At 34.1% G+C, this 72,089-nt stretch overlaps 3 protein-coding genes and 1 pseudogene across 6 annotated transcripts; 3 read left to right on the top strand and 1 right to left on the bottom strand.

Moving 5' to 3' along the window:
• The first annotated feature begins 5,695 nt into the window (after positions 1–5,695).
• LOC126725112 (NDR1/HIN1-like protein 6) lies at positions 5,696–7,068 on the top strand. The gene has a single exon (XM_050429632.1). It carries the CDS (start codon positions 6,025–6,027, stop codon positions 6,802–6,804), a length of 780 nt encoding a protein of 259 aa, XP_050285589.1. The 5' UTR covers positions 5,696–6,024; the 3' UTR covers positions 6,805–7,068.
• A 10,786-nt stretch (positions 7,069–17,854) lies between these two features.
• On the top strand, positions 17,855–27,016 carry LOC126725111 (chaperonin CPN60-like 2, mitochondrial). Of its 3 annotated transcripts, none has more exons than XM_050429630.1 (17): positions 17,855–18,022; positions 18,362–18,493; positions 19,405–19,564; positions 20,116–20,291; positions 20,667–20,762; positions 20,851–20,955; positions 22,488–22,574; positions 22,685–22,774; positions 23,828–23,858; positions 24,029–24,096; positions 24,186–24,263; positions 25,387–25,482; positions 25,557–25,656; positions 25,739–25,842; positions 25,932–26,037; positions 26,539–26,617; positions 26,711–27,016. In XM_050429630.1, the coding sequence occupies exons 1-17, from the start codon at positions 17,963–17,965 to the stop codon at positions 26,814–26,816; spliced, it is 1,674 nt and encodes a 557-aa protein (XP_050285587.1). In that variant the 5' UTR covers positions 17,855–17,962; the 3' UTR covers positions 26,817–27,016. The 3 variants fall into 3 exon arrangements, with proteins under 3 accessions (XP_050285587.1, XP_050285586.1, XP_050285588.1); XM_050429629.1 differs by having other exon boundaries at positions 23,828–23,908; positions 24,028–24,096; XM_050429631.1 differs by lacking the exons at positions 25,387–25,482; positions 25,557–25,656; positions 25,739–25,842 and having other exon boundaries at positions 23,828–23,908; positions 24,028–24,096.
• Positions 27,017–30,784: 3,768 nt separating this feature from the next.
• Positions 30,785–35,811, top strand: LOC126725110 (putative pentatricopeptide repeat-containing protein At1g17630). 2 transcript variants are annotated; one of them, XM_050429628.1, is made up of 4 exons: positions 30,785–33,443; positions 33,556–33,640; positions 34,446–34,558; positions 35,322–35,811. In XM_050429628.1, exon 1 carries the CDS (start codon positions 31,184–31,186, stop codon positions 33,416–33,418), a length of 2,235 nt encoding a protein of 744 aa, XP_050285585.1. In that variant the 5' UTR covers positions 30,785–31,183; the 3' UTR covers positions 33,419–33,443; positions 33,556–33,640; positions 34,446–34,558; positions 35,322–35,811. The 2 variants fall into 2 exon arrangements, with proteins under 2 accessions (XP_050285585.1, XP_050285584.1); XM_050429627.1 differs by lacking the exon at positions 34,446–34,558.
• Positions 35,812–37,422: 1,611 nt separating this feature from the next.
• LOC126727779 (LOB domain-containing protein 22-like) lies at positions 37,423–38,989 on the bottom strand (annotated as a pseudogene).
• Positions 38,990–72,089: the final 33,100 nt, after the last annotated feature.

Here is a 72,089-nt window from a genome sequence, read left to right as displayed (position 1 = left end):
TTATGCATTAGACATTTACAATAAAAAATTTGATCTAAAAAATTACTCATTTTTTACAAAAATTGGACCACTTTTTTTTTTTTATTGTTTTTAGCCACTGTACTTTTGAATAGGTACATACACGTATAATTTAAAGTCGTTGCTTGTAGGAACTTGGAAGTAAAACCAAGATAAAACGTAAAGATTACTTCGCCAAATTGCTACCATACAGTGACCATTAATATTTAATTGGATCTGACATTCGGCATTTGACTAATTACCTAATCAGGAATCAGTGCTAGAACAATAAAAGGGTGTATTAGTTACATGACTATATTACCTAACCATTACTATGGCATTAAATTTTGTCCAAGAAAATCATGCCCAAAGTTTTGCACTTAAAGGACATAAAAACAGTTTAAAAGTAAATTATCTGAATCTAGTCATCCAATCTGATCCAGATTGGATTAAAATTTTATTTTCTTTTTTAGATAAGTGATTAAATTGAGTTTCACATGCCAAACATAAAGAAAGAAAGAAATAGCAAGAACAAGTTATTATTATTATTATTTATAAAGTTTCAACCAATGACGTCTATTTTTTATCATTAGACTAAGACACAAATCGGTTTTTTATGTATGTGGAGATTGAATCTCAAATCTATCATTCAACTATTGTATATTTTACCAATTAAGTTAACTGAATCCACAACCAGTACACAAGTTGTATGACTAGTAAAAGAATAAATTCACCCACTAATTTGTGAATTAAAAAAAGATCATTGCCAAGCCGGTAACATTAAATAAGATGACTTATTAAGCAATGGAATCGGAAGGTAAGGAATCAATTTGCTGGTTCTTTGATTTTTCATTCTGTCAATGATTAGTAAATTGTAAGCAAAAATTTAAAGAACATTGGCTAGAGGTTGCAACTAATTAAGCAGCTAGAATATTTTTAGAGTTATATAATGTTCTAATATATATAAATATATATATATATATATTTTTTTTTTTTTTTTTGAGAATGAATAATGTTCTAATATTGTAAGGCTATGATGTGATACAACCACAACTATATCATTCCATGACTAAAATTTGCATGTTCTTAAACTTCAACCACTGGTTTGTTTTCTCTCTAAAGTTTGTATATATTTTTTTATAACCCTTTTGATTTTCTGACTTTTTCTGTGAGCAAGACTTGCAAAATGGGTCATCAGAGATTGCACATGAAAACATGGGCCTCCACTTCATAATGAATGTCTCTTCCACACGTGTTAGAAACCCCGGTAGAGAGAGTGCCAGTCCAAAGCAGGTAAAATGGAGATATCTGTGTAGGTTGGTTGAGACATGATTAGAGATGGTAGGTTCAGATTCACCTATGCGCGTTTGGACCACATCATGTAAATCACCTAACAATGTGGAATTTTTTTTTAAAATAACAATAAATATTAAACAATTTAGTTAATTGTCATATTTCAAAACAATTTTGAAAAATAACATCTCGAGTATCTAAAACTCGAGTTCCAGATGGAACTCGAGTTTTCAAGTCTCGATTTGGAGAAAAAAAATTGCGCTGAAAATCGAGTTTTAGAGACTCGATTTTCATAAATTGCAAAAAACGCCGCTATAGGTCTATAAAACGTCACTATAGGGCTTAAAAACGCCACTATAGGACTCCTTAAACCTGTACTTATAAAAAAAAATTTTTGCAGGAAAACGTCGCTATAGGGTTTTAAAACGTCACTGTAAGTCTTAAAAACGCCACTATAGGTTAAATTTTTTTTGCATAAAACTCGAGTTTTAAAGACTCGAGATCTAAAGCGAGTCTTTAAGACTCGAGTTCTAATATGGATCTCGAGTTTCAAAAACTCGAGATGTTAGTTTTCTAAATTGTTTGAAAACGTGCCTAACTAACTAATTTGAATGGTTGAAGGAAGCTGATTTGCACAATACCTCTAACAATGTGTGGAAAACTAAAAAGGGTAACACCCCCATAAGAATTTTTTTTTAAAATAACAATAAATATTAAACTATTTAGTTAATTGTCATATTTCAAAACAATTTTGAAAAATAACATCTCGAGTATCTAAAACTCGAGTTCCAGATGGAACTCGAGTTTTTAAGTCTCGATTTGGAGAAAAAAAATTGCGCTGAAAATCGAGTTTTAGAGACTCGATTTTCATAAATTGCAAAAAACGCCGCTATAGGTATATAAAACGTCACTATAGGGCTTAAAAACGCCACTATAGGACTCCTTAAACCTGTACTTATAAAAAATTTTTTTTGCAGGAAAACGTCGCTATAGGGTTTTAAAACGTCACTGTAAGTCTTAAAAACGCCACTATAGGTTAAATTTTTTTTGCATGAAACTCGAGTTTTAAAGACTCGAGATCTAAAGCGAGTTTCTAAGACTCCAGTTCTAATATGGATCTCGAGTTTCAAAAACTCGAGATGTTAGTTTTCTAAATTGTTTGAAAACGTGCCTAACTAACTAATTTGAATGGTTGAAGGAAGCTGATTTGCACAATACCTCCCCCCATAACAAAAAACTAAAAAGGTAGATATTATTAGGAATTATTTTAAGTTCAGTGTGTCCTTAAATTATACATTAATTATTTATTTTAAGAAATGTTTTATAAAAAAATTAAAAAAAATTATCAAAAAAATAATCACTTTTTTATTTTTTTTCATAAATTTTTTTTAAAAATAGTTTATTAATTTTTATACAATTTTTTTTTAATTTCTTTTATAAAGATTAAATACTAGTTATATAGTCTTTTGTCAGAATAGAGGAGGCAGGTAGAATATATTGAAGTAGGGGTGTTAATGTTTGACCCAATCTACGAACACGACACGAACCCAACACGGGTTTTTTCGGGTTAGGGTTGAGCCTTAATGGGTTTGGGTCATAAATGGGTCGACCCAAAAGCGATACGATAAGAACCGTGTCATAAGCGGGTCAACCCGCGTAACCCGCAATAGACACATTTGACATAGGGATGGCAATGGGGCGGGGCGGGGTCGAAGGATGAGATCTTCGCCCCCGCCCCGCATGGATTTTTCTTGCCCCATCCCCGCCCCGCCCCGCATGACGGGGAAAATTTCTTGCCCCATCCCCGCCCCTTAAGGCCCCGCGAAGACCCACGAAGCCCCGCCCTACACCGTAAACCTTTATTTCTTGTTAATTTTCCCTACAACTATTGCTATTTTTTCAAATAAAATGACATGTTTCAATAATAAAAATATACTTGAAATTATAAATAAATTATAAACAAAAACCCAGCTTGTAAAATAGATATGGATTTTAACAAGCATAAAGAAGCAGTGTTGTTAAGCAGCCAAATGCCTACACAAAATTACAAAAACAATGACACATACACATATTTAGAGCCACAGACCCGTAACTCATTAAAAAAATTATATTATGTTCATGATGAAAAGTAAGTTGAGAAAGACCGTATGAATCATGAATGAAATAAGCAATTCAATAGTATATAAATTTGTTTATAATAAAGACAAAAAAAAGTTAAAATTGGTACCTTATTTCCAACTTTGCTAGAGAGAAAAAAGAGGTAGAGCCACGTTAGGTAGAATAAAATAAGCTAATGATATTCTTGTTTAAATAGTAGGGTTTTAGGGTACGATAAAATTACAATTTAACCCTTATTAATGCGGGGCGGGGCGGGGCGGGTCTAAAAAGTGTAAACCCATCCCCGCCCCGCCCCGTGGTGCGGGTCTAAAATCTCGCCCCATCCCCGCCCCACCACCTTTGCGGGGCGGGGAAAACCCGCACGGGGCGAAGCGGGGAGGGGCGGGTCAAGCGGGGCGGGGAAAAATTGTCATCCCTAAATTTTGACACGCCAATTTATTTGTGTTAACCTGAAATGACCCACTTAACACAACCTGTTTAACTCGTATAATAAATAAATATTTATTTTATTTTAGATTTGTCAAATACCTTTTATATCCAACATATATTTTAAATTTAGAAAGAAAAGTGAGTAATTATAAAAATTTACAAGGGATATAATTGGAAATTGAAACTTTCAAATCCTAGAACTACTAATACTTTTTTTTTTTTTTGGCATAAAACTTGCACAAATAAAATTGATGAACTTGTGGAAGATGTTATGAATTTGGACATTAACAAAGAATCTATGGATTATAATCGTGGTCATAGTCAGGATTAGTCTACTGTTTGCTCAAATTTTTCAATATTGATACTTAGCATTTGACGAGTTCCAAGGATATTATATTTTTGTTAAAGTATGTTATTTTATTTTTGTTAAACTTTGTTATTTTGAATTTGGGTTGAAGTGTATGCACTTCTTTTGGAGTGTAAGGAACTTATTTTTAGATGAATGTTATATTTTTGTTGAACTATATTATTTTGAATGTGGGTTGAAGACTTGAAGTGTATGCATTACTTTTTAGGATGTAAAAAAAATTATTTCTAGATAGATGTTATATTTAATATTATGCAGGTTGAAATGGGTTGTGTTACATTCGTGTTAACCCAATATGACTCGTTTATTAAGTGTGTCAAATGGGTTGGGTCAGATCAACCCGCCTTATTAACAGGTCGGGTTAGGGTTGAAGGATTATGACACGATTATTAAATGGATCGGGTTAGGGTTGAATCATTTAGTCGAATACTCCTACCTCGACACGATACGAACTCGACATGCTAACCCGAATTGACAGCCCAATATTGAAGAATCTATCTCAAGGTTGCGTGATCAATAGTATTGAGTATTGATTGGGAAGAGTGGGATTTGCAGGAGTAATGTACTGCATGGTTTAGTTACATCAATAAAACCCTCTCTTTTAATACTATTTTACCAACCTTTAATTATGTGTCTAAACTAAAGTAGCCTATATTATTTATCAATGTCAGCACCATTGATTTATAAATGTTTTAGTCTTCCAATAAAAGTTATAATTGAAACCTCAAAGCTCAAATTATTGCTAATATTTTATTAGTAAAAACTTATTGAGTATAATCAGAATATAGTCAAATGATATACTCTCTTTTTCTGTGAATGATAGAATGCACTATAAATTGCTTCTCAAAAAGGAAAAAAAAAAAAAAAAAAAACCCATTATAAATTTAAATAATAAAACTTATGCGAAAGAAAAAAAATATCACATCATTATATTCTTAAAATATTGTATAATTACTTTTTGATAATTATCCTTCCTTTTGCAAAATAGAAAATAGGTTTTTAATTTTACAATTCTCCATCCATTATGGCTGGTTTTACAACAATTGTTTTCTTTTAATTTTTTTTAAATTTATTTACTTATGAATAAGAGTTTTTAAAGCGTCATTGTTTCTAAGCATGATTATATTTTAGCCAATTTTCACTAAATAAAAAAAAATAATTAGTAATGAACAAAAAGCTACATCCAAATTCCAAACTAACAATATATCTTTTATGTCAATAAGAGAGTTTCAATTATATAGTTGTGTGAAAGTATTATGATAATAAATAGCTTTCTAGAAACAAAAGAATATTTCGGGAAAAAGAAAAGAAAAGAAACGCGCATGCTTAGTGAATGTTGCATGTCGACCATGTGTAAGCTGTAAGATTAAAATTATGCAAAGATTATTTTTTATGTTTATCTAGTACAGAGAGTGTTCCCACTCTCCCCCATAAGAAAGTGGAGATATTTCTTTAGTTGTGGTTATCATGTTGCTGTCTCTCTCTCTCTCTCTTTGCCAAGTTGCTATTTCACCATCCTTTCATCTCTTCACAACCCACAGATACCTTTCTTCCACTCTCTAGAGTCAAAAGCAAGCATTTCTCTCTCTCTCTCCTCGTCTCTGAGAACCAAATCAAACACCTGCAGCTTCCTTTTATTTCTCACTCACAAGTCACAACCATATCAAACACCTTATTCTTTATTTCTAGATTCCAAAACAATCACCTCTCTCTCTCTCTCTCTATACCAAAGCAAACAGCTTTATATCTTTCTCTTAAGTACACCTCACAACAAACAAACATCTATTCATTCCCTTTTCCTCTCCTTTCCTCTGAACAAAATGGCAGACAGGGTTTATCCCTCGTCTAAACCTGCCACCAATGGTACCGCTGCTCCTACCGCCACCGCCAGCAACGGCGCATTCCCCGCCACCAAGGCCCAACTCTACGGCGCCACACGCCCCGCCTACCGCCCACAACCCCACAACCGCCGCCGCCAACACAGCCGTAGCTGCTGCTGCTCCTGTTGCATCTGGCTAACCTTCTTTCTCCTCCTCCTCATCCTCCTCGTAGCCATTGCAGGTGCCATTGTCTACGTCCTCTACCGCCCCCACCGCCCTACTTTCTCTGTCAGCAACCTCAAAGTCTCGTACCTCAACGTAACTTCATCCTCAACCATAAAATCCAAGTTTGACCTAGACATCACAGCCAAGAACCCTAACAAAAAGCTTGGTTACATCTACGACACTATCACCGTCTCTTTACTCTCCAACGATATTGATATTGGTGATTCAACCATACCTGCCTTCGTGCAAGGCAAAAAGGAGACGACCGTTTTGAAGGCTGACATAACAAACACTGGCAAAACACTTGACAGTGGTTCTGTTAGTACTTTGAAGACGGGCTTGAAGAGCAAGAGTGGTATTCCATTGAAGATAGAGATTGACACAAAGGTGAAGGCCAAGATGGGAGGGTTGAAGACCCCAAAGGTTGGAATAAGGGTTACTTGTGATGGAATTACAGCTACTGTTCCTACTGGAAAAAAAGCAGCAACTGCATCCACTTCTGCTTCTAAGTGCAAGGTTGACATCAGAATCAAGATTTGGAAATGGACTTTCTAAGAGGTAATGAATGGAAAAGAAGAAGGTGCATGTGTGAAATTTTTTGTTGGGGGTTATCTTAATTTCTTTTTAAATAATTGTCTATTATTTTTATTTTTTAAGTTTTTTTCTTTTTTTTTTTTTTGGTGATTTTGTAAATGGGAAAAAGGTTGGTGAGTTGATTTGTACTAAAGTAGAGAAAATTTGTTATATATTTTTTCAAAAAGTTCGTGTTTTTTGTAATTTTTTTTTCTAATTAATAATACCTGCAGAACTTGTTTTACATATTTATCTTGTACTTGGGAGTTGGGACTTTTTTTTTTTTTGGCTACATCTAACATCTTCTTTAGCTTCTTAATAAAACCAAAAGGTAAAAGCCATGTTAGTTCAGAGTTCAATGTTGTAAATCAAATTCGTATATAAGTTGGATTTGATGTATTTAAGGTATCTTATTTGCATTGTTCACGAATTTGGCTCAGTGGTAAGTAATTGCAATAAAATATTATTGTGGGTTGAAATTTATTGTTAAAAAATATTGTCGGTTCTTAATTTAAATAGTCTCAACAAGGCATCGAATTTGATTTCAAATCTCCCTTTTGATTCTGTGTAAAATCAAGAACCATTCAATCAAGTTGATTGCGTTAATTATTAGATTTTTTCTTTTCTTTCACATGGCATGTGGTTGTGGCTTTGGTTACTTTTTAGTAAATAAAAAATTATAGAATACTAAAATATAAAAATGAGGGCAAGTTGTAGAAATGGTCAAATAGTTTGTGCATTTATTTATTTTCCAAAGGAGATATTTTGTCTGATTCTGAACAAGAAACTCTGCCCAATTTAATTGTAAAATGATTAATTAATCCAAATTATTTTAGAAATAAGTAATTAATTTACTGGCTCCAGCCTTTCCTTTGAAGCAAACAATACATGCTGAGGTGGGTTACTTCCCAACACATATAATAAAGTCTTGGTGTTGTCTTATATATAGTCGCTGTAAGTCACTTCCTAAGATGTAAAGTCTTAACTGCTCTTGATGTGTGATGAATTCACAATCTGGTGCATGCTGGTTTTCATGATTTATCAGTGTCGGTGAGGGTCTTCTATAGGCTTCTACATGCTTCAATAATTGTGGTTGTGTATATATGCAGTAGGGCCCAAAAGTTTTCTCGAATGAAAATATAAAATAAAATAAAATGTTTTCCAAGTGTTTTTGAAAACAATTAATGGAAAGCATTCCTTTGGGAGATTCAGAGGATTGCATGTGCATACCATGTGGCCAACATCTCACAATCACTAGTGATTGGGTAACTTGAGAAAAAACGTACATGCAATGATGGGAACACAATTAAATTCTTCCTTAGACTATATATATATATATATATATATATATATATGTATATATATATATATATATATATATGAAATCTTCCTTAAATGCCACATTTTGCAAAAGCGACCATTCATGACAAGGTATCATGAGTATCATGCAGTTAAATTTATTAGCTATTCATAAAATGTGTCCCAAAAAAATAAAGGAAAGAAAAATATTTTTTGTTGGTTGAAAAACTATTAATGTATATGAAAAAAGAAAAATCATAATCATGAATGATACATCTTAATATTTTTTTGGTCACCTTAAAAGAAAAAAAAAATGTATACTATTAATTAACTTGTTTTTAAATCAATAAAAAAAATTAACTTATTTTGAGATAATTCTTTCTATAAAGGTTCACTTGAAAATTTTACAGTAATTAGGTCATGTGAACTTTTTGGAGGTATTTAAGAAAATAGTATATTAATGTATTTTTCTTAATTTTGAACTTGGTTTACATTTCAATATCATGAAAGCTATTTCTTTTTCAAATAGCGTTAACTGATCAACCAAATACTAATGGCTAATTAAGTGATTTGTGATTTAATATATTATTCATCTTCCTCGTGGAAAGAACTTGAAATCAAATTCTCCTTCTTTTATGAGAAGTATATTGTTTTTATTATGGACTACGTCCCTTGTCAGCTATTCTACTAAAAGACTCATATTTGCTTAAAATTATTAAGTGAGCTTGTGATTAAAAGAGAAAAATTTGTAAAATTGACTCAACAATTTTAAATATGTGAAAGTTTTTTTATAAAAATAATAGATAAGTGACCTGATCCACCATAAAAACCATATAATTTCTCATTTTTAACATTTTGAAAGGGGAGGATGTTGGTATATAGCATTTAATAAAAGTTTTGTGGATAATCATTTTCTATTTGTAGATCTCAAAAGGTTACGTTAAAAAAATAAAAAAAAAATCATCTTGATTATTGAGTATAAAGTTGTAATTTTTCACGTATAAAAAGATGCAAATTCTATTCAGATCTATAACATTAACTAGCATTGTCTTAGTAAATAAACTAAGTTTTTTTTTTTTTTTTTGAGAAACTAAGTTAGTATTAATCATGCATGATATTAAATTCAATAATGATCTGATGTAAAAGTCTACATTTAGACCCTTCAATAAAGGTGGGTCACATAAGGTTTTTTTTTTTTTTTTTTTTTTTTTTTTTTTTTTTTCAAATAAAAGAATATAGACTAATAAACCAATTGAGAACCCCATAAAAATGAAAATAATCTAAATATTTAAAAAAAAAAAAAACAAATAAAACCACCCATCATTACGATTTGATCATCTGTTGTCACCAATGGCTTTGATGGCTTCAAAAATTGCAACTCTAGTAGCTTCTCCTAGTTGCATAAGGTGTCTCTAGCTTTGCCCAAAGGACTTCCTCGTTTTGACATGGTGATTTTAGATGATCGGACCACCATTTTGTTTTGTTTTTCTTTTTATAATATTAAGATATTATATTTGTTGAGGTCTTTTTAAGGGAAATGCAATTGGATGTATTATTTTCTGTTGTTTTCTTTGAAAAGAAAATTTGATTAGATATTGTTTTATTATTGGGTACACCGTACACGTAATGAAGACTTTTACACTTTATCATTGTTGATTTTTTTTTTTTTTTTTTTTTTTTTAAGGGGAAAATCATTGTTGAATTCCAAATCTCATTAAACATTTTTTTTTTTTTTTTGGTTCAAAAAACCTATATATATAAACTCATAATTTTCCTATATTAAATTGATCCTTTTACCCGCTTCCCAATAAACACAAGATTACACTTTTACAGAACTCTTTTTGGGAATTCTTTGTTTAGTACACGAATTTGATCCTAGAGTGACAGCTTGAAAGAAGTTTAAAAAGCAAAAAAATAGAAAAAGGAAAAAAGCCTCAAATTGTCGAATAACTGGCATCTGTTTATAAATTTGGCCAGAGGAGAAAAATAAATAAAGAAAGAAATAGGAAGGTGGGTATTGTCAAGAAAAGTTGAAAAATTAACGTCACAGATTTATAAAGCTCCATATGGACCTTTATTCCACATACTTTAGACTATCTGGCCGGCCAGTGGACCCAATTATAAACTGATCAGTGTATGACTCTCACGTTGTTGAGGAGGACTGGACCAGGCACCCGCCCGCAGTCTCACTTTTTCCTTACTGGCAGCGGTCCATATATAGGATGTGGCCACTTGTAAGCTACAACCTATCAAACCATGAAAAATTAGTTTCAATTTTGCAATATAATTTAATGGGTAGTGATTAGAGAATCAAGTAATATTAGAATTGTGGGTGAGCCAATCATCCAAACTCGTAATGTTAAAAGGCCTAAAGAGTGAAACACTAGTACATTGGTGTGGTCAACGACCTTTTGAAGGTTAAGTTAGAAAGTCATAACAATTTCCAATAATTCTAAAAAAATGAGAATTAGAAAATTGTGTATATACCTTGTAAGGGCGGGGCTTGATGCTTATATAATGGTCGAGAACTGACCAAGTTCTTAGGAATTTAGGCACTTTTCTTGTAGGGAGTGGAGTTAATGGCTATATCTTCGGGTTTACAAATTTGTAGGAGACTTTTTAGACATGGTATGCAAATTCTTTCCATGTGTAGATGGCGGAGTGGAGGACACGCCAAGGTTGGGGAACTAAGTGTCATTGGTAGTCTGTTGGCCTTGGTTGTTCGTCTATCTCAAGTGTACATGTTGACGTGAGGCGGGTATGTGCTATCTTGTAAAGCCAAGTGTTGTTGGTCGTTTGCCAGCCTTGATTTTTTGTCTATCTCAAGTGTATGTGCTAATGTGAGGCGAACATATGTGCTATCTTGTAGAGCCAAGTGTTGTTGGTTGTTCGTTAGCCTTGGTCATTCGTCAACCTCGTTTGTCTAATCCAACATAGATTAGACTATATTGAAAGACTAGATCTTGTCGAACGACTAGCCAATTATCTTATCTTGTAAAAATATTTCTCATAAACTTTTATTTTGAAAATTTCAATAATTGAGGTGATGGCATTGAATCTTAGACGTTTTTTTTGAAAATATCAAAAAGTACTTATTGTGTTACAACTCTTTTAGTCAAAACTTTTAGGTATTAATTATATATGTCCATATTAAAAGACAAATAACCTAAAGTTGAGTGATGGATATTTATGTTATTGATAACTTCCTCTATATATATATATATATATATATTTTTTTTGAACCAAGATAACTTCCTATATTGATTGTGAAATTGATGCACTATTGAAAGTTCTGTATGTCATATATATCTACAAATACTTTGTGGATTGACACATCTCATAGTATGCTCAATTTGCTGTCGGGAATTGTGGAGACGAAGTTGCTTTTGTGGTGTGCTACTATTGGTGGCGGTATTCATGCTTAGATTTGGGCAACTTGGTGGTGGTACCTCTCATACATAGGACTTACTATTGTTTATAAGCCTTGTTAATCATGGGACTTTTATTTAAAAATAAAAAAGAAAGAAAAGGAAAAGACATGTATCAATTGACTTGGAACATGACAATAACTCAAACCAACCTAATCATATTGGATACTTGTTTACAGTAATTTATTTAATTAACTCATTTGATTATGGTAGCTTAGCTTTGTAGACCTTTTAGTGGAGGTTATGAATTTCAAACCTTGAAATGAGCAAACCATGTGTGTGGCCAATATATATAGATGGTCATATGAATTTGAAGGTTCCACGACTTCTAAAATATATAAATATCAGAGTGGCTCTCCAAATTCTTGCAAATATAATTAGTTTTATAAACATAGTTTTCAACATCAATCACCAGTGCTCTAAGGAGACAATAGCTGAGGAGCTAGCTTGATTGCCATGTGACCAGAACATGCAGCCAGCCAGCAGCTATACACTAATTTAGGGAGTGTTTAGTATATATATTTAAAAACTGAAAATTTTTGTTTGAAAACATGTGTAGAAATATGTGTAGGTGAAAAAATGTATGGAAATGCGTATAATGTTATTTAAAAACTGAAAATTGTTGTTTGAAAACATGTATCAAACATCCCCTTAGTCTTTTTTTTTTTTTAAGATTATGCGGCCATTGTAATTATCTTTTTGTCAAATCATGAAACCACGACAATGGAAAATAGTTACGAATTTACTTTGATTTATGCTATTATAATTTATAACTTTTACGTGTACGTTTGGTTTAATTTCAAAACTTTATAGGTGAAGTTTCCAAACAAACTGACTAAAAGATGTGGAAAGCTCAAAAAGTTTTTAGAGAGAGAGAGAGAGAGAGTACCAGTTACTGAAAGTTGAAGAAACCTTAATTAAGGTGTGAAGAGTCAGAGTACTTGTTGCTCAAAGTTGAAGAAACCTTAATTAAGGTGTGAAATCTTACAAAATAACTATATCTAATCAATATATTTAAGCAAGTACATAAATAAATGATACAAAAATTAATTATCTTTATTTTAAATTACAAGGTATATCTAAGTCTAAGAATAAAACCCTTATTTGTTTTCCCATTAGTACTTAATTAAAGATAATTGTTAGGATAGCTGTTATAATTTTATAAATGTCCAATTAATTCAAGTAATTGGTATCCAACTATCTACAACTTATTACTAGTGAAATTATGATTCTATTTAAATAAATATAACCTTATACTTTCTTATATAAATTATATACTTTAAATTATAATTTTATTTATAGATATATGAAATATTCAACTGAAATTTAGGATGTTAATTATAAGTCTAGCTACTTTGCCAAATTGCCATTTCATACAAATAAGATTTTTTTAACATATAAAAATATATATATTTAAAGATTTTGTTATTATTTTTTTTTTCTTGGGATAATGGATTAATGACTCATAACTGTAATGGTTTTCATGGTTCCTTTCAATGAAAGTTAACGATCTTTCCAAAAAAGAAAAAAAGAATCCTCTAGAGGAGTCTAGCTAATCTGATTATAATTAGAGCAATGAGTTAAGAGGAGAAAAGGATCACCACTAATATTGTGTAGTCCAAGTGTCCAGCCATTATTGGACAAAAGTTTTTGAACGTTAGAACTTTGATAATTGACTCATAGTTTAGTCAAAATCGACTTTACCAGAATATGCTACATTGCCTCTGCTAGCAACGTATCCTAAGGGGATATTGTCTTTATTGAGACGCTTTCATGCTTATCCGAAATCTTCACTGAAACCTTTCAGATTTCTTTGGGTTGCACCACTAGTGCCTTGCCCTTTCCTTTCATGTCTGCCTTGGAGGGTCTTTCATTCATAGTAGTCTGCGATTGGATTTTGGGAAAAGGATTAAGTCTTGAAATATTATTTTGAAAATAAATGTTTTCTTGCAAAACTTCATTCAAGTTCATTTTTAAAATCCTTTTGCCAATGTCTTTCTGTAAAATTCCTTTTGCATGTTTTATAAGAAAATTATTTTTAAATTTTAAAGCATATATAATATAACAAACTTTTTATTCTACACCTTTGTGCTCTCGCTAAGTAGTGGTATAAGAGTAGTCATGATGAGTAGTGGTATAAGAGTAGTTATGATAAAGTTTGTTAATGTCTAAGTGACTGAAATTCAAAAACTTTACAAAGTCTGCCATAATTCTATCCGTTCTGTATGTCTTACTATATATCTCATTCTGCGATAATAGAGTTTCTCCATAAAGTCTATCATCAACCACTATAATAGTCTGGGAAAAATCTGTCAGGGACTTATGATCAACTCTTTCTGTTGAGAAATTAAATCTGTCTTTGTTCAAGAAATTACCACAATTAATATTTTCTTTAATGATTAGTAAAGGAGAATCTGTCAAGACTTCTTTTATTAAAACATCTGTCAGACTGTCAATCCATTCATATTGACTAAAACAAATTTTAAGCATAGTTCTATCTTTTGCATGTTTTCCACTAAATTCTTTTTCACCAGGTGTTTGGACAATATGTCGATGCCTGTGCAAAAAAGCAGTGGGAGGATGAGAACAAATCTTTGTCTCTATATCCTGTTTAAACTTTTTTATGTCATTATTCGTCAATTGGTCATCAAGTGATTTTTCTGTCAAATGCCCTTTTGTTCTACAAATTCTTTCTTTATTAATATCTTTTAGGATAGTGACTTTATTAAGGGAATAATTTCTTTTAGGATTAGGGGTGAGGTGAATCTAAAAACTAGCACCTTAATTTTAATTCCTTCATCTGTCATCAAAAGGGGGTAAAGCAAAGCCATAAAGGGATTTCTTAAAATGATTTTAGAAGAAAAGGTTTTTTATTAAACCAAAAATAGTTTCAAAACATATTCTATCATTACATATGTGAACATTAGGTATTTTATAATTAATTATGAGCTTTTCTCCATTAGTCTGAGTTAATCTTTCAAATGATTTTTCATAGTATTTTAAAGGTATTAGTCATTCTTGTATACAGTTCATGTTAGCGCCTGAGTCTATTAAAGCAACTTCTGTCAAAGAAAACTTTTTATTAATTACCAAAGTGATCTCTGTATGCCATTTTTGAAAAATTACTCTGTTACTTAAACTCAAGAAATTCTGTCTGTCGTTGTCATAAGGAATTTTCGTTAATTGTTGTTGCACTTGTTGATTCAGGTGTTGAAATGAATTGTACACAGGAAGGATTAATACCTTCCAAATATTATGAATCAACAACAGATAGATTAACTCAGGCTAATGGTGATAGATTTAAAATAAGTAATAAATTGACAAAGACATACATATATAATAATGGAATCAATTTCAGAACACCTTTCTTTTTAGCAGACAAGTTGTCCTCTAAAGTTATTTTAGGAAATCCATTTTTGGCTTTACTTTATCCTTTCTCCACAACAGACAATGGAATATGTACTAATATTTTGGGAATAGAAGTATTCTTTAAGTTTATCCTACCTCCAATCCCCAAGGATATACATTTGTTGAAAGAAATCTCCATATTTAAGGACATGAGTACTGATAAGCCAATAACAGACAATGATGAGATTACTACAAATCCAAAGGTAGATGATACTATAATCTCTACCCAATAGCACTTAAGTATATACATATTATTTTCAAAAAGAATTATATATATCTTTTCAAAAAGTTTATTTAAAGTTTGTTTTCAGAAAGATTTTATGCTAAGATTCTACTCAATTTAAGTCCTTCTCAAATCTTTTCTAAAATATTTAAGTCCCTCTCAGAAATAGACAGCCTTCTGAAAGAACCCTTAGAATAAACTCCCTCAGTAGCATTTGAAGCTACATTGCCCAAATTTGATCGTCAGTTGCATGAAGGCCTTTAGCTAAGGTGTACTTGCACTATAATAGTTTGTTAGTTTTAAAATTAACGGTCAATTGCTTGGCAAGCAAGATAGCCATCCTAAGAATAAAATCTTTGACTGAATTTTGCCTGAACAAAAATCTTCAATGAAGAATTTAGATAGAGCATGAAGGCGTCTCAATAGAGGCAACATCCCTTCAGAATACAAGGTCAACAATGACAATGTATTCAAGTGGTGATTATCAGAAGGGCCTGACTAACAGACATAATGACAGAATAACTACTACTAGACAAAATTGAGAAAGAAAATTACAAAATAGCTACTATAGCTACGATCAGACAAATCCAGAAAGAAAATGACAACTGCTACAAATAGAGCATGAAGGCGTCGTAGGTGAAGATTTCAGATAGAGCATGAAGGTGTCTCATTAGAGGCAACATCCCTTTAGAATACAAGGTCAGCAATGACAGTGTATTCAAGTGGTGATTATTAGAAAGGCCTGACTAACAGACATAATGACAGAATAACTACTACCAAACAGAATTGAGAAAGAAAATTACAAAATAGCTACTATAGCTACTATCAGATAGATCTAGAAAGAAAATGACAACTGCTACAGATCACTATTCACCTGCGACAGATTACTATTCACTTGCGACAGATTACTATTCACATGCGACAGATTATTATCACTATTCACAGCACGCGTGAATAGCTTCTAGACAGATACAGACAGATGTTCATAAGTCACTATTGTTCACTAGCATGCGTGAAAAGAGACCTGATAGATTCCTAAACAGACTACTGCTCATCAATAGTAATTTCCACAATATTCTACAAGTTTTCACCGATAGATTAACTTGAGTTAACTTTACTAATTCAGGTTACTTTTGAAAACTTACTATAGTTCATTCCATCTATAAAAAGACAGACTCCAAAGTCAGAAGACATGGTCCAATTTCAAGTCTAGCTAATTTGATTATAATTAGAGCAATGAGTTCAGAGGAGAAAAGGATCACCACTAATATTGTGTAGTCCAAGTGTCCAACCATTATTGGACAAAAGTTTTTGAATGTTAGAACTTTGATAATTGACTCATAGTTTTTCAAAATCGACTTTACCAGAATATGCTAGCTAGGTACTGTGGTCACTCACACCACGCCTAGACCAAAAGCATGTTAAGGAATCACTTTATATTGAAAAGAAAAGAGTCCAAACATAATGACCATCGAATTCCAAAAAAAAAAGTGAATTTCCAATTCAGGCAAAGTTGGTGAAGTAATAACGCAGCCTGTTGCACTCTCTACTTTCAAGGGAGAAGTGTAATTTCCTTCACTTTCGAATATATACATACACACATATGTGTGTATATATATATATGTATTCAAAATTAAAATGAATGAAAAAAATTAATATATTGTACTTTACGTATACTTGTAATTTATTTTTAAACTTACTATTACAACATTATGCTAAGAGTCTAGTAGGTAATTAGTTGAAATATCTTAGTATTTCCAACAGAGACATTTGAGCTCAATTCCCTTCTCTCACTGTTATTATCCAAGTGTCAGTAAAAAAAAATTTGTAGTAAGGATAGAAAATATCTATTTATTTTCCAGTTTAGTATTCTATCTCTCCAATTAAACACTTATAATGAAAAATATTATTTATTTTCTCTTTTTTTTTCTTAGGTTAATTGTATTTCCACCCTTCCCTTGACTATGGTAGATTTGACTGTTCCTACTAAACTTCAAAACTGAGTAATATATTCCATAATTACTGGTAATAAACATTTTATCTCATGTCGTTGGTATTTCAGTCAAATTTAATAAATAAAAAAAATCAATTTCTTTTTGAAAAAAATAAGTATGATAAAAATTTAAAATTTTTGTTAAATTTAATAGAAATTCTATCAGAAGTGCAATTTATAAATTTGAAAAACAAACTTTTTTGTAAAGTTTAGAATGGCCATTGTAATAATTTAACAAAAATAGCTTATAAGATGTAAATTGCACTTCTGTTAGGGTAAAAATATTATTTGATCCCTAAATTTTACCAAAAATAGTATTATTTGTTACTTATAAATAGGCCATTGTAACTATACCATAATTAAAGAGAAAAGTGCAATATACGATTCTTTTTTCTTTGCATCTTTTTCTCCACACCTTTCTTGTAGTTTACTTAGGATTGAAGCCTCACCATAAATAATGGCAATAGATTTGGCATTTTCAAAACATGGGCTTCATTTGGGTAATGGGAATAGGCCCATTTAGATGATAAACACAAAAATGCACAGACACAATTGCTTCATTATTGGGCCAACTAATCAAAAAACAGTCCTAAAGCCATAATAAAATCTCGACCGTCAAACATGTAGTACTCAGTTTTCAATCGGGACCCACCTTATATCAACAATCCAGATTTTTCCAAACTCTCACCGTCACAATAACATAGCATAACATAAACCCAGAGCTAAAACCCTACCAAAAGCCCATCTCAGTCTCTGTGTGTGTGCGAGTGTGTGTGTAAATTCTCAGCAATGCATCGAATAGTTTCAAAATTAGCTTCATCGATCACTTCATCTACTTCAAGAAAAGTTGTAAGAAACTATTTTTGTTTGTGTTTTTTTTACTATTAAAAGTCTCAACTTTACTGTAAAATTTGCTTAACCCTCCGTTTGGTTGCCGAGAAAGATTGGGAAATTTTCAATCTTTACTTCAATTTCCACTTGTTAACGTGAATTTGGGAATTGGGTTTTGATTACTTTTCGTTTTTCCATCACATTTTTTCTCAGCAACCAAACGTGGCAATATATGCACTTTTTGAAATTCTATAGACTCCCACTGTTGCTTTTTTGGGTTATTCAAGGGATTGTGTCTGATGGGTATGGATTAATTTGCGATGTAATGTTTGTTGGTTGGTGATTTGGATTGGAAAGGTGTGTAGCAGAGTTGTCTGCAATAGAAATTATGGTGCCAAGGCTATTAATTTTGGGGTCGGGGCTCGGGCCGCAATGCTGCAAGGCGTTTCTGAGGTTGCAGAAGCTGTAAAAGTCACAATGGGACCAAAGGTATTGGTCTATGTTCTATAATTTTATGTAGTTTGTGATTTCTAGATTTTGTTGGACACTCGTTAGTGTAGGCAGCAACAATGGCAGTAAGCCAGTAGCTTGTTTTATATATTCAGTATAATATCCATATGTGCATGGAGCTTGTTATATATATATATATATATATATATATATTTTTTTTTGATAGGTATGATTTCGACTTATGGCCCACTCCATGATAATTTTTCTTCATCATCAAGCCAAGACATCAAATGGTTTTTGATGTAGGCGGGGTTTGAAATTGAACTCCTTATTTCTCATTCAACAATAGGAGACTTTACCAATTGAGCTAATTGGAACCCATATATCTCTTTATTTTACTCCTCTATACCTTCAAATGAAGTTTGATGGAGCATTGAGGAAAAAGAAGGCTACTTTTTTTTTGGGGGGGGGGGGGGGTGGCTAGCCATTTCTTTTTGTAGGCTCAAATTGATTCTTTTAAAACACTCATTTGATGTTTTTCTTTGAATGAATTGATTATGATGGCACACTCATTTATCTTGTTAAGAACTCTCCAAATTTTTGGAAACTAGGCTTTTAGAAAAAAGCACATTCACTTGCCAATGAGCTCTAGGTCAAATATCTCTTCCTCCTTCCACAATAATGGGACGAGTTTAACAGAACAAGAAGACAACCTTATGGATTCAGAGGCTTATTAACTTCATTAGCCAATAAAAATAAAGATGCTTATGCCCTTTTTGTTTTATGTGTAAAATTTTTATTTGTCATCCTTATACTATCTTTTGATAATCTAGCATGTGTCTCAAGTTATGTGCCAAATTTAATGAAGGTAAGAATAGCTCATAAATAGTTAAATTGTGCTCTCATCACAGCTTTTCCTTTTTTCTCAATTTTCTGGTTGCTTGATTCAGGGCCGCAATGTGATAATTGAGCGAAGTCATAAGGATCCTCAAGTCACAAAGGATGGTGTTACTGTTGCCAAAAGTATCAGCTTCAAGGAAAAAGCCAAAAATGTTGGTGCAGATCTTGTAAAGCAGGTTGCAATTGCTACTAATACTGCTGCTGGAGATGGTAAACTTGTTGTTTTCTCTTGTTTATGTGCCTGAAATAACATAATAGTTTGTCATGGATTTATAAACTTACTGTGGAGAATTAGGCTTTGAATCGGGTTTATTTAATTTTTATTGTTGATTAAGAGTTAGTTTATTGCTCTTAAGACTGCAGTGATAAATGCAATGAAGTATCAATTAGACATGTACCTTGAAGGTACTTCTTTTGGAGCTAAAAAAAGAAAGAAAGAAAATGCTCCAGGCAGCTCTCAACTCTCAGCTACTTAGGATTGCATTTTGTTTTGATCTGAATCCTTAGAATAATGTAGTTTATTTCTACCTGATGTTATGCACATAAGTGAGCCAATCAGCTCTAACTCAAGTGACACTTCTTCCTTCCATAAGAATGGGTGGAGGGTGAGGTTGTAGGATCAAAATATAGTGGGTGTGTGTACAACATACGAATAGAAAGAAGTTCATAAGTAATGTTGAAGGGTTGTTACTACTCTTTTTCATCAATGTATAGTGAGATATCTTCTACTTAGTTTCAATCTGATTCTTATCTGTTTGCAGGTACTACTTGTGCAACTGTCCTAACTCAGGCAATACTCATGGAAGGGTGCAAGTCAGTAGCTGCCGGTGTGAATGTGATGGATTTGCGGAGTGGTATTAATATGGCAGTCGATGCTGTTTTATCTGATCTGAAAAGCAAAGCATTGATGATAAGCACATCAGAAGAAATTAAACAGGTGATGGACTTCTTAGAGAGTAATCTCTCATTTTGGATTTGTTTGGTAGGAAAGGTTGTGTTATGTAATATTTTCTTGAACTATCTTGCTATTATGATCCTAGAAGTGGGATTTATTTTATACTCTAGTTAAAAAGAAAATCTGTGTGGTACTTTTAAGGGATGGGAAAATGACTTCTTGCAAACCTAGTTCTGAGAAATTTTTGCATTCATGTGGGGTTTTAAATCTTTCTAATAAGTGTTCATGAATATCATTGGTGTTTGTACCATGCACAATGTTGATTTCTCTTGCTAAATTTACATTTGATATGTATTTTACTACTTTATATATGATCTCTTGCTCTAACGTTTGTTTATCAATTTATAAATATGTTAGGTTGCAACTATTTCAGCAAATGGTGAAAGTGAGATTGGAGATCTTATAGCTAGAGCAATGGAGAAAGTTGGAAAGGAAGGAGTCATTACTGTCGCTGTGAGCATCTTTTTTGTTTCTTCTAATGTTTATGATAGTTAAATTTGATACAGTTCGATATTGCTTATTTATGATTCAAAATTTGTAGGATGGGAATACGATGGATAATGAGTTAGAAGTGGTGGAAGGAATGAAGCTAGCCAGAGGCTACATATCTCCTTATTTTGTTACTGATCATAAGACCCAGAAATGTGTAAGTTCAGATCTTTATTGTTGTTTCCGGTATATTTGTACTTCAAACAGGACTTAGTGCTAGAATTAGGTCACTAGTAATAAGAATGTGCTGCTGCTTCCCATCCCTCCCACACCCCCCCCCCCCCCCCCCCCCCCCCCCTCTCTTATTGTATATATATTAGACTATTTTCCCCTGAGCAGATGAGGTGCAAATGTTTAAATTTCTAGTGCATTTCCTTAGACCTTTTTTCTAATCAGCAAATACATGTCCTTATTTTTTTTCATAGGTAATAAGAGTAATATCAATCATGAAGAAAAAAAACAAAGAAAGAAAATACATGGTGTTCATGATGGTGAACAAAGCAAAAACAACAAACAACATCAAAGAAAATACATGTTCTTATATCATTGAAGGGCGTAGAGTCAGCTTGCATATATCCGTCTTGACATGAAGTTTTTGCTATTTCTATTCCATGTTGTCAGTTAGTATTTTGGTGGCCCTCTGATCTTTGTGTTTGTCGTGTTTCAGAGGCCACTCAAATTTAAATTTTATATGTGTGTGTGTATATAATTTATGGATGAATTTTATTCGGAGAAGCTGGAATGTTCATTTTATTCGGAGACCAAATGATTGGGAAATGGGTGGTGTGGATGAATTTCTTCTGTACTTTGGGTTCAAATCTACCTCCCACTGAGAGTGGAGATCATATGCAATGGAAGTTGACAAAGAATGGGGTTTTTGATATCCATTCGTTTTACAATAAGTTGAGAAGCCCCTTACCCATTATTTTTCCTTGGAAAGGTGTTTGGAAGGTTAAGGCTCCTCGGCATGTTTCCTTCTTTGTGTGGACTACTGTATGGGATAGGATCCTTACAGGTGACAATTTGAGGGGTAGAAGGATGGCTTTTGTTGACTGGTGTATCATGTGCCGTTGTAATGGGGAGACGGATTATTTGTTACTTCACTGTGGTAAGGCTTATCGGTTGTGGAGTTTGGTATTTAGATCTTTTGGGATTTTTTGGGTCTTGTCAAGATCGGTTGCAGATACTCTATTTGGTTGGTGGAATTGGCCTGGAAAGCATGTGTCTAGTATTTGGAACTTAGCTCCATTATGCTTAATGTGGTGTCTTTGGAGGGAGCGAAATGGGAGGACTTTTGAGGACATGGAAAGTTCGGATGACCAGTTATTGGCCTCTTTCAGTGGCTCTCTATTTGACTGGTCTAGGGCTTGAGGACTCACCTCTAGTGATTCCCTCCCTTTGTTCCTTAGCTCTTTCCTGTGTAATTAGTATCCTTTCCTTTCTTTTTTTCTTTTTTTCTCTTTCTTTCCCATTGTACTTTTATCTCTGCCTTATGTTTTTCTACATAAGGTAGTTTCTTGATTATATATCTTTATTACTTATCAAAAAAAAAAAAAATTTATGGATATTGGCATACTTCCTATTTTGAATTTCTTTCTCAACATCCTTTACTTTTTCTTTTGTTGTATGGTTGACATGGAAGCTTTTTCTCTGATGTGTGACCTAAAATTTGTTTCTTCATATTCATAGGAACTAGAGAACCCCCTGATCCTCATTTATGACAAGAAAATTTCAGACATGAATTCACTTGTTAGAATATTGGAGCTAGCAGTACAGGTAATTAACCTTTTCCTGAGGGGCTATTTTCGTAGGCAATGGTGAATGATCAAGTGAACTTACAGAAAATGTTCTTGTTCTTGCTTCTGCTGCTATTGAATTCTTAACAGAAAAAAAGAGCACTACTTGTTGTGGCTGAGGATGTTGAAAGTGATGCACTTTCTATGCTTGTACTCAATAAGCATCATGCTGGGCTTAAGGTGATTACTTGGCTTTACTTGGAAGTTACTTTAAAATGTGTAACGTGTAAGATAGTACAGGTTATATTATATGACTTGTATACGTATATCTTGTATGTATGTATGTATGAAAAAAGAAATATATATATATATATATATATATTGATAAGTGTATATCTTGTATATATTAATGAATTGCAATAATATTGAAATCCTTATGAGATAGATATGTTTGTATTTCTAGTAATTCATACATCCTTGGACATCAAAATATTTTTCTCAAGAGGGCCACACGATTATTGGTAATATGATGTTCAACAGTTGTGTGCTCTTCATGCTTGAGCTATATAGATAGTTGAAGCACATGAAGGCCCTTTGACAAGAAGCAACATCAAAACTGAAACATCTGGGGGGAAGAGCTACATTATTGCATCCCCCCCCCCCCCCAACAAATTTTGTTTTTGTAAGCAGTTAAATGACTTCATATTTCTGAATTATGAAAGGTTTTCTTAAGGTTGTTTTTTCTCCCATAAATCAAGAAATAAAAAAAGAAACTTATATAGTGGGACACAAACAAATGGAGTGCCCAAGAAGTTAAAGAGTTAATAATCAAGAGTTCTTGGTCTTGAGATCTTTCCACATGGAGTAAACAAAATAATGTATAGAATTCAAGCTCTAGAATAATTCTGGGCCTATCTTTGAAATGACATGTGACTCTAAAAATAATGCCAGACTTCTATCAAATGATACCTTTTTTAATATCTTGTGAATAGGTATTATCTTGTGACTTAGTCTGATGAGTGCCTATACATATGTACCTCTATATATCTGTAAATAATCCTATATTTGATTTTATAAGTTTTGGATATTTGATTATATTATTTTGATTTATTGAAGAGCATTAGTTATCTGCTGTGTTAGGTGTATTTTTCTTTCTTTTATATTGACCATTTGTAAGGTCTGTTATTACTTCAATTGTAATTTAATTTCTTCATTATCAAGATGTTTTGACATTAAGTCTGCTTGTTGTAGTGTCAACTTTCATAATCCACAAGTGTAATTTCATGTGTTTAGGTTTGTGCGATCAAAGCTCCTGGTTTTGGGGAAAATAGAAGAGCAAACTTAGATGATCTTGCCATTCTTACTGGGGGAGAGGTTATGCAATCTTTTACTCCTAAATTAATTTCTAATATATATATATGGACTTATATGCAGAATTTTTTTCCTTTTCTCTTTTTTATTTTTATTTTTATGCTAAGACCTTTATTGTACAGGTTATCACTGAAGACCGTGGTTTAACCCTTGACAAAGTGCAATTTGAAATGCTTGGAACTGCAAAAAAGGTTTATGTTTTTTAGCAGAGTGTGCTACGGTGCTATATTTGAATTTCTTTGGGACATAACTAACTTCAAAAAATAAAATAAAATAACAGGTGTCTGTCTCTCTTGATGACACAATAATTCTACATGGCGGTGGGGATAAGAAGCTGATTGAAGAAAGATGTGCAGAGGTATGCGGTTGGCTTTTCTCTTTAATTCCTTATTTATTTTCAAAAGTTTTATTCAGTGTGCTATTCACTTGGATGAATTGTTCGCCAATTTTTTTGATCAATAATTTTGACACATTAGAAATGCACTTAGTGCTACATGATGGGTGAAATCACAATTCTGATGACCTCCTTATAGTGGTTTAAAGCTCTCACCTTTATTTTTTGGTTGTCCCATTGGCTTTTTATTTTTTATTTTTAATACTCAAATCCAACTCAAATTTACTCACAAAACTTCATTTTCAATTACATTGGTGGTAAAAGTTGCAATTAGGGTTAACACCAACTGATGATCTCTCTTTTCCCCATCTCTCTTCTTCAATCCCCCTCCCCCTAAACAAATTCTCTCATCAAGGTGTGACTCCACTTTGTGGGTCCTTGAATGCACTCATACCTTTTTGCCATAGAATATAGGTTTTTTCCCAAGTGTTTGCTTTTGAATAGAATTAGAAGAAGGGAACTCTGATAAAAACACTTTTAACTTTTGATCCTGGTAAAATTACCCATGTTTGCTTATTTCAATGCCAGACAAATACTTTTAAACTATTTCTGGTTCTTAAAAATTCTGCAAGCAATCCCTATATGCCTTGTTGGGTTTGTGCTATCAAATAATTGTCGCTTCTTACAACTTTCTGTTGATGCATAATTTTCTATTGTTCCCTTGGGAATTTCCCAGTTTGTTTAATCCTTGCTATATGCAGTATCTCATCCTTCAGTCTCTGTTAAATGCCATCAAACTTTTGTTACTACTATTTTCCCCTTCAGAGGAAGCCCTAACTCAATCAGCATTTTCAGAATTGATCATCTGTATGAAAAGAGGACCCTTAAGGTGTTTTGGTGATTAAATTTTTTATAAAAATTTTCAGCAAGAGTTCCTGAGCTAATTTATACATTCTAAAACCAACTATAGTGAAGCATAGAAACATGAGAGCTACTTACATTTATTCTTAACACCCTAAGCCTTACTCTTTTGGTAGTTGGGAAGGAAATTATTTAGATTGCCTCAATCTGGACTCTAGAAATTAAAAATAGGAATGAATGGAAGTGAAGATTCATAACATTTACTGATGCTAATGATGTTCTACAGCTGAGGACAGCTATGGAGAAGAGTGATGCCGTGTTTGACAAGGAGAAAGCACAGGAAAGGCTATCAAAGCTGTCTGGTGGTGTGGCTGTTTTCAAGGTATGTTGTTCACTTGTCTGAATTCCTGCAGTGTGGGTGAGTGATTGCCTTGACATGCATCCATTTTCTGTCAGGTTGGAGGGTCTAGTGAGGCAGAAGTTGAGGAAAGGAAGGATAGGGTCACGGATGCTTTAAATGCTACAAGAGCGGCTGTGGAAGAGGGTATTGTGCCAGGTAACTAGATTTTTGTCATTCCTCTAGGTTATATATATCCACAGCACATCAAGAACAATCGTAACTTGCTTGCCCTTATTAGGTGGTGGTGTTGCTCTTTTGTATGCTGCAAAAGGTTTGGAAAGCCTTCCAACGGTAAATGAAGACCAGAAAAGAGGCGTAAAGATAATCCAGAATGCTCTAAAGGTTTTATTTGTTGAATTTCCTCAGCCAGCATCTACCTTGGTGTTTATTTGCAGTTAAATACTGACAGTGAGCATTTTGATTTGCTTTAGGCACCTGCATTCACAATAGCCTCAAATGCTGGTTTTGATGGTGCACTGGTTATTGGCAAATTGTTGGAACAAGATAATCATAATTTGGGTTTTGATGCTGCTAAAGGTTTGTTCTTTTATTTGTTACAAGAATTAACATTGTAGCCAACTTTACAATTTCTTTCCGTTAATAGGTCTTAGACTATTGGGCTTGAATCATTTGCAAATCTGTCTTCTGTGGTATTTTTGGTCTATGGTAAAGCAAAATAGTGTAGGAAATTTCATGTTGTCTGAGTTGGAGCTTTTTCTGTCCAATAAAATGTACATGAAAATTTCTTTTTCTGTCCAGGCCCTGAAGGAATGGGAAGCGTCCACAATGCCTTGTGCATTGTATACAAAAAATGGAAAACTTTCCAACATGTTTATATTGAGAATTCTTATGAAAGTTGAATTATCCAAATTATTGCAAGAGGATCTTGTTTCTCTTTCTTTTCTTCTCTAGTTTTTTCTATATTTGTCCATTCTAAATTTCTCAACACTTGGACTAATATCAAGTGATGATTGTTTAAAGCTGTTTATTTAATACTTTCCTGGCCACTTAATTAATAATAGTTCTTGTGCAAAACAGGTGTATATGTTGACATGGTGGAGGAGAGAATCATAGATCCTCTCAAAGTGGTCAGAACGGCTTTAGTCGATGCTGCCAGGTAAAGATCATGGTTGGTCAAGCAAAAAATTTATGCATATCTAATATGTTTCCTACCTTAACCTAACCACCACCATGTGCTTCTGTGTTACAGTATCTCATTGCTACTGACAACAAGTGAGGCAACTGTATTTGACCATCCAAATGAGAAAAACAAATCTCCGAGCCGCATGCCAAATATGGATCAGATGTCCTATTAGAGGACCAATCTCAAAACCAGTTTTTAATTATTGCATATTTTTGTATCCATATTTGGGCCTTTTGTCATTCATTTGTTAAATCTGCCAATATATGAATTTGGAAGCCCAAACCTTTCTTTTAGGAGTTTATACCCCATATAGAAAATGAGTTACTAAATCACGATACAAAATTCATTTGAATGAAATTCTTATTTGCTGAATGATTTAGGGTACTTTCAACTGTGTAACAAGAGCATTATTAGAAAATGCCCAAAAAAAGACAAACAGGGAAAAAAGAAAGAAGGAATTGTGTTATATTGAAGTTTATTATGACCAATTTTCACACTTGCCTAAATAAAGGAATAAGCAGAGCATAATTGTGTGACCTTTTTAGATCTTTTTTATTTGTGGTGAATTTAAGATGGGGACTTGACACATTGAAGCAGGTTTTCAAAAATGTAAATAATGCTCAAAATTTATCGTAAAATTAAATATATTATTATGTGTCTACACACTTTTTTGTGAAAAATGCTAAAGATAAATTTTATTTTACTAAAGCAAATACAGATATTCTGTAGAGCAAATTAAACTGTCTTAAAAGTTACATGGCAAAATTATCCAATTTTTGTTGCTATAAAAGGGAAATAAAATAATTATGGGTTCCAATTCAATAGGAAAGTTCTTAAAAAAATAAGCACACAAGCTGGCCCAATGAACATGGAATATACAATTGCAAGGATCAGGGGTGGCCCAACAAATTTGGAAGCTTAAGGCGATATAATTAAATGTGGCCTTTTTGTTATCACTTAAATAATATTTAACTAGTATTTAATATCATATTTTTTTTTATAACAAAAATCTATTCCTTTCATTTTGTAATATGCTTTTTTTTGGGGGAAAAGTGCTAAAGTTAGAACAAATTTTACTAAAAAAACTTTCAAACGATATAGAAATGAATGCGATTAATGACATCTCAAGAAGATAATAAACAACATTTGAATGAATGATGTTAGGGATATTATAAATTTTATAACATGAGGCTCACAAAGATGTATCACTAATCACAAAAAATAATTCAAAAATGCATTTAATAGGTTATTGATGTCCACATATCATATTAATTGTCACATTAATTTGTAAAGTTTTCAAGTAAAATTAATAATATTTCTAACATTTTCCTACCTGAATTATTTCTTGTGATTAGTGAAACATATATTTGTAAGGGAAAATGCTAGATATACAAATTCTTTTATGAAAACTTTTACAAACTGATGATGTGGTAAATAATTATAGATAAATAAAAAAATGATGTTATTAGTGGGTCTAGATGAGAATGAGTAAGAAGTTAGCTATAACAACAATTTGTAACTATAGCATTACTCTATTTGTAAGACTCATCTATTTAGAGTTGTATTATCTTTAGTATTATTTAATTCTTTGGGACTTCTTAAAAGTAGAAGAAAAATATAGGGTAAATTACAACTTACCCACCTGTGGTTTGGCCAAAATTTAAGTTGCCTACCTGTGATTTGAAATTTGACACTTTACCTACCTGAGGTTTGACTGAAATTTAAATTGCCTACCTAGGGTTTGAAATCTCATGATGTAAGTGTTCCGTTGGATTCTTTTTGAACTTATTTAATCTTGTCAATTTATATTTTTTGTGTTTTTGGAGGAGAGAAACATAAAAGTGGAGTAAAATTGCATATTTAGCCATGTTTTTAACAGAAGTAGGTTACAAAACTTTAACTAAGCTAACTTCGGGTGGATAAAGTGTCAAATTTCAAATTACAGGTAGGCAACTTAAACTTTGGCCAAACCACGGGTGGATAAGTTGTAATTTGTCCAAAAATACAAAACTAAATTTTTTTTTAAATATATTAATTTTTTTCCCCAAAATTTAGGGCCTTTCTCTAGTAGGGGCCCTAGGCGGTAGCCTAAGTGGCCTAGGCCTAGGGCCGGCCCTGGCAAGGATCCTATGGATTCATTCTCCTTGGTTACTTAAATTTGAGGAAATGAATAATTTTGCAATTTTTGAGTGGGTTAAGCTAATCATACAACGGGGAAAGAAGCTGAGAATTCCAAGAGAATGGAATGATTGAGGAACTGTAACTTCACACTATTCATAACAGCGGCCTGACACGGATGATAAAGAAACAAACTCATGAAACGTCAACAAAGGGAAATTCTAGACCTTATTCTTTCAATTTCTCAAACTAAAAAGATATGCACTGATCATGTTTCTTTTGAGAATTTGTAGTTGGAGAAAAGTCGAGAAGCTGTGTATAGGATCCTCCACATCCCCCCAATGTAAAGGTCAACTTCTAATTAATTGTCAAAAGATGATAAAGTGTGCGTGGCAACTATTTGTAGGAATCACATAAGTGAAACCATTTTTGTCTAAAGACAGGTTTTACTCCTAGCATTTTTAAAATCAGTCAAATGAGCTAATAGCTTAGTAACTCAACTGGTTGACACTTTTTAATATTTTTAAAGAAAATATTTAGAGTTCAAATCTCTCAATCTTAACTATCGAATTATAAAATAAAATCACTCAAAAATGAGATACAAATTTTTTATTTGTGAAGAGGATGATATGAATGTGATCCTTCAATTATGGAGTCTTTCATCTCTGCCACATTGGCCAATAGAGCCCCTAAAAAACATCGAGAAATATGCTCCAATCCTTTTCTGGTTCGTTTATAAATCATATTTTTAGGGAGGAAAATTTCATAGAACATTATATTGCAAGATGGACTTTTATTTTTAATATTTCAGGATTGGTCCCCCATGTCATACATTTAACACTGTTTTTTGGCCCACAAGATAGAGGTAAATCCCTTCCCCTTGTTGTTCCCTTCTCTGTCTCTTTGTTGAATAGAAGCATTACTTAGCCAAAATAAAAAAAAAAAAAAATGTCCTCTATACTTGAACCCCCAATATATTCACATAGTATTGGATGACCTACCTTCTTCTTTCTTAAACCCTTCAAATTTTATTTGGAAAACAAAAATCTCCCAATAACTTTATTTTTAAAAGGAAGCCATATTCAAAGAAGTAAAAAATTATTGGCTTTTATCTACAATTGTTTGTTGTAAGAGCAAGTTAAGATGCATTTAATATTTTGTAATTTATTTTTTTATACATTTTTGAAAAAATTAAGTCAAATTGTGTGCACAAAAAAAAAAAAAAAAAAAAAAAAAAAAAAAAAAAAAAAAACCACATACAACCTCAATGAATTTGTACATGCAAACCAATAAAGTAGTGACAACTACATATAAATTTATTTTTTAATTTTTAAAAATTATTACATTTTAATTCATAATTGATTATTTATTATACCTTAACTATTGTCCTAAGAATAATCATGAACAAATGTACCCTTATAGTCCTTTGATTTCTTGGGTAAAATTTCCTAACACCTCGCTTAAACTTTGGGCTATCAACCATTACACTTAAACTTTATTTTAACCAACTTACTCTACAAAGAAGTATAAACTTCACACATATGCCAAATTAGTTAAAAATATATATATAATAATGCTACTCATGTGCCATGCACGTGGAAAACAAAATTAATAAAATCAAACCTTTGTCCTTGTATTTGTTGTAAATCTCAGTTACATAGTTTAATTTGAATTTTTAAACCTATGATGCACCGATATAGATATAGATATGGGTATTGGTACGGTACGGGTACCGGTACGGAGATACAACAGTTTAAAAAAAAATCTAAGATACGATATATAGTAAGTAATTAATTAATTAATTAATATTTATTTTTAGGTATATTTAAATATTTTTGCACATCATTTATGTTTATTTTAAGTTTTAAAATTAACAATATTCTGATGTTTTTATTATCTAATGTTATATCTAATGTTTGATGTTTCTAGTGTTTCTTTTGTATTTTACCAAAAAAAATTGTTTCTTATATATATATATATATATATATATATATATATATATACTCTGGTCTTTGAGTCACAGACCCACAACGAGCCACAACAAACATGAGCCAAGGTCAGAGCAGAACAGAGGCAAGGGAAGCGAGAGGCGAGTTAGAGAGAGTGAGAGTTTGAGAGACTTACCGGCCGCAAGAAGGAGGTGGAGGAGGAGCTCTTGTCGTGGGTCTGTCTGTGACGGCAAGGTCAGAGCAGAGTCGAGACTCTTCATTCATTCAAAATCAACCACCCAATGTTTAAAAATTTGAAACTTTGTTTTAGTTATTTTAGTCTCAATGCTTATTGCACACACCGTTTTTTCCTCCAAGTTTTAGGCTTTACGCACACATCTGGCGACATTTGAAGCTCATTATTTTGACAACCCACCACACGAAAAAAACCTTGATTGATGTCAACGGATCTATTTTTGAAAACCTCACCTTCATGCTTCATGCTTCCTCTCAACGTTTCATATCAATCTCTTCACGTTTCTACAAAACCCACCTCTTTTTCCCACCTGAACTCAGCCGTTCAATCTTAATACACACCCACAATACCCACACTCAATCCTTTGTTACCCACCATGATGAGCTTCTTAAATTCTTTGACCACTTTCTTCGACAATGCACCACGGTTCAACACTGCAAACGCGTTCACACCCAAGTTGTTGTCACTGGCACGAGCAGGTCAGCCTTCTTGGCTGCCCGGCTTGTGTCAGTATATGGCCGTTTCGGGCTTGTTTTTGATGCCCGGAAAGTGTTTGATGAAATTCCAGTTGAGGGTCTTTCAAACTTGCTATTGTGGAATTCAATTCTGAGAGCTAGTGTCTCAAATGGGTATTATGTGGAAGGCCTTAAAATTTATGATAAAATGCGAAAACTTGGGGTTTGTGCTGATGGATTCACTTTGCCTTTGGTAATAAAGGCATGTGCGTTTATGGGTGTTTTGAATTTGTGCAGGAATGTTCATACTCATGTTTTGCAAATGGGTTTTCAAAATCATCTTCATGTTGTGAATGAATTGGTTGGAATGTATGGGAAGCTTGGGCGAATGGAGAGTGCCCGCCAATTGTTTGATAGAATGACTGTTAGAAGCTATATTTCATGGAATACCTTAGTTTCAGGTTATGCCTTTAACTATGATTGCAATGGTGCATCTGAGATGTTTAGGCAGATGGAGTTGGAAGGATTGGAGCCAAACCCTGTGACATGGACATCTCTGTTTTCAAGTCATGCTAGATGTGGGCGGAATGAAGAGACGGTAGAGTTGTTTGGTATGATGAGGAAGAGAGGAATTGGGGCAACTGCTGAAGCGCTTGCTGTTGTGTTATCTGTATGTGCTGATTTGGTTGCAGTTGGAAGGGGCAAGGTCATTCATGGATATATTATAAAGGGTGGGTTTGAAAATTACTTGTTTGTGAAGAATGCACTAATATGTATGTATGGGAAGTGTGGAGACGTAAAATATGCACAAAATTTGTTTTTAGAGATGGAAACAAAGAATCTAGTGAGTTGGAATGCTTTGATAACATCATATGCTGAATCTGGATTATGTGATGAGGCATTTGAAATATTTTCCCAGCTAAAGACTTCAGGTGATTGTCCTATGATCAGACCTAATGTCATAAGTTGGAGCTCTGTTATTGATGGATTTTCTTCTAAGGGCCAAGGGGAGGAGTCCCTGAAACTTTTTAGGCAAATGCAGCTTGCCAATGTCATGCCTAATTGCGTGACGATATCCAGTGTTTTGTCAGTTTGTGCAGAGTTAGCAGCAGTGAATCTCGGCAGGGAAATACACAGTCACGTGGTTAGGGCTTTGATGGATAGTAACATTTTGGTTGGAAATGGCTTGATTAATATGTACACAAAGTGTGGAAGTTTCAAGGAAGCCCATTTGGTATTTGAGAAAAATGATAATAGAGATTTAATTTCATGGAACTCAATGATTGCCGGGTATGGGATGCATGGACTTGGTGAAAAAGCTTTAGAAACTTTTGATCAGATGATTGAATCTGGATTAGAGCCAGACAATATCACCTTTGTTGCTGTTCTTTCTGCTTGTAGTCATGCTGGGCTTGTTGTGGAGGGTCGTAGGCTATTTAATGAAATGACTCAAGAGTTTAGGGTTGAACCCCAAATGGAGCACTATACTTGCATGGTCGATCTCCTTGGACGTGCTGGGTTTTTACAAGAAGCAAGTGACATTGTGAAAAGCATGCCAATGGAACCCAATGATTGTGTATGGGGTGCCCTTCTGAACTCTTGTAGGAAGTACAAGAATACAGATGTTGCTGAAGAGACTGCCTCCCATATTTTTAATATGAGCTCAGAAACAACCGGGAACTACATGCTGCTATCAAATATTTTTGCTGCAAGTGGGAAATGGGTGGACTCTGCAAGGATGAGGATCTCAGCAAAGACAAAGGGTTTAAAGAAAGTTCCTGGCCTGAGTTGGATTGAGGTGAAGAAAAGGTTTCATGTGTTCTCAGCAGGGAACACTTTGCAACTGGGGTTGGAGGAAGTTTATGGGACCCTTGAGGAATTGGCACTTCAAATGGAAAGTGAGTGCAGTTCAGTTCATAACAGCATCTTTGAACAAAATGTTGATGAAGAAGAAACATGTACTCGACTCAGAAACAAGGGAGAATCTGGAGAGTTTTTGAAGGCAACACAACCGTGATGGAGACTGAGGGAAGTGTACTTTGGTAAGCTCTTTCTTCCTTCTCGTTAGGGACCAAGAACCTGGCTCTATTGTTCCCTTTCTCTCTCTCTCTCTCCTTTCCAAATCTCACGGTTTTTTTGTGTGCTATTGAGCAGATTTGGTCTTGGGGAGCAGATCTGTAAGGGCCCATCACAGTTTCTAACGTTTAGCTCCAGATTTTCACGGACCTAGCACTCCAAGGTACCAATTCTGCATTTTTTGCTTCATTATAGTCTTTAAACTTGCATAATTTTGATGATTTTCTTGAGTAGTTGAGGTTTCGGGGTTTTGTAGTTCAGATTCCGGTTTAAGATTTCTGGGTTTTTGGTTTTTGTTATCTCTGAGTTCATATGGGTATCTTTTTAATGCAAAACCCCCCTTGTAATTCTCTTTATCCACTGTTTTCCTCAGTTGGGTCATCCTTTTACAATGTACTCATTTCCTCAATTTTCACAAGCTTTACGGTGCTATAGATGTAACAATGATTAAAAATAGACATCAATTCTTGAATCTATTGCTTCATTATGTTTCAGACATTATTGGCATGATTATGAGTGATTACAAGAATCCAAATTGGATTCGATGAATGTGAGTTTATCTATTCCTTCAATCACTAAGATTTTTCAGGTTTTGAATTATCCAGAAATTTTTAGACAATAAAAGGGAAGACATATAATTATATATAAGCAACTCCATCATGCAAAGCAAATTACATGATAAAAAAAATGAACTTTTAGGTTCCTACACATTCTTTGCCAACAAAGTTCCAAGCTCTAACAGACAGTTACTAATATGAAAAGAGATAAATAATTCTTTTGCTTCTTAACTCTCACTAATATGAAAATTTAGCAGCCATGAGTTGTGACACCTCTGCTTATTGATAAGAAAGAAACAAGCTGGACAACAGGTGCAAACAAGTTAATTGATAACCCAATTTGGAGAGCAGATAATATCATGTAGGAAAGTTTTTATTCATCTGATAGAAAATACTGATGTTTCCCAACAGCAAAATCATTTACCAAACAATGAGCGTCACTCAAAATGTTAATCTTCCCCAGCATTGCAGAAGTGTTAAGGAGACTGATGTGAGGAATTCTGGACCTAATAGTTTCATGATAAGTATGTGACTCAAATCTTCAAATTCTGTAGATAATAAATCAATTACAAAAATGAGGTTTTAATCCATTCATCTGGTGTATAATGTCCTCCTGAAACAATAATGAGGGGAGAAAATTTTCTATAGTATCGAAATTTTTATTTTTATTTTTAACTCTCATCAAGATGAAGTTTAGCAGTTATGAGTTGTGATACCTCTGCTTATTGAGAAGAAAGAAACAAGCTGGACAACAGATCCAAACAAGTGAATTGATAACCCAATTTAGAATGCACATGAAATCATATAGGAAAGATTTTATTCATTTGGTAGAAACTGATGTTTCCCAGCAACAAAATCGTTTACCTCAAAATACTAATCCTTGCAAAATCTTTTGAAGATAAGTATAGTCTGGTGTGTAATATCCTCCTAACACAATCATGACGGGAGAAAATTTGTGAAGTCTCTCATTCTATTTATGGGGCTAAGAAATAAGTCTAACACAAAACTAGCTGCAAAACCTTGCTTTTGCCACCACCTTTAACAATTGATGCCATGAGTGTTGAGTTTAGCCCATGATAGGAGAAGTTTATAAATTCCTTATTGGTAGACTATAGTTGAACCAGGCATTTATTTGTGTATTTGAACATCAATAGTTGGCTAAATATTTCCAGTTGTTTCTTGATTGATGTGTCTGCTTTCAATTCTGTCATATTTTACTCTCTGTGTGGCATTTAGTTTTTTTACAACAATGAAGCTTGGCTGATTTGTTGGACAAAACATATATAGGTGCAAGACTGAAGAGAGGAATGAGAAATTTGAAGTGGCATTATGGAAAAAGTCAGGGTAGGAAGACTGGGGGAATGCTGGTTGGCTTCCACCACAAGTTGCAAAAATACTCTTTAGAGGAGTTCCCTTTCCTACTGCTAGGTAATTTATAGAAATGATGGCTGTAAGCAGAGAAGTGAGCAAAAAGAAAAGCTTTTAGAGTGATGGGTTCAGTGCATGAACTGGGACTCTATAAGCAAATTCATTATATGAACCAGATGCTTGCTTTTCAGCAAATATCCATCGAATCAGATGCTTGCTTTTCAGCAAATAAAATTGATATGAGATCATCAAATAAAGTGATGCCAAAACACAAAGCGTGGGTATGAGATCATCAACTTTCCTTATTGCTCCAAAGCCAAACCTATTAAGTTCTGTAGCCTATCATGTCTATCAAGATTTGTATATAATTCCATTCATTGATAATTTCAACATGTGTTAATGTGATTAACATGCTAGTAATTGTAACTAACTAACCAACTAACTAACTAAATGCGACATTATAACAATTATTATCTATATAGGGGTTTCTATCAATATCTTCTTAAATATTATCGGCTATTTGTAAAATATTTTGTACTATTTTTGGTTATAAAATCCATTCCATGCAACTCAGAAAATGATTGAAAACTTTTCCATAATGCTTTCGCCTCTATCAACTTCTGGCAACTAATTAATCTATTGGAGCAAAAATTACAATAACATTTTTTTTTTCTTTTTTCAAAATCTATGCACTAATCATATATGATTCCAAAGCATGACCTTTTGGAGAAACAATATTTCAAGAGAATTATCAGGCAAATAGTCAAACGCATTATTAATTTTCTAAGAAGAAAAAAGAAAAGAAAAGGACGGGTTCCTTAACCATTAGCCCATTTAAGCAATGACCTAAGGTCCCCAAATGGAAAAAAACCCCCTAAAATAGAATATATTATAATATTTATTTGTCTTATAATATTGCACAAAAAAAAAAGAAAAAAAAGTAAGGCCTCTTACTTAGGAACAAAAAAAGAAAAGAAAAAAAACATCTTCTATTGGACGATAGAATGTTTTTCCTATCTATATTACTATATAAAATTTTAATTAAGTCCAAAAATTTAATAAATAAAAATTATTTTTAAAATATTATTCACTTTTTGAGTGTTCAACATTTTATTAATATGTTTTACTATTTTTGCGGTAGTTTAATAGTGTAAAAATTTTTAATCTTCCAAAAATTCTACTCTTCCTTTCTCTCTCTATCAAAATTAAAATCAGATTTAATTGTTTTAGAGAAAAATTCTATTATTCAATAATTGAAGTCCAACATTGCTAAGAAAGATAATGACCATCTCAAAATATGATATCTATTCTAATATCAAATGTTTCAAAAAAATTTTTAGAATAAAAAGTTTTAAAATACATTTTGATGAATATATGAAAATAATCCAATTAATATATTAAATTGTATGATTCATTTTCCTAATTTATATATCGCTTATAAAACATTAAGTGATAATACATTTTACATTTGCGTTTGGTCCCAAAATATGTTGAGTCAACATTATTTTTGCGGACAATGAATTTGAGCGAGGTTCGAAAAGAAATTGTTTAAAACTAAATTGAGATATTCAATAGAAACGATATAGTTTAGAAATTACAAGATTTTAAATTTGTTATTTATTTTATATTTAAAATACTCTACGCATATGAAAAATTTTAATAAAAATGTGATCATATTTGCATGAAACATTTAATATGCGAATAACATTGTTAATATTTCTTGATTTTGGCATGATCGTTGTGGTATTAGTATAGAGAAACTAATTCGATTGAGGCTAAAGTTGTTATTAAAAAAAAAAAAAAAAATCAAACTGATAGCTTTTTACAAAGGAGTGTTCAACAAGTACTACTATTGAAATATTGAAAGAACTAATAATTCTTTGCAAAAGACCTCACTTTAAAATTGTCTCCTAAATCCACAAAATGTGTTTTAGTCGGCCTTGGATATGTGTTTTAACTATACTAAGTACTGACAACAAAATGATATAAGAGGTTTGCTATTCTATGTCTTGCTAAACTTTCAACTGTTTCAATTTGTGAGGGTAAACAAAGTAGCTGCTCCTTTTAGATCATGATCCTGAGCTTGTTGGATGGAACCATCATCTTCTTTTAATGTCGCATTGTCTATCCTTAAGGTGACTTCATCACTGCAAATGTTTATTTGAATTTCAATAAGAGCCGAAAAAACACAGAAGGAAAATGTGGAAACTTGCTAACCTTAAGGCTTAAACAGTGATTACAAGCTAAGCTTAATTTTTCAATGGGAAAAATTTCCACGAACTACACCGTTCCAACAAGTACAATTATTTTTATTTTTATTAATACAATTATAACTATTTTCATGTTGTAAAACACTGGTTGATCTTAAAAATGGATATTAGAAACGATTTCCTGATGCTTAAATAAGTTCATGTCTTTAAACAATGAAATGTAAAAATGTTTTAAAGAATGTTGCAATTCTTTGATTAGATCTAACATGCCCAAGGACATGAGATCTTCCCATGGTGTGTTTCATGCCATTTGAAGACACTAATTATCATATTAATAAATAAATAAAAACTGTTAGAAAAGCTAAATGAAAAAGCCAATACCAAATGGACAATATATTTCAAATCCAAAATGAGAACTTATTCACATAAAACCAACATTTATTGATAGCAAAATAACTTAGGAGAGTTTTTACATTCAAAACGAAATTGGAGTTCTTGATTATCTTTCAGGCCTAGCCTCTGAATATTATTAGAAAACAACAATCTTCTCTTACAACACATCATCACAAAGAGTTGAACAATCATGAAAAACACAAATAGACCATCCATCCAAAAATGAGATGGATAATCTAATCACGACGATAGGAGTAATTGTGTCAATGGTACAAACCTCCTTGCGATCAATTCTTCCGGCTCGAACTTAATCTCATTTCTTTCACAAGATACATCAAAAACCGGCTTAACATCATCGCATTCACTGTCTGGGCCATGCTTATTAACGTGCAAAGATGACAATGTTGATGCAGAATCTTGGACGGTCGTCCATGCATTGACATCTTCTTGCAAATGATTATTAACAACAAAGAACTGTTCTTGTTGATGCGGTCCAAGATAATGGTATTGCAATGCATTATTGTATGAACTCAAAGGATCTACACCGACCATCTCACAGTTGATTGTAGGATCTGTAGCCTCTGACATTTGCTGTTGATGAGCTTGAGCACGACATATAGCAAGTTGATGAAGAACAATGTCAAGCTCGGCCTTGTTATATTCAATCAAGCGTTGCAACTCGCGTATGATCCTGTAACACCCACCAACAGGGTCATTGGCACGAACATCCGATTGGAAAATAATGGTACGCATGGCCTCGTCCTTGTCGGGTTGATTGAGGTTCTTGATGATCTTGGTGATGTTGCTGACACCAAACAATTTATGGGCGTTGAGGAATTGTCTTTGGCGATCGTGAGGGAAATAAGGGGCGAGAATGCAGTCAGGAGCGCACTTCCTGCGTTGGTATTTACATGCAGCGCATGCTTGGGTGGTGCCGTTACCATGTCTTGTAGTAGTAGTAGTGTTATTATTATTAATGTTCATGGTAGGTTTTTGTTGTTGTTGTAGTTGTTTTTGTTGGTAATTGGGAGCTAAGGGGTGAGAGATATCGACTGCGTTTCCGGCGGGGGTGCTTAGGTGCAGTTTTTTTGGCTTGATGGGGGCTTTGTTTTCTGGTGTTTTCTCCCTTATTTTCTCGTAGGAAAAGGAGAAACAAAATGAGAGATGGAGAGAAATGAAAGGAGAGACAGACAGATATATTAGAAGAGAGAGAGAAAGAGAGAAAAAGAGATCCTAACAAATTTAGTTGTACATAGCGATATTTTTGGGATGTGAGTTTGGATTGGTGATGGGAATGTGACTACGTGAGCTTTGCTAATGTGTTGAGATGGGGTGTTTTAGATGTGTTTTGAATATTTCAACTAATAATAGGACAATATTTAACCTCTTTATTTTTAGCAACTTTAAGGCAAAATGGATGACTTTTGGGTATTTAAAGGGGAAAAATATATTGTATAAGAAACTACCATTCACATTAATTTGACCCACTAGAAAGAATGTTAAAAAAATATAAATAAATCGTACGCGTAATTCTATTTTTCACAAGAAGGGGAAATGAAGTCATCTTATGATAGATAACGCTTACAAAGTCAATAACTGAAATGCAATCTAAAACACAAACTAAATGAATCATTCCATGAAGTTTTCAATGGTTATGCGCTCTCTCTCTCAATTTTTTTAAAAAAAAAAAAAAAATTGTATTTGTAATTAGCATTAAATTTTCAATAATTCTACGAAAACACCTATATATTTTCACAACTTATTTAAGTGGTTCATTATGAGTAGTGATGAAGCTAGAAATTTTTTTTAGTGGCGCCAAATTAAATGTATAATAAAAAAAATTTAATCAAAATAATAACACACACATACATACATACATATATATATATATATATATATTTTTAAAAATATAAAATATATATTTATTGCTTATATATGCAATGTTTGTAATTTTGATTTAACATATGATATTTTCTTGCCTACACAAACAAATAAGTTTTTACATCTTTGCAGAAAAAAGAAAAAGAAAAAAAGTAAGCCTTGACGTGCCTACAAACATACTAATCAATTTAGTATAAATAAAATTACATATGGTATACATTAAATACAATTTAATTTATTTTTCTAATAAAAAAAATACAATTTAATTTAATGAGTTATATATGACATTTAAAAAAAATTACTAATAAATATGAGTTAAGTATGGCATAAGAATAGTTAGTCAATTATGTAAAGATTGGCGTGTTCATAGATTTATTTTAAAAGTTTTCTTGCACAAGAATCTTATTAATATATAGATATATTGATGGGTCAAAACGTTTTTTTACTAGTTTTGTTTATGCGTGGATAGACGTGTGAGTCCACTACTATGATTGAAGAGTAATATATTAAGATCAAACAATAGCTAGCTAGCTAAAACTGAATAATCAATACCAAGCTTTAGTTTTGAGTTTTATAGGAAATTTAAAAAGAGTCAAGTTCCGTACTTTTTACTATTTATTATTTATTATTTATTATTGTTAACACTAAGCTTTAGCTTTGAGTTTTATAGGAAATTTGAAAAGAGTCAAGTTTCTGTACTTTATTACTATTATATGTTTATGAAGTTTCTTGCTAAAAATATGAACCTAAACCCTTGCTTCCTCATCTCACACGGATTTGTACTTGTGAAGTGACTATTACACCTAGAATACGTGGTAGTGAGTCAACTTACTTTCAATTGCAATGACAGTCTCTTAAAGTCTGAAAATCTTTGTATTGGTTTTGTTTATGATGTAAAGTAGGTAATAAAATTACTTTAATCTTTGAATTATAGAAGGTGTTGGATTGTTTTTATATATAATCATCTTATCACTATTCTTTGAAATTATATTTTTAAATGTTTGTTTTACTGTAATGCAATTTGGTGCACAGATCTTGAGGCCCTTAAGAACTTGAAATTGAGTGAGGCATATGTCGTTAGAAAGTTTGTAACACCAAGTATTTGTTTAGGCTTTGTGTACAAATTGAATATATCAGAATGTTGGATTTTCTTATTAAAGCTAGTTAAAGTTGGTCAATCCTCTCATTTTGCTACAAATTATTTTTTATTTTTATTTTTTTTAAACCCATTTTTGCCGGTTCGTGGTGTCTAGGAGACTAGAAGTGATCTATTATAAACAGTTCACACAGGAAGGATCGCACCATATAGCCATTGGTGGTGCTATGATCGATGGTTTCACTTTTGTGCTCCAACTGCGTTGTTTTTTCACTTTTATAGACCACTACTGCGTTGTTTTTTTTACTCTTGTTTGTGCAAAAAACACTATCATCATAATATGATGGACCATTATTTTATGATGATAGGGTTATTTGCACTTTTTTTTTTTATCCTCTTTAATTTGTGTAATAATATGATTTGCCTTATAATTATTTAATTCCATGAAACAAATGGACTTCCCTGTAATTGCAAACTTCTCTCGTTAACCTATCTAGTATCTATCTATCTATAAATGGGCCTCTTAAACAACTCCTGTATCCGGAAATTAAACAAAAATCAGTAAGTTCAAAACCTATCCCTCTTGCGTGCTGATAAGAGTTTTAACTTCATGGGCCATACATGTGCAACAACTTTCCAATGAGTTGTTGGTTTGGAGTGAGCTTCTTCTTGTGTTTATAAGCCATTGTAAATCTTTATCGATATCTTAAAATAGTGGGCCTACTGCAGACTTGCGCGTAGTTTATATCACACGCCTTGCCCATCTCTTCCTCGATCAGAACAATAGAACTCTTCTTTAATTTTCTTGTCCTTGAACAGAACTCTTCTTTCATTTTCTTGTCCTTAAATTGTTCTTCCTCTCCCACATAATTTCTCTTATACAATTTGGCATTTTTCGGTCAATCGGGATTAAAGGAAATACCCGTTGTTCTTGAACCTCTATGTGTGAAAATGCATTTAACTCGAAGGTTGATACTTTATTCTGATCTTGGGGGTTGGTTTGACCAAGAAATCTAGTCGCATTGAATTTTACTCTGCCATGAATCAACCTTTAAGAACAAAACTAATTTGTGTGATTCTATAACACAGAAAATGCTCCTTGACTCTACTTGTTGCTCTTGTTAATTATTTGGAATATTATTATGTTATCATCATTTGCTTGTCCACTGAAATATTTCCAGCAAGAGGGAGCAAAGCATCAACACTTTTAAAAGGAGAAAATAGCTTAATCAGATGGATTAGTTCCTTTGGTCTTCTTTTGCGGGACTGGAGTATTCAGATGAAGCACTAGATGACATATTACTGCTGGTGCATCGTTCGTAAAACATTTTGATGCAACCGCAGGGGTTCTATATGGATTGTCGCAGGCTTTTGGAAAGAAACTTGGAAAGAAACTTGGAAGAGGAGGAGTAGTGGCGGAGCTAGGAATCATGAGTTGAAGGGGCCGAATTATATATTCTGTCAAGATAAACTCAAATAAAAAATAGACACTCCCCTAAAAAATCCACATAATATATGTGTGTATAAATATAAAATATATAAATTGTTTGCAAAACTTCATCTATGTTTGACAAATCAATATCATAATGTTATAATTGAAGTATCATATGAACTTTTTTATTTCTTGATAAAATCTTGAGAATAGGAAATTTCAACCAAATTGCATATATTATAAATGTTCAATGATTTGAGCGTATTAATTGGAATTGAAATTGAGCTAAATTAGGGGTTCCACACTTCCACTATTTAATCACAAAACTTACTACCTAACTATTTTATTCTATTGCAATTATATATCAATTTTAAACTCTTTTTCTTTTAGGAAAAATTACTAAATTATTTGATCAATGCTTTCTTTTGGGGGGGCCAACTCCTATTTTTTTTTTATATAACATTTATATATTTATAAAATATACTTAAATTGTAAAAAAAAATTAAAAATTTTGTAGGGGCCAATGCCCCCCCCCCCCCCCAAGGATACATGTGGCTCCGCCACTGTGGAGGAGATAAGTTCAAAAATTAATACATGAAATTTCTACTTTCTAAAATTTTATTACAAAAAAATAAACTTTCTAAAATTTATAAGCAAAGTAAATCATAACTCATCCCAGCCATACTCATTTGTTTGAATCAACACAAGGATCTATATTATTATTTGACCAATACTAAGGATACGTTTGGTACACTGAATGGAGATTACGACAGGAATTGTAATATTTATTACTAGTAATAAAATGTGTTGTAATGTAATAGCTAAACCTATTTATTAGTTTGGTTGTGAGTTATAACATTAGAATGAAACTTAACATTTATTTTAGGAAATAACTTACTTATACAATTATATTTCCTTAAAAATTGTTATTTTTAAATTTAAGAGAGATATGTGTTATTTTTTATGATTTTTTATTTTTATAATTGTTAGATGTATATGGAAAGTTTGTTTATTTGGAAATATATTAAGTTTTGAAATTATTACACTTACTAAGGAATAACTAATACAACCTTTTAAAGAGGAATAGTTATTCCTCATTTTGAAGAATATCTATTCATAAGGAATGGCTATTCCTTGTATTAAAAATATAACCAAACTAAAGAATAACTAACCCATAGGAATAACTATTACATTACAGCGCTTATTACAATATACCAAACATGCCCTAATCAAAATAAATTAGACACATAGTATTTCTCCCCTTTAGAAAATAATACTCTAATATAATCTCAAAGGTTTTTCAACTCCTTAAAATTTTTCTCTATTTAAATAATCTATTTTATAATTGATAGGGGTAAATTCCAGGGTAGATGGATTGAATTAATGGAGTCAGACTTTAGAGACGAGGTAACCAGAAGAGATGGTACAGTTGGTCTAACAAAGTTGGTAGACGGATTCGCGACCCGGATGGAAAGGTAAGGAGACGGACAGACACTTTTGAGTGAACGAATAAAAAGGGAACGGTTTGTTGAAAACACATGTCACCCTTATGGCATCTGCATGGCATCCACGTGGCATGGGTAGTCTCCAAGGATTCTGGGTAGTCTCCATGCCCCACCATAATTATAGGAATCCCTGTAAGGAAATCATCCCATAAATTGCGAATATTGATGAAGATTTTCCCTACAAGGAAATACCCTTTCCACCAAGAAACTAAAGTTGGCTCTACACTAATATAAAAACCCTAAAACCCTCACAAATCAAGGTACGCATAATTTTCCCAGCTCTAACACTCTAGAGTTGTAGAAATTCTCTCTAACTTAACCTTCAAAGGTATTTGGCTGGTACCATACTGGTACTCTTTGCAAGGTCTTCTTTATTTCTGTTTTGCAGGTTCTGTCTAGAGCACACAAGGACTGTGTAGCTCATTGACGATTTTTGGCATCATTAGTTGGCGCCATCTGTGGGAAAGACTCGTAGTAGAAGTCATACTACCACTTCCCAAACAAAGAGTTGTATGGTACTCACTCGCTCGATGGTAACCAACAACTACCAAGGAGATGAACCACACACTACCGCCCTTGAAAGACAGGTACAGACTCTTGCAGCAGTTGTAGAACGCCTTACTAAGCAAAACCATGACTTGGAAGTATAGCCGTGCCAAAGGAACGCAGGACCCAACAATCACGTAGAGGAGCAAGAGGGTACCAGCGCTGAAAGGAGGGGCCAAGAAGGACCAAAAGGCAGCAGTGCCCCGAGCAGACAAGAGAAACAAGACACCAGCCGTCCATTCGTCACAGATACGACATTACCGTACATGGTTACAAAGATGCAGATGATGAAGGAGAGGATGAACTTCATGATGAATGCTCTCAGAGGACGAGTGTCAAACGACTTCAACGAGTTGGTCCACCTGACGGACTCACCCTTTGCTACACCTGCCACTTCATTCCTCCTTCTACCAAAGTTCCATATGCCGCAGATAGAAGCCTACGATGGGTCTAAGGATCCCTTGGATCATCTAGAGTCATTCAAAACCCTCATGTACTTACAAGGTGTTGCAAACAAGATTATGTGTTGAGCTTTCCCAACTACGCTAAAGGGTCCCGCAAGGGTATGGTTCAGCAGGTTGACACCCAACTCCATTAGTACCTTTAAGAAGCTGAATGCCCAGTTTGCGTCACATTTTATCGGGGGACACAGGTATAAGGAGTCCACGACATGCTTGATGAGTATTAAGCAACGGGAGGATGAGACACTAAGGTCTTACATAACACGCTTCAACAAGGAAGCCCTTTCGATAGACGAAGCTAATGACAATATACTTGTTGCTGCGTTCACCAATGGATTGCGAAAGGGGAAGTTTTTGTTCTCCTTATACAAAAACGACCCAAAGACCATGTCAAATGTGCTTTATCGAGCCACTAAGTACATGAACACAAAGGACGCATTATTGGCCTGAGAGGAGAAACCCAAGAAGAGGGAAAGGCAAAAAGATGCACGATAGGATAGGGGACGGAGGACGGCTAGAATCGGAAACCGATGGGAGGATAGGCACTCCAAAACCCCCACTAGAAGGTTCACCAACTTCATCCCGTTGACTGCCCCAATTGATTAGGTGTTAATGCAGATCAAGGATGATATGACCTTGATGTGGCTTGGCAAGCTGAAGGGAGATCCCAACAAGAGGTCCAGAGACAAGTATTGCCATTTCCATCAGGATCATGACCACGACACATCTGAATGTTATGACTTGAAGGAACAGATTGAAGCCTTTATCAGACAACGGAAACTACAACGATACGTGAGCAAAGAAAGGGTAGACCCACCGTAGGAACAGGTTGCCAAAAGGGATGGCGAGCGCCTCAGGCCACCTTTAGAGGATATAAGGATGATTGTAGGGGGCCCCACAGCGTTTGGTTTGTCCAGGAAGGCACGCAAGACTTACCTTAAAATGGTTCAGAACGTCCAGTTGACCTGTTTCGTTCTAAAGATGGCACGGGTCGACAACCCCATAATTGGGTTTTCGGAGGAAGATGCCCGGCGTCTCCACCACCCCCACGACGATGCACTCGTTGTTAGCATACGGGTAGGGGATTACAACACTCATCGGGTCCTAGTTGATAATAGGAGCTCTGTTGATATCCTTTATTACCCGGCGTTCTAGCAAATGAGGATTGAGAGAGAACGACTCGTACAGACCAATGCACCACTAGTCGGGTTCGGAGGAATAAAAGTATACCCCCTCAGTGTAGTTACATTATCTGTGACGGTTGGAGATTACCCTCAGCAAATTACTAAAGATGTTACATTCCTTGTTGTTGATTGTTCATCTGCTTACAATGCCATAGTAGGTCGACCTACCCTTAATTCGTGGAAGGCCGTGACTTCAACCTATCACCTGATGTTCAAGTTCCCCACCGAATATGGAGTAAGAGAGATATGTGGAGACCAAATGGCAGTATGCGAGTGCTACATAAAAATGTTGGAGATGGATGACCACTTATAGATCATGAGCGTAAAGGAGCAACGGATGGTTGCGGAGCCCGTTGAAGGGTTGGAAGAGATACTTCTCAATAACTCCAAACTTGAGTGAACAACCAGGATTGGCACCCTTGCTAGTCCATCCGTCTACCAAGCACTCACGACATTCCTAAGAGAGAACTAGGATGTCTTTGCTTGCGCCATGAAGACATGCCCGGGCTCAACCCTTCGATCATGGTTCATAGGTTAAACGTATCACCTTCATTCCCCCCCTATTTGGCAGAAGAAGAGAGTGTTTGCCCAGGAGCGAAACAAGGCTATAGCTGAAGAAATTCGCAAGTTACAAGACGCATAATTCATAAGAGAAGTATATCATCCCGACTGGCTGGCCAATGTGGTGATGGTTAAGAAAACTAACGGAAAGTGGAGGATGTGTGTAGACTTCACAGACTTAAATAAGGCATGCCCCAAAGATAGTTACCCACTCTTGCGGATCGATGTCCTGGTAGACTTGACAGCGAGACACCAGTTGTTGAGCTTCATGGATGCGTTTTCTGGTTATAACCAAATCAAGTTGGATGAGGCTGATCAGGAGAAGACGTTGTTCGTCACTAGCTAAGGCCTTTTTTGCTACAAAATAATGCCATTTGGTCTCAAGAACGCAGGTGCAACGTATTAGAGGCTAATGAACAAAATGTTTGCACATCAATTTGGGAGGAATGCCCAAGTCTACGTAGACGACATGCTAGTAAAAAGTTGATGGGAAGATGACCATTTGGACGACCTCAAGGAAACCTTTGATACCCTCTACTCTTATAATATGAAGCTCAATCCAAGTAAGTGCGCATTTGGGGTAATGGTTGGAAAATTCCTAGGGTTCATGGTGTCTTAGAGGGGCATTGAAGTCAACTTAGACAAGATCCAGGCCATAATGGAGATGGCACCACCAAGGAACATAAAAGAAGTGCAAAGCCTCAACGGCAAGGTAGTGGTGCTGAATAGGTTCTTGTCGAGGGCAAGGAATAAATGCCTGCCTTTCTTTTGCACATTGAAGAAGTCCTTTGAGTAGACAGTCGAGTGTCAACAAGCATTCGAGGACTTAATGGCATACCTCTCTTCCCCACCGTTGCTAAGTCCTTCCAAACTTGGGGAAGAGCTATTTCTCTACCTGGCCATTTCCCCCGCTTTTGTTAGTGTAGCCCTAATCAGAGAAGAGGACAGGGTGCAGAAACTCGTATACTACACTAGCTGGGCACTTTGAGGCGCAAAGGAGAAGTACCCTTCGATGGATAAGCTAGCTTTCGCCTTGGAGACTGCAGCTCGCAAGCTTAAATCATATTTTCAGGCCCATATTGTGGTCGTTCTGACAGACAAACCTCTAAGGAGAGCAATAAGTAATCTTGAAGCCGCTAGACGGATGGTGCTATAGCTAATTGAGTTGAGCAAATTTGACGTACAATACCGCTTGCGCATTGCCATGAAAGGACAGGTGGTCGTTGACTTCATTGTGGAATTCACCAATATGAAAGGCCAGGGGGCAGAGGTGCGTCCTCAATGGATTATCCATACGGATAGGTCATCCAACAAGCAGGCCGGTGGAGCAAGGATAGTGATACACTCTCCTGAAGGAGACGAGAACAAGTGCATGGTTTGTCTCGACTTCCCTACGACTAAAAATGAGGCAGAGTACGAAACCTTAGTGGTGAGACTACATCTTGCCAAAGCAATAGGGGCCACAAGTATGATGGTGTATTGTGACTCATAGGTGATCACAAGCTAGGTAAATGGTGACTACGAATGCAAGGGAGAAAGGATGAAGAAGTACCTGGAGTAAGTAAGGAAGCGGGTAGGTGACGACTTTCAGGCCAAGTTTGTTCAAATCCCAAGGGAGGAGAATGAGCAAGCAGACCGACTTACCAAGACCGCATTAGCGGAAGACATGCGCGTCTCCAGTAAGGCACTTTCTTTTGTTTAGCTTTTATCCTTGATAGATGGCGTCGGTGTGTAGGAAATAGGCTCAGAAAGCAACTAGACTACACCGATAGTGTTGTACTTGAAAGACGGCACATTACCTAACAGTAAGGAGGCCGCAAGGAAGTTGAAGGTTCAGGCGGCACGATTCGTTTTGATAAAGGATGTCTTGTACAAAAGAGGCTTCTCTCGACCGTACTTAAGATGCCTAAGCCTCGAGGAAGCCAATTATGTCATGAGGGAAGTTCATGAAGGGATCTATGAGAACGATTCGGGGTCACAATCGCTAGTGCACAAGCTGATTCGAGCAGGATACTATTGGCCTACCATGTAGATGGATGCCCAAGCCTATGTCAAAGTTTGCAACAAGTGTCAGAGGTTCAGTAACATCATTAGACAACCAATCGAAGAGCTCACTCCGATGAGGACCCCATGGCCTTTTGCTCAATGGGAGTTGGACATCATGAGCACATTCCTAAAAGCAATAAAGCAACTAAAGTTCTTAGTACTCGGTATAGATTACTTTACCAAATGGGTGAAAGTAGAAGCCCTGGCTACCATCACGGAGAAAAGCATATGAAGCTTCTTGACCTAGTGGACAAGGTCAGAGCAATAGTCGAACAAAGGTTAGCACGATTCCAGGACCTCATGGCCAAGCACTACAATTCTAGAGTCAGACATAGGGATTTTCAAGTTGGAGATCTCGTCTTGAGGAAGGTAACGAGTGCTACAAGAGATCCCTCCTAGGAGAAGCTAGGACCTAATCGGGAAGGACCTTACAAAATCACTTCGTGGCAGAGGAAAGACACCTATCACATGGAGACACTCGACGGACAAAAATTGCATCATCCATGAAACATCGAGCACCTAAAGAAATACTACAAGCAGACGATGGCATGCAGACCACTCCTTATTTCCAGTTTATTTCATTCTAGTTGTTTTTATTATCTATAGTACTTTTTAGCCTAAAGGGAAGCTTTTTATTTTTTCAAGAACAATTTTGTTGATGCACATGTTTATCATAATAAGAGGAGTTATTCAAAAATATCATGCACATACATCTCTACAAAACCACGTCTACGACCAAGTCCTTAGGTGGACGGATACACCTAAGGACGCATTAAAATTTATACAAGTCCGTGAGTGGGCAAGTGCATCCAAGGAATGCCTTGCAATTTATTAAAGTCCATTAGTGGATGAATACATCCCAAGGGATGCCTTAAAATTTATACAAGTCCATGAGTAGATAGGTGCATCCAAGGGATGCCTTGCAATTTACTAAAGTCCATTGGTGGACAAATACATCCCAAGGGATGCCTTGCAATTTATTAAAGTCCATTAGTGGACGGACACATCCTAAGGGATGCCATAAATTTTGTATAAGTCCTCGTATGGATGGGTACATCCCACCTATAAAAGAGACGGATCATTCCTAAGGTTTGAATCTAAAGCAAGTGATCTAAAACCTACAAAGCCAACGGATTATACAATCTTTTAAATAAGAGTGGAAGCAAATAAAATTATAATTAAAAACCCAAAAATTTGTGGGAAATGTTAGGATTACACCACCATTTTTATCAAAATAATTTTCACAATAGAATAAAAAATATAAAGTCTACAAAGACTAGGGCTAGTCGATAGGGGCCTCCTCATCCATTACTTTCTCGGACAGCTTGGCCTCCTCAACTTGACGGTTCTCATCATCGATGAATTTGGCTTGTTCATCCTGGGGAGTGGCTCCTTCGTCACCTTAAGCATCAGAAGTAGGATCATCCTTAAATAGCTCGTCGGTGCCTTCAGACTCAACAGATCTGGCTGAGGTCTGGGCCACGTCATCCAAGGAGACTTGAGATATGTCCAAGTCAGGAAAGAGGGCCTTGACCTGGTGAAGGCACTCATTAAAGCCGTTAGAATAGCAGCCACCAAGCTTAGTAAGGAAACAGTCGGAGTTGTGGAATTTTGTTTCCCCGTCCTCCTTGGTCTGATGGATTTGCTTCCTTAACAAGGAGATCTCCCCCTCCTTGTCTTTGAGTACCTTCTTCAGCGCCTCAGCCTGAGTCTCCAACTCCTCTAAGGCCTTCCTTGTCACGTCAAGTTTTTTAACTTGAACCTCCCATAAGGCCTTAAGCTCATTTCGCTCCATCTCTGTAGCCTCGGCCCTCTCCTTTAGACGGTCAACCAACTTCTCATGGGCCATGTAATGGTCCATTAGCCCTTTCATCATTAGCACTCCTTGCAAGAGTAAAACACATGGTTAGAGATGAATGTAATTGAAAGTTGGAAGGAAAAAGGACAAAAGGGAAAAGGGGATGGTCACACACCTAAGCCAAGTTGGAAAGGCCAGTTTCCCCATGGCCTCCATTGCATGATTATCCAAGTCCTCATAATTGTCGTCCTTGATGATGGACGACAATTGACCAAGGACGTATCGCGAATCTTTGTGGAGAAGGGGGGGTACTTCTTAGTGACGGGGCCTTTGGCCGTCATCAAACCTTTCCCAGTCTTGTGACAGGGGGAAGGAGGCAGCTAGGTAGCCGGAGGCATCTCCTCAATGGTAGGAGGGACCATCTTTGGCTTCTTCGCCAGACGATTAACCTTGTCCGTCGTTTTCCTCTTAATGAATGGCTTGATTGGGCTCGTCACTCCAGTAGGAGGCACACCCTCCTCCTTCTTTTTCTTCATCTGAGTAGTGGCTTGTTGACGGATGTAAGCCCTCCTCTTACCGTCTTTCATTTCTACACCAAAGGGGACGGAAAGAAAGAGTTAGACAGAAATTACTGAAAAAATAAACAAAGTTAAACAAGGAATAGGCGACGGACTCATGTTTGCATGCTTGTTTTTCGTAACAGCAGGCAATAGCTGTTGGCTCGGGACCCTTATAGTACCAGTGCAGGGTGTCCAAGGTGAAGAGCTTCTGCCACGTCCTCTCTTTTAAGGAGATTTTGAAGATCCTCTCCAAAAATCTCCACTTTTAAGGTTAACCTCAAGACGGTCTTGGGCTGCAATAAGAGACAGTTAGATTAACAAGTAAAACGGACAAAATAAATAAATGGTCAAATTTAATCAAATAGAAGCCTACTAGAGGGAGGCATTATACCTCAAGTTCTATCAACAAGGGGCATGTTCTCCCGTTCATCTGGATGGCACATCCAGTTGTCCCCCTGGATGAAGAAGTACCGGTTCTTCTAGTTCCTGTTAGAGTCAGTAATCTCATACACTAGCCTAAGCAACAGCTTCCTTGGCAGGAAGTTGTAGATGCCCTTAGACATGACAATTTTGGAAGGATGGTAACAATAGAAGAACTCCTCCACGGTTAGTTGATGTCTCCCTTTAGTGAGAACCTGATATAGCACCTCAGCACCAAGGAAGATCCTCCAAGCATTCTCTAGTCCTAAGTATTGGAGTAAGCGACAGTGGAGAGCGCTTAGAGGCAGTCTAAGCCCCGCCTTGAACATTTGCTCATACACCTCGACGTTGTTAGCACCACGGTAATAGCACTTTTCAAACTTAAAGGGTAGATGGATGGGGATATTGACGAGGATCTGATATTTGTCCTGTAAGGTGTCAAAATGTTTTCTTTTAATGGTTGAGTTAAAGTCGTTGACCGTCCACATGAGAGGAAGAACAAACTCCCTAAGGTCGTCAGGGCCAATGACAAATCTAATAGGAGATTCAACATTCTCAACATTCTCCTCGCTGTTTGAGTCTTCACTTGTACCACTCTCTGACCCGTCCACGTCTGAATCCTCCTCTTCTTCCTCGAAAGGTGAGTTGGCAGACGAGACGCTTTTGGATAAAAGGTGTTAGGGTTGTCTTGACCTGACGGGTACACCTCATCGTAGCCCGCTCCTTCACGGACACACGATTGTTCACTTGACGCTTCACTAGATATTATTATACCTACAAGTGACGGGTAAACTCCTAAGACTCTACAGGTCTATATACGCAATAGACATATAACACTTAAAAAAGAAAGAAAATAAAACATAGAGATAAATTCTAGGGTAGATGGTTTGAATTAACGGAGTCAGACGTTTATTGACGAGGTAACCAGAAGAGATGGTACAGTTGGTCTAACAAATTTGGTGAATGGATAAGGAGATGGACAGACACTTTTGAGTGAATGGATAAAAAGGGAACGGTCTGTTGAAGCCACGTGTCACCCTTATGGCATCTACATGGCATCCAAGGATTCTAGTATGGAAATGTCTTGCGCTCCACACCCCACCGTAATTATAGGAATCCCTATAAGGAAATCATCCCATAAATTGCGAATATTGATGAAGATCTCCCCTACAAGGAAATACCATCTCCACCAAGAAATTAAGGTCGGCTCTACACTACTATAAAAACCCCAAAACCCTCACAAATCAAGGTACGCGTAATTTTCCCAGCTCTAGCACTCTAGAGTTGTAGAAATTCTCTCTAATTTAACCTTCAGAGAATATTTGGCCGGTACCACATCGGTATTCTCTGCAAGGTCTTCTTTATTTCTGTTTCGTAGGTTCTGTTTAGAGCATGCGAGGACTATGCAGTTCACTGACGATTTTTGGCATCATCAATAACAATATCACACTTCATTAGTGGTTTGAAATATCCCAAATAATGGATCATTGAGCATCCAAAATTGTATTACAAATTTACAACCCACTGCTAGAGAGTGAAGAGAATAAGTTGAAACATTTACTACTGATTACTTAATCCAAAATAATATATTTGGTAAACTAAAAAAAATATATGCTTCATAAAATTAAAAATGAATAATAAAATAGACCGTAAAAATAAAAAGAAGATATAAATGACATTGTAAATACACAATATGTAAGACTAAGTTTTTATTAATTAAAAAGTCTGAATTTGATGTATATTTTTCTAAATTTTGATCGCAAGAGCTATACATTGACTTTGGGAGCAATGGTCTCCCAACCCCCAAATATTAAGAAAAAAAAAAAAATACTAGTATACGTATGTGTCTTAATTTTAGCAATTTAGTTCTATAAAATTAAATTTTGCCTTCTTAACAATATCATTGAATCTGTTAAGAGTAATACTACAATCACAAACTTATCTATAACATTATTACAAACTGTTCAGGTACACATTTTTACTATTTCACATTTAGGCCAACCACTTACATCACATCTTTCTTTATTAGTAATCACTCACCATATTAGCAATTTGTAAAATAAGTTGTAGCTCTAGCATTTTCCTTACTTTAAAGGCCACAAAAAAATTTATACATCTAAAATGTAAAAAAAAAAAAGAAAAAAAGAGAGAAAAGAAATACAAGTCCAAAAAATTTAGTCCAATAAAAAAAATTAGTGACAGAAAAATAAAAACAATTAGGCCCAATCAACTAAACAACCCGCCCTTAAAAAATATTAATCAAAATACTTTTGACTTTACATGTAGATGAACACATTAAAAACTAAAATAAAAAACCAAAAAAAAAAAAGAAATTATTATGACTCGCACGATTCTAAGATCATTAACTAAGTTTTGATTGAAGTCAAATTTAGGTTAAAATTTTCACATTCAGTCAAATTTAAGTTAAACTTTCCATACTTAGCCAATTTTTCATGTGTTTTGTGGAAATTTTTGTGCTTTCATGATATTTTGTTTGATTTAAATATGATCTTTGTGATCAACCAACCATTTAAAAGAGAATTTAAACTTTTTTTTTTTGGTGAAAATTAATTAGATCAGAATGTTGGATTTTCTTGTTAGAGTTGGTCAAACCTCGCATTTTGGTACAAAACTCGAGTTTATCCTAATTTAACCATTTTTTGCTATTTGAGGTGTTTAAAAGGTTTTCATGACCACAATTTGTTTTCCAATTGAAATTAGGGTTTTGTAATCTTTTTACATTTTAACGATAAGGAGAGTAAGATGAGGTAGCCATAGTTGTCCCTTCTTTGTCTAATATCTTGAAAAAGTAAAAGACATTGAACAAATTAAGAACAATGTTCATGTTCATGTGGCATTGTGGTTAATGATATTTTTGGAATGATATTGCTTTTATTATAGCATGAGGTTGTTGTCTGTGATCTATTTGCAAAATTGAGGGGCATAATTACAATTTTGAGTATTTTAGAGTGAATATGTGATTTCAAGGGTAAAAATTGTACTTTTGAGATGAAATTAGTAATTTTGGGGTAAAATTGTAAATTTTGTTTGAGATCTATAATTTTAGGGCAATCAAAGCAAAATTATAGTTTTGGTAGGCTTTTGCTGGGTTTAATGCTCGTTTGATAATTCTCAAGGGCAGTTTTAGCAATTTTTAAAATTAACCAAGTGTAATTTCGGTATTTTTTGGCTTGTTGGGAAAAAAATTGATATATAGATAAAGATATGGTGGATTTTAGTTAGCTCAACTCTTAAAATATTTTGTCATTGAATAAGATACATATCTATAAAATCGAAGACGTTTAACTTTTTGTCAACCTCATGAAATTTCACACTATAAGCACTTAAGGCCTCACAATATTCGATGTCATAATTCTAATTTATAGTTTAATTGAATTTAATTTTTATAAAGATTTGTTAAAAAATTCCTATATTTAATTATATCAAACTTTATAATTTTACCATATTATATTTTCTTTTGATTATATATATATTTTGAGAAAAGGATTTTCTTTTGATTATAGAATCAATAGTTTCATATACAAATATAATCATAATAAATACCTATCAATAAGATAGTAAGTACCATAATTATTAAATTTTATGATTGAAAAAAAAAGATAGAATATCATTTTTGCTTTTGGGCCAATCTTCTTTGAGTAATTATAGAATACTCTCGGGATACCATAAATGTATATTCTTCCTTCTCACATAATAGTGGGTTTCACTAATAAATTCATAATAGAATCCACAACTCGTGTGAGAAGGGGGAATATGCATTTATGGCACTCTCGAATCATTCAATAATTTTCTGTCTTCTTTATGCATGAATTGAAGAGAAGAATGGCAACAAATCTCTTTGAATTTCTATAAATAAAGTTGGATTTGTGTGTGTGTGTGTGTGAGGATGGCATAGAATCGGATATATTTGTTAGAAAATTATACAATACTTTAAAAGTATAATAATATATTTTCTTCTCTTATATAAATAGTGGATTATACCATGAATTTTATTGCTATTCATATTAGAGGAGAGATTATGACATTATTATACTCCCAAAGTATTGTATAATTTCTCCTATTCTTAAATTGACAACCATTATTAAGGGAGCAAACGTATGTTGAAAATTTGAAACTGCTCACGAAATAATAATTTTATTTGTTTCTTTTTTTATTAAAGCAATTTTGCATTTTTGTTGATTCTTAAAAAAAAAAAAAAAAAAAAAGCAATTTTGCATTTTTTTGCCTCCTACAATAAATTTGAATTTTTATATAATAAATAAAATCGTGGGGTGCAAGAGGGGATGGTAGGCAGGGACGGGACGGACTAAGGTGGGGCCAAGAGGGCCGGGCCCCCCCTGGGTCCAAGAAGAATTATTTTTAAAAAATATTTTAGGCACTCTTAACTCTTTCACCAATTTTTAAGCTTCAGTCACTAGGCCCGCCACCGTTGAGATGCTATTAGAGTTGAACTCGCTATCTATGCATCACGTTTCTTCATTTTCTTCTTCCTTCCTCGCTCTTTGCCATTGTTTCTATCTTTCTGCATTTTTACTCTGCTGAGAAACCAATGGATTTTGTTGCCAAGTGCCAACTTCTACCATCTTTCTTCTTAAATGTCCTTTATTTTACCTTTTGTAAAATGCGAGAAACCAATGAGTTTACTGTCAACCACTAACTCTATTTCATCTTATCCTTGTACACATTTGGTACGATGGTCACTTCACAAGTATAAGTGTTTGAGGGGTGTGAGGGACAAGGGCCAGGATTCAAGTCTCCAGGAGGGAGTTTCATACACATATACACTTAAATTAGGCCAGAGGAAAATTCTATCTTGTAAAAAAAAAAAAAAACTCTATTTCATCTTAATTATCTTTTACTTTTTTATCTATTTAAAAAAAAAAAACTTAATGGGCGGACATTGGACAAGTCTTCAGCCTTCTCTATTTTTGTAATTCATGAAAAATTGTTCTTCAACGGGCTTGGGCATAAAATAATTTGGACATGTTTGCATAAAAAAAAAAAATTTAAGAAAATAGATTTTAATTAAATATATTAATTTATATAAGTTAAATATATGTCTATATAGTATATACACAATTTTTTAGAGATCATTAAGCTCATATATATATATAATTGCTATAATTTTGAAACAGTACATAGGTATAGTATTTACTTTCTCTTTCAAAATTTTAGACCCCTCCTCCCCTCTAATCAGGATAACCAGCCTAGTCTAACTAGCAACTGCTCAATCCAAAAACTTAACAAAAACAAAAACTAATGATACCAAATAAACAAAAGGTAAATAATGAAAATAAATTTTTTTAATCCTATATGATGGAAAGAATTAAGGTAAAAAATGAAAATAATATATATACATATATATATATATATATATATTTATTTATTTATTTGCTTATACTCCTAGGTTTGTCCTTGGTAGGCAATGATCATTGTTAAAACTCACCCCTTGATCCGAGGTATTATATCCTAACAATTAATAAAATAAAAAATAGTAATTAATAAAGCGTTAAGATGCAATTTGAGGGAAAAAAACATGGGGTACTACTGTGTGGGATTTTAGTTTAGAATTTATTTTTTCATTGTTTTTAGGGAAAGAAGTTTATAAAAAAATTTATAATAGACTTTTAGTTTAAATAAAATTTAAATGATGAAGCTTTGCCTAAATTAAACTATCGTTAAATTTTAACCTTAACTTGAGTAAATATATCCTAACACAATTAATAAAAAAAATTAATTTAGTAATTAATGAAAATAGCTGTTTATTAGGAAAAAAAATTGTTCAAGTTAAAGAGAAGTAGCCATGTATTACGAAAAATAATTTGAACCTAATAAATATCTATAAACGTATATTATTTTAAACGAAAAAGAAATAGCGGTCTATTAGGGAAAAGGAAAAAATAAATGCAAATGCAGTTTCTGCAATTGCAGTTTATGCAAATGCAACTTCTTTATATGCTGCAACATATGCAATTTCTAGAAGTACTGCATTAGGCTCGGGAAAACAATGCAGATAGGTTTGGTCACCTCCTGATGCTTCTGTTTTTAAAGTAAATGTTGATGGGGCTGTCTTCGCAGAACAACGAAAGTCTAGGGTAGGAGTGGTAATTCGCAATAGTGAAGGTTTGTTTATGGGAGCTTTGTCAATAAAGCTAAATCAGCATCTGGGATCCTTGGAAGTCGAAGCAAAAGCTTATGAATTGGGCATTACATTTGCTAAAGATATGGGATTTCATGAGATTGATCTTGAGGGAGATTCTGTTCTGATTTCAAATGCTATTGCTGGCATTTCTTCTCCTCCATCTTCGATTGCATCAGTTGTGTATTGAATTAGTTCTCTGTTAAGTGCTTTTCGTAGATTTTCTATTTCACATGTTGGTAGGAAAGGTAATCAGGTAGCTCACTTGTTAGCAAAACATGTTCAGGGTGTTGAGCAATATGTTGCTTGGATTGAGGAGAGTCCTTGTTTTTTAGAATATGCTCTCTCAACTGATGTACTTGTTTCTAGTTTATGTTAATGGAATTTTATTTTTTTATCCCCAAAAAAAAAAAAAAAAATTAAGCTTTTGAATTGATAAGGTTGTTGTAGGAAAACTGATTAAAAAAAAAAAAAAAAAAATCTGAACTGTTGTTTTTATCAAAGAAGAAAAATATTGCTTGTAATTTGGTAAACCACTTTTTTTTTTTCTTCATTTTTATAGGGTAAAACCACTTTTATTATATAGAATCAATGATATGATATGATATGATATATAGATATAAGTATAAATTATTCTCTTTTTTTTTTTCTACAAATTTTTTCCCATTACGTCTAGGAAAGTGTTTTTATGTTAAGAGATATAGAGCAAATAGTGTGTATATATATATATATATATATATATTTTTTGATGGGAGAGCAAATAGTATTTTAGAAAACAAAGAGAACATTGCTTCTATATATACCAGCATACAATGATAAATCTGCCTCTCCTACCTCACATAAAATTGCTCAGAACAATGAAATACTTAAAATTGTTTGCTCTTCAATACATCCTCCTCCTTTCACCTTGCTCTTCCAAGTAAACAAAGCTTTCCTGGTAACCTCCGATGAACCTGAATTCAATTACATAAAATCGCTCACTCATGTAGCAGTGCAAATTCCATTTCCAATACTCCACGATGATGATGATATTAATAATAAGAATATTAAGCTCAGAGTACATGCAAGGGCGGAGCTACATGTATGGGTGGGGGCATGGCTCCCCCAAAATTTTTAAAAATATATTTATATTACATATAAATATTTAACATTTTAATTATTAGTTTACAAAAATGGGACTTGACTCCTTCAAATATTTGAGTTAGTCCAATAATTAATACTCTTAAAAAAATTGTCCAATAAAACTGGTAGTTATAAAGAATTTTTTTTTCCTCACATTTTTTTATATTGTAAAATGTGTTTTTATATCTGTAGGGGTATTGGAGCCAGTAGCTCATTATCTATATATATATTGGGCCTAGAGCCCAATTTGAGGACGAAAGGTCGTCCGAAGAGGAGTAAACATTGTCAAGGAAGTTCGTGTTAGTAAAAGAGAAAGTTAGTTTTGGTCATAAGGGCCCAGGAGGGTGGGTTGAGGATGAAGGCCTCCTCGGCTGACCAAAGCTGAGGTCCAAAGAGATGGTTTGCCATCCAGGGGAACGTTCCAGAAAATTCTGTTGGTACGGATAAGCATTATAGAAACATAGAACAGGGGGGAGTCTTAAATTATCTAAGGAGAAAGCTACTATTACCGCATTAAATGCTTTGCAGCTAACCCTCTGGCCGCATTAATGTGGAGGTGATACTTGAACAATGGTTTTCTGCCTTACAGCTACTACATATAGACTTCAGGAAGGTGCTGATGAGACAAGTATCAAGACCAATCATCTGGCCTACACGTGGAGGGTAAAGATGAAAGGGGAAGGGAGTATAAAAGGAGTGAAAGGCACTAAGAGGAAGGGATCGAAATCAAGAGAAAAACACTATAGCAATCAGGAACCAAATTTGTAATTAAACTTGTGAGAAATATATAACTGATCTCCTTGGACTGTGCCGATGATGATTTTCTTTACTTTAAATCAATTTATCTTCATGTTCTTGTCATTTGAGCCTACTTTATTTGTTATCCAATTCATTTTAGCCCAGTTTTCCAATACACTCTCTACAAATTCATTGTTTTGGGTTTTTTAGGACTGAGTCCATCCATCTTTTGGGCTAGGAACCCAAATCTGGTTCTTACAATATCTGTTAAATTTTTCAATCATTCATGTTTTTGAATACTTTCATTAATACAATTGAAATTTTTTTACGCACTTTGGTAGATAATTTAATAACTTATATTAAAAAATGAAAACTTTAAGAATTCTCTATGAAGGATACTAAGTTGTGTGTATAAATGTTTGTGTTTGTGCATGTTTATAGAAGTTTGTATAAGCTAATATATTAGTGTTATAAGTTGCCTCCTAAATAAAAATTTCTGGCTAAGTGCTTGAGTACATGTGGCTGGTACAAATATTGATCCACTTCAAGTTCAAGCAAGTGCAGTTTTCGCCAAATTGAAAGAGAGGAAGGTACAAATATTCTCAACAGAAACTAGTGAATGGAGCAAGTCAATGGTGTTGTGTCCGGATCTCTTTGCTTGCCCTGGTGTTCTTCATAAAAATTTGCTTTTCTAGTGGACTATAAGTCGCGATAGCCTTATTAGTTTTGATCCATACAACAGTCGTTTCTTCGAGCATTCTGTAAAATCGGATTTACCTATTCCATGGACGATTTGATGGTCTTGGGGTTTGTAATGGCTACCTTAACCACAACGAATTTTACGAGTGTGGGAGCTCAAGGACTATGATGAAGAAGGAGGTAAATGGTTCTTGAAAAATGAGGAGCTTTTCAACCAAATGGTTTCAGAAAATTCTTCTAAGCTCACACAATACATATACTGTCAATATCCTGTGCTAGTTTGTCATCCAAATGATGGGGATATTGTCTATTTCCCAATTAAATCTGCGAGGCATTTGAGGGTTGTGTCATGTAACATGCGGAGAAAGACGCTGGAAATGAGTGATCTATTATAAACGGTTCACAGAGGAAGAGATCGCACCATATAGCCATTGATGCTATGATGGTTTCACTTTTGTGCTCCCTTGGTGGCCAACTCCCATATCTTCTTACCATTATTATAGACCACTATTTAGTTTTTTTGTGGCTCTTGTTGATAGGCGCCATTTGCACATATATATTTTTTATCCTCTTTAATTTGTCTAATATGATTTACCTTGTAATTATTTTGTCAGTGTTGCTATCAGCAATCAATTATCTACTTAATCTGTATGTTAAATATTGACATTGATTATTATTGCACGTTCTGTTTTTACATTCAACAATAGGAAACAAAATCTCTACTTGTGTATATGCTAGCGTATACTCTCTCTACTTGTGTGTATGTTTGACATTGTTAACGTGTATTGTGTTATGTGATTGCAACAAGCAGAATCCATAAGCCAAGAGGTAGGAGACATACCAGATAAAGCTGAGAGAGAAGAGGAATAAGATGCATTACCAACCGTACGAATGACATTGGCGATGATATTTGTAAGGTCATCTCTGGAAATGGTGAAAGTGGATCCAGAAGACTGAGACTTTGCAGAGACGGGAGCCATAGGTTGGACACTCTCAGTGTTTGCAACAGTAGCAGCAGAGATGGAAACAGCTGATTTGTTGCGTTGATAGCAAGTCTCAATATTATGGCCAAATCGTTTGCAAAAATTGCAAAAACGTTTGTTGGATTGTCGGCGACGATTGTTGCAAGAGGAAGAAGACTTGTCCTTATTCTTCATTTTGAAGCAAAATATGCAAAAATAGACTGCAAAAATGAAATCTACGCGAAAAACTGGGTAAGGAGAACCTGGACAGAAAAAGTCAACTCTGGAAAAGTCAACGGTCAAAGTCAACGGTCAACAGCTGGTCAACGGTCAACGGTCGGTCAACGGTCAACGGCCAGCAGATGACGTCACAGGATGACGTGGCGATGACGTCAGCAGAATAGTGGATGCTGACGCAGTTAGGGCTGACGTGGCAGAGGGGATGACGTCAGCAGACCAGTTCCGGCGCGTGAGAGCGCGTGGTGGCGCGTGGCAGATCGTGGAGGCGCGTGGCCGGCGCGTGAGAGCGCGTGGCAGCGCGTGGAGGCGCGTGGCAGGCGCGTTTAGCGCGTGATCAGCGTCGCAGCAGCTTTGAGCGGCGCGTGGGGTTGCGTGCGGTCTCCGATGGAGGCGAGGCTTCCACGAATGTGTAGATCGGCGCAGGACGATCTCAGTGGTACCTTCAAAAATTAAATCGAAGCAATATTCGTGGCAGCGATGACACGTGCAGTGTTCTGTGCGGTGTTGGACTCCTCAACGACAGCGGCTGCAGGTCCGGAAACCAAGGACGACGGCTGGAAGACGTCGGAGTTTCAACGGCGAGAGGCTGCAGCGACTGCTGTGATAGCGGAAGCGATGTTGAGAGTGAAGTGACACCAATACAGACAAGACTGCTAAGAAAAGGTCAGAGCAGTGGCTCTGATACCATGTTAGAAATACAGAATAATTGTATTGTATTTCATAAATAAAAGAATATACATCACTGCCTTTATATAGGAGGCATATGTGTGCAGTACAAGTAGAGTGTAGTACAAGTACAAGTGTGCTATACAAGTAACCTAATTGGGCCTAAAGCCCATAACACAATACACGTTAACAGACATCATGTTTATTCCATGAAACAAATGGACTTGCCTCTTATTGCATAGTTCTCTCCTTAACTTTTTTTAAATATCTCTACTTGAAATGGAAAACAACCTAATGGAGTGTAGAAAGACAAAGCATATCATTACACAAAAATCAATGTCTTCAAAATCTACTAACACATGTCTTTCAATTGTTAGTTAGTTATTTTTTACTGACATGTCTTACACTCATATAGATTTTGATACTGTTGACATGGTATTATTTGATATCAAATACCTTCTCCACAAGAGATAAACTTCATGTGCCATACGATCGAATAGACCAAAGATTTTGAGCAGAATACAGCAATTTCAAATGGACAAAATGGACCAAATTTTTATTTAATCAGATGGATTAGTTCCTTTAGTCTTCTTTTGTGCAGGGGTTCTATATATGTGGTGCTTATCTCCTACTTTGCGTATCTTTTAAGAGGATTCATGACCGTGGAATGAAACTCGGAAGACGTGGAGATGAGTCCAGAAATTAATACATGAAATTTCAAGTAGATAAAAGATAAACTTCGAACTTTCTAGAATTTATCACCAAAATAAACCATACTCATCTACAACCCGATTGGATTAGGTACCATACTATTTCTCACCCCGATTGGATCAAGTGCAATACCAGTGCAATTACCCTCCTTTCCACTAAAAAAAAAAAAAAAACTTTTTTACTACTTTTACTTTTTTAACTTTAACCTTTTTACTTTTATTTTTATTTAAGGATTGAGATTGAAAGTTGTTTTTTCAACTCTCAATCTCAACACTTGATAGCTATTGAACTTGATCTTAATTCACTCATTCCTTTGAATCAACACAAGGATTTATATTATAATTTGACCAATACTAATCAAAATAAGTTAGACACAAAATATTTCTTCTCTTTAGAAAAAACACACTTATATATTCTCAAGTTTTTTCAACTCCTTAATTAAATTAAGCCTATCTAAAGGGTATGGTAGGATGACTTTTTTTTTTTTTTCAAAACAATATGAAAATAGCAATTTAAAAAAAAAAATTGAAATTGAAACAAGTTTTTAGATAATAAATTTCACCTTATAAATGTTTGGCTCCCACTTTTTAAGAATAATTTTCAAAATATTAAAAAAAAAAAAAACATTTGAGAGACCATTTCTATTGATTTTTAATTTTTTTTTTTTTTTTTTTTTTACAAAAAGTAACATATAGAATCTATAAATTATTATTATTATTATTATTTTTTACAATGATAAGGGAATAAAGCACATGTACTTTTTATTTATTTATATTAATAAGTTTTTTTTTTAAAACCAATAATAATAAATATCAAATTTGAAATGTGAGTATTTTTTTTTTTTAATAAAGATAAAATCCTTAATAATAAGTTTCAAGGTACTACTGCAGCATTGCTAGGTCATCATCCCAAACGATGGGATATCATGCAGGAAAAAACATTGAAAGTGATCTATGCTAGGTCATCATTTAAAAAAAAAAAAAAAAAAAAAATTACTCGGATCTCCCGTTTGTGCTCCCATGGTAGCCGACTCTCCTACCTTCTTCTCCCATATAGAATTTTCTGCTTGTTTGTATCTTTTTCTTTGGATTTATGTATTATGATTTGCCTATAATAATTATTTTATTAACGTTGTTATTGATAATAATTAATTATTCCATCATCTAATTTCATGGTTGTGGAGACCTTTTAACTTTACAATTACATTATTAGGTGTGTGTATCTTAAGTATAAGCATTGATTATCACTTGCTCTGTTTTTACATTCAACAATTGACATCAGTAATCACAGGACTTAACAACACAATAATCACTAAACATAAACAGCTTTGTTTTTAGAGAGCTTCAACCTATAGTGTCCGCTTTTGATGATAGCTTTTTATCATCAGACCAAGATACCGGTTTTTGATACAGGCGGGAATTGAATTTAACCATAAACAGCTTGGCCTTATATGTTATGATGTATTGATATCATGGACATGTGTCTAATTGCATACATCTCTCCACTTGAAAGTTGAAATTGAGAAAACAATGTGATGGGGAGGAATGAGAGATAAAAGTTTTAAAGTAATGGAAAAGGTTGTTGACGAAAAATATTAAGTGATAATTAATACACACTTATCATTTATCAGCCTTACATATTCTGCAAAACTAATCTATTTGGTTTTCAAACCAATGTAAAATATTTTTGTTTTTTTATAATTCGATAGTTAAAATGGAGAATGAGAGATTTAAACCCCATACATCTCCTGGAGATGATATTTTTTGTCCCTTTATCACTATGACAAGAATCATAGGAAGCTTAGTTACAAGGTGGTGCACTTTGATAAACTTGATGGAAGCGACGAATGGGAGGAAAGAAAGGTACATATATTATCATCAGAAACCATGCGGGTCTCTTTGCTTGCCGTGATCTTATCAAGTTTCATCCATTCAACAACACGTCCCCGTTTCTTTGAACATCTTGTAAAATAGAACCTATCCCAATGAAGTTTTGATGGTCTTGCCGACTACAATGGCTGCCTGAGGATAATTTAGGTTTTGGATAATCCACAAAAAGAAAATGTAGTCATACAGGAGCTCAAGAACTATAATAAAGGGGGCAAATGGTACTGGAACCAAAAAATATTAATGAACATTAACAAAGAACCAGGATGAAAACCGGTTTTTTAAACATAAAGAACCGGATTTTTTGTTAATTCCGTGAACCGCTAAAACCGGGGTTGGACCGCATGAACCGGTGAGAACTGTGCGGTCCAACCCCTTAGCAACTTTTTTTTTTTTTAAACAACTTAACACAATTTTATTCTACTTAATTAAATTATCCATCTCTTACAAGGAATAAAAAAAAATTATAATTAAAATCTTTCAAAGATATTCAACTTTACTTCAAAAATTAATAATAAATTTTAATGTTTTCATGGTTATTATTTTATTTTATTAACTTTCTTATTTAATTATTAAATATATGCTTGAAAATCATTAAATTTCCCTCACATATATAGATATATTGTCAATTTTGCTAATTTTATAAATTTAATATCTATATTTAGGCTTTAATTAATTATTAAATTAATTATGACGTCATCACAGTTAGACCCCGATTCGACCTTAAAAACCTTGAACCTCTCCCTTTTACGATTCTATGAACGGTCCAGGTTTAAAAAGCTTGCTAAAATTAGCTTATTTTTAACCAACTCTACTCTACTTTCCTTCACTCCCCCTCAATCCAAACAAGCCTAAAAGTTATACAAAATGCAATATAAATGTAAACTATAATGTATTATTCACACCTAGGTCAATTTACTTAGTTTCCGTTAATTATTTTTCATATTATAAAAAATAAAGAAACAAAAATAATCAATTCATAACTAATAACAATTAAATCAAGAGATTAAACTTAGTAAATAAAGTTTAAACATGTAATTTGGTTACTCAAAAACAAATTGAGAAAATAAATCAATATAAAGTATAAGAGTATAGCAATTTTCCTTGAAAGTTGTATATTGTCTTACTGCCTTGAATACTTTTAAAAAATATTTAGAATTCAACTTTATTTCTCTATTACTATAATTATTTAAAAGTTGAGTAACTTTAATTGATAACAAAAACCCAGAGTTTGAAACTTTAAAAGAGTCAAGACATTTGTGAAAAAAAGATTATTAGAAGGATAGAAACAATAGAAATTTGACTCACTACAATTTTTTATTTTTAAAAAATTAATCTTCTTTTTGATAGATTTGATAGAATTTCAACTTATATTATTCCTATATGATGATTAATATGTAATATCATGCTAAAATATCAACTGATTTTTTGTATAGACAAGGGTCAATGCCAAATCTCTTATTCCACGATGACTTTAGTCACTTTACTAGTTAAGCTACTAAAAAAAAAAAAGAAAAGAAAAGTGAATCTTCTAATCTTTTCCACTAAGAAAAAAAAATAAAAAGAGGCAAATACTGTCTACTTTTCATGTTATTTGTTTGTTTGTTTACTTAAAATAAATATAATTAATTAATTAAAAAGAGAGATACTATGATATACATATCTCTTGGTGAGGACAATCTGGTTGGCAGGTAAGTAATATAATCTTGGCGAAAATACATTTTTGGTCCCTACACATTTTGGACCAATTCTCGATTTAGTCTCTAAATTGATTTTACTCCTAGGTCAGTCCCTGATTTCAAAAAATCATTTTTATTTTGATCTCTACTGTCAACCTAGTAACATAAAAATTTGAGGTGACAAATGGAATGCACTGTGTGCACAGTAAATGCTAACGTGGCTAATAAAATAATATTAAAAAATTTTATTTGGCATTTTTTAAATGCCACATCAACATTTAAATTAATAAAAAAATAATTAAAAAACCTTAAATCTAATTTAATTAAAATTATTTCTTAAAAAACAAAAATCATTATCTTTTTAATTCTTATTCTTATTCTTTTTCTTTTTCTTTAACGTATTAGTCATCAGATTTTTGAAAAAACCTAACCAACTTTCTCTATCTCTAATTCTCTCTCTCATGGGGTTTTCGAGTGTTGGTTGCACCCAAATCAGTATCAGACTCAGCCTTGTAAGGACGGACCGAGTTGTGGTCGTAAAGTTTGTTTCTTCACACACTCGCCGCAGCAACTCCAAGTCTTGACTCAATAGAATGGAAGGGAAAGTGGGTCAAAGTTTCTTTCATCGTCCACTTCGATTTTGGTGTTGCCACCAATTTCTCCCCAATCTAACTCGCTAGCTTTGTCACCGATTGAAGGTCTACTTGGTGGGCTTGGATCAGGAAACTCAGTGAGTAAACTCATTGCTTCTATGCGAAAGATGAAAATGGGCGGTTGGGGGAATCAAGTGGGGTCACTTTCACCATCTGGGTTGGGGTCGACCTGTGCGTCGATTGTTCAACTTAGGTCTTGTAGCATGCCTTCGACTTCGACTCGGAATGTGACTCGAGGTTTTGATCATGAAGGCCATGAGGTCATGATGCGAAGAAAACAATGGGAAAAATTTGGAGTGGGTGTTATGAAAAACGGATCGGTGGTTGGTGGCTATGGTGTGGTGAACCCCAGGCGGGGGTGGTTGTGGATTGGTTTGGTTTCATTGGTTGTGGTGGGTTTGTTATTGGTGTGGGTTGATTGGTTTGTTTGTGTTTGGTCTCCTTTTAGTCAGTTGGGTTCGTTGATGATTTTGGCTTGGGTTGATGATAGTGGGTTTTCTCTAAGATTGGTGGCTATGGTGTTGTGAACCCTAAGCGGTGGTAGTTGTTGATTGGTTTGGATTCGTTTGTGGTTTGTTTGATGATTTTTTTGGGTTGGAGGTTTCAACGTTTGATGATTTTTCTGGGTTCGTTTTCTCGTGTGGGATTGATGATTTTTTCATGTTGGAGTTTTCAGTGGAGGATAGGGATTTTATATGAATTTTGCATGTTTATTTACTAAGAGAATACAATAAAAGAAAAGAAAATCTTAGATTATTTTAATTTTCTGGGCAATTTGAAGAACATGTTAACCCTTGTTCTTCTGAAAATAATGAAAAGAAAAAAAGAAAATAATTCAACATTTTTTTTAGTATTATTAAAGTATTTATTTTAATTTATTTTGAAAAAAATTTACCTGAATTTTTTTATTAATTAAAATGCTAATGTGGCATTTTCAATGCTGACGTGGCATTTAAAAAATGTCAAATAAATTTTTCTAATATTATTTTATTAGCCACATTAGTGTTTATTATGCACACAGTGCATTCCATTTGCTACCTCAGATTTTTCTGTACTGAGTTGACGGCAGGGACCAAAATAAAAATGATTTTCTAAAATCAAGGATTGACCTAAGAGCAAAATTAATTTAGGAACCAACTCGAGAATTGACCCAAAATGTAGGGACCAAAAGTGTATTTTCGCCTATAATCTTCAAAGTTATTGCCCCCTCCCCCTACGTATTAATTTTTACCTTAAATGTAACATTTTTTATTTATTGGAAATGTAACATTTATATCATTTAGTATAACATTTCGTGGTTGCTAGTTGTTTTTAGTCACCATCATATTCATACTTGAGTTATGTTATGCTAACTAGAAAGGTTTAAGAAACATTAAAAAAAGAGAGTAATATACTTTGGAGTTGCTACAAAAATTTCACTACATGACACTTATAAATTGATGTAATAGACTCCCAAAAAAAAAAAAAAATTGATGTAGCAGCAATCACTAAAGCACATTTCAAACATTCATTAATTTGTTACGGCTCCGTTTGTTTCAACCTAAAATATTTTAGGCCAAAATGCAAAGCATTCACCTCTCTTCATTTTAGTAATTTCTTGGTCTCTCTTCTCCCTCTTTCCCCCTCATGATCTCTCTTTCTCTCTCTTTCCCCTCTTTCTCCCTCTCAGTCTCTCAGAATCTGGCTAGGATTTTGGGTGGGGATTGAACTTTTGTTCTTCAATGTTGTTCTCCATACGATACCATTTCTTAAAATTGATTTCTATTTTTTTAAAATTAACATTTTCATAAATTTAACACATAAATAATAAATTTAAAATTTTAAAAATGACAAAACCACGTTGTTTTACTATAAATAATAGTAGTAGCTAACAGATTGTTAATGGAGGAATTAATTGAGAATAAATAAAACTAAAATGACAAAACAAAAACTTAGAAAACCGAAATGAAAAATGGTAAAACTTAGAGAGTAAATTTTGCATTTTGACCCAAAAAAATGTAAATGCCACGGGTCCCTTTTTTTGATGTTCACCATTGGGTGGAGTCTGCTTCTTCGTCGGTAACTTCAGTCGTCCTCAAAGCTAGAACTCTAGCTTGGGGTGGGAGTCCTTTCTTCCCTTATCTGAGCCCTGCGATGAAGGCATTGGCGTAATCGATCCACTGTCCTTTTAAGGTTGTATACCTCCTCGTCACGCAAGTTGTGACTAGCCTGATGCTGACCAATATGATCTGAGTGTATAGAAAGAGCTCTTTGACTATGTGTGTGGGCCATATCATGGTCCTTTCTTCATTCAAGGTTCACAAAATGGTCCCTCCGTTAGGACCCAATAGATTCTAGGAAAGGACTTCTTTTGGGATTGGCTATCCTGAGAAGGCTTTTACTCAAGGTTACTTAGGTGATTGTTCCCACAAACGGCGCCAATTGTGGCGGGGAAAAATAGGTCAAACTTACTTTTTATCTCACACAATTAATTTATAGAGATGGGATGCCAATCAATCTTGTTAGGACATATGTGGAACTTGTTAGAACATATGTCTTATAAAATTTGCTAATCCTTTGATAAAACACATTTTACTTATAATTGGGTAGATCTAGGAAGTGTTCAATACTTCAAGGAACAAGAGTTCAAGTCTAGTATTGAAGCCATGCAAGTCTGTCCAAAAATCAAGTGAAGAAGTGCTGTTCATTAAAACTAGACAGATATCTCGACAGATGTATCTATTGAGATTAATGTATAATTCTCGACAGCTCTTGACAAAAGATGTATCTATCGAGAATTACGAAATTCAGATTTCCATATATGTTTTTCACGCATATCCAAATTATTTGTATAGGGTTTCTTTTCTCATAACCCTAGACATATATAAGGATTATTTTAAGGGCTGTCAAAGGTAATGCAAGGTGATGCAACTGATGCAAAGTGATTATTCACTCAAATTGTAACTGGAGACAATTTGCCTTAGTTCATCTTTCTCTTGAAAAAGATGTTGTGTCTTTGCGCCAAGGGTTTTGTAACTAAAGAGCTTCTTGATCTTCATTGTCTGGATGAACTGAAGAACTTTGCAGCCAACATCTTTCTCAAGTTGGTGTGTTAGTCACGTACTAGGATCCATGCATCGATTGGTTAGTCACGTACTTGGAGCCGTGCATTGAAAGGAGAGATTATCACTACATTGCAAGTCCAATTGTGTATTGGGATAAGGGTTCAACTGTAGGTTGGTATTAGGTATTGGGATTCCTTTTACTTGTAACTGCTTGTTTTGATAATAGTGGATTCTCGGGAGTGATGATCTTAAATTCACTCGGTGGAGTTTTGCCTTAGTGGTTTTCCCTATTCGTAAACAAATCACCTGTGTCAAATTTAATTTTCACTTCATTTAGTTTTATTGGTGATTTGTTTGTGCTACCACGCTTATTGCATGTAATTAAACCTAATTAATTCACTTGACTAATTAATTGGTTAATTTACCAAAGGGGGTCAATACATTCTTAGTCTATCAAATCTTTGTTACCCTTATTTAATTGAGTTAAGCTTGAAATGAAAGGATAAGTACTTGGGAATAAGAATGAGACAAGGAAATTGATTAACAATAATCTTGGATGGCTTTGTATTATGTTCCTTAGGTTTAGTCCGAGATGTAGATTTACACATGTTCTTAGATTGCAATGATATTCCTTTCTTTTTCTCTTTTTTTAGATCCCCCTTTTCTCAGAAGCCTCTCTTCCTTATATATTATCTTAACTTTCCACTTGGAGGGTTAGGTTCATTTCCCTTGATACTTGTCTCAATCAAGGCCTTATTAGAAGGTTTCTACACTAGGTTATGAGCTGTGATGACACTGTTCAGTGATCATTTCCTCATTAATGCGGCTACCTAAGTGGGTTCAGAGTATTGAATACGGAGGTGATGGATGCTTTATCTGCATTCTTCCCTTTCTTGCTTGATGACAAATCTTCCTTCTCTTCTTTGGTTTGGGCCAGATGGTCTTTAGAACTGGTCCTCAGCCCTCCTGAGGACACGTTAGTATCCTCGGGGTCCTCAAATATTGTAGTCTCCTTGTACTTGTGGTGGGTTGCTAATATTTTTGCCGATGAGTCATTGTTAATGTTTTCCGAGGTTTGTTCTTCTGACATTGGCATCCTCTCATTTGTCCTTATTCTTGGATTCTCGTCCTCACACACACACACACACACACACACACACACATATATAATATTTTTTTAAAAATGTATTATATGACGTTTTTATTTAATTTACTCTTTTCCCCCTTTCCCTAAATAAAAGTAAATCCCATTTAGTTTGATGTATTACCATCATCAACATTATAAAATTATAAATCTGCTATTATATTTATTGGTTTGATGTACTAATCAAATAGTTTATGTTAGTTTGGTATTATGCTCAAATTTAAAAAGTTAATCAATACAAATAAGATTATAAATATGTTATTATTTGTGTTGGTAATTTTATAAATCTATTGTTATAATACTTAGATTAAAAAAAAAAAGTCCAATCTATGAGCCCAATCCAATCAATGTGGGTTGAGTTGGACCCTTATGATGGGTAAGGAAGGGTTGGGGTTTTTTATTATTATTATTTTTTTCAACCCGACCATGGTGAGTTGGATTGAAAAAACCCTTCAACCCAACCCGACCTAATCCATATAAACCCTTAGTTATTGTAGGGTCACAGTTTGGGGCCCAAGTCCGAAATGTATGGGGTCTTGGTTCAATGAGCCCAATACAATGAATTTGTAGAGAATGGGTCAAAGAACTAGGTCTTAGTGAATTGGACAACGGCTCGTATTGGACTAAATGACAATCAAGCACAAATAAGGGATGTTGATGTCAATGGACTTTCAGTCTGAGGAGACCACAGTTATTGTATATTGATCACAGTTGGATACTAAGACAGTTTAGATTGCTACAGTGTTCCCTCTCTCTCTATTTTTCCAATCCCCTTTTCATGAAGAGTCTTCCATCTTATATATCTTCTTTTGAGTCATCTTCACCTTCCACTTGTTAATTATCTGAATCTCTACTTGAGTACTTTTCCCATCAACCACCTTCCCTAGCTT

Source organism: Quercus robur, chromosome 5 (genome assembly GCF_932294415.1).
Source record: "Quercus robur chromosome 5, dhQueRobu3.1, whole genome shotgun sequence".
Taxonomy (NCBI): domain Eukaryota; kingdom Viridiplantae; phylum Streptophyta; class Magnoliopsida; order Fagales; family Fagaceae; genus Quercus; species Quercus robur.
This window is presented reverse-complemented; position numbering and strand designations above follow the sequence as displayed.

Bases quoted from the DNA above. Each gene is read 5' to 3' on its own strand.
- LOC126725111 (XM_050429629.1), top strand. From the start codon at position 17,963: ATGCATCGAATAGTTTCAAAATTAGCTTCATCGATCACTTCATCTACT. The intron at 23,909-24,027 runs GTTATGCAATCT...TTTATTGTACAG, and splicing joins CCATTCTTACTGGGGGAGAG to GTTATCACTGAAGACCGTGG. The intron at 26,038-26,538 runs GTTTGTTCTTTT...TGTGCAAAACAG, and splicing joins GGGTTTTGATGCTGCTAAAG to GTGTATATGTTGACATGGTG.
- LOC126725110 (XM_050429627.1), top strand. From the start codon at position 31,184: ATGCTTCATGCTTCCTCTCAACGTTTCATATCAATCTCTTCACGTTTC.
- LOC126725112 (XM_050429632.1), top strand. From the start codon at position 6,025: ATGGCAGACAGGGTTTATCCCTCGTCTAAACCTGCCACCAATGGTACC.